The 72,089-nt window shown below is 32.3% G+C and overlaps 1 protein-coding gene and 1 long non-coding RNA gene across 2 annotated transcripts; both read right to left on the bottom strand.

Annotated features, from left to right (window-relative positions):
• Window positions 1-16,790: 16,790 nt before the first annotated feature.
• Window positions 16,791-47,177, bottom strand: LOC114346134 (zinc finger protein 93-like). The gene is made up of 2 exons (XM_028296919.2): window positions 46,575-47,177; window positions 16,791-22,957 (listed from the first exon to the last, which is right to left on the bottom strand). The coding sequence occupies exons 1-2, from the start codon at window positions 46,822-46,824 to the stop codon at window positions 22,005-22,007; spliced, it is 1,203 nt and encodes a 400-aa protein (XP_028152720.1). The 5' UTR covers window positions 46,825-47,177; the 3' UTR covers window positions 16,791-22,004.
• A 16,399-nt stretch (window positions 47,178-63,576) lies between these two features.
• LOC126878868 (uncharacterized) lies at window positions 63,577-64,540 on the bottom strand. The gene is made up of 2 exons (XR_007695845.1): window positions 63,961-64,540; window positions 63,577-63,902 (listed from the first exon to the last, which is right to left on the bottom strand). It is a non-coding gene; the product is annotated as an uncharacterized LOC126878868 (long non-coding RNA).
• Between the last annotated feature and the right edge of the window lie 7,549 nt (window positions 64,541-72,089).

The following is a 72,089-nucleotide window of genomic DNA, read 5'->3' on the forward strand; positions in this document are numbered from 1 at the left end:
TCAATCATAAAAAACATTAACACTTACTTACAACTTTAAGGAATTTTTTTTAATTTTAGACGAAATAAAAAATTCGAATGACAGTAATGACAGATGACTTTTGCATGATGGCCGGTTTTGATGTTTAATCGATAGTTATTAATATTGTATACCTACCTCAGTGGTTCCCAACCTTTTATGTCTGGCGACCCACCTTCTGATGTTTTTTCATATTCGCGACCCATCTCTCATCCATGATGATACGCTATTATGTACTCTGTACGTCACTCGGCTACTGTAAGAGCCACGCCGCGACCCACCTGAAATCTGCCCGCGACCCACCTGAAATCTGCCCGCGACCCACTAGTGGGTCGCGACCCACCGGTTGAGAAACGCTACCTAATTACTAAATCTGTAAAGTTTTGATTTATTTTGTATGAATATAATTGCGAAACACGACAGAATTTTACTTTTTGACATAAATTTTATTAATAATAAGATAAATTTTGTACAATATTTTTAATAATCAAAGTAAATAAATTTTAATTTCACTCAAATAAATAATCGATTGCTGCCATTGACCACTTACATTCAATCTCGGTTAATTTGATTAATTATCGTGGCAGGTAAAGTAACATTCTTCTTTCAATACAACAAAGTGTTACTTTACTGTCGAAAATGAGGGTAAATGAGTACAATAATGAATGATTTTAGTGACGTTTGGCGATAAACAATGATTTTAAACAAATTCGCAAAAACAAATTTTTTCACTTCGTACAATTTTTTTTTAGATCCTTTGGGCTTTTTTCTCTCTAAAATTGACTGTTGTCGAGTTATTAGCGACTTAAAATTTGAAAAACGCCAAAATAACCATTTTCAAGGTTTAATAACTCGGTTAAAGATAATTATTGTGAAAGTCGAGCGAGCGGCCGTGGAGTAACGGCATAATCGCTGGCCTCATACGCCAGTGCACGTGGGTTCGAGCCCTGCTAAAGACAAACCATTTTCATTTCCAATAATGACACGAGCCGTCTCACCGTGCCTCGGAGAGCACGTTAAGCCGTCGGTCCCCCTGGGCTAGTGTACATCGACACTATTAGTTACTTGAAACAGGGTTAAAGATGTAATTGGCGCCGAAACTGTCCGAAAGGCAAAAATGCCATACGATATTATATATTATGAAAGTCAGAAACTAAAAAAAATCAAAGATTAAAGCTACCTCTATAAGATCCTGAAGAAATTTTTGTCATTATTTCATTAATAAGATATTATTTTTAATTATCAACAATGAGCGCTAACGCGAGTGAGATTCACCATTGGACGGCTGGAATGGTGCATCTCTTTAGCACTCACCATTGACGGCCGCCTAATACGTACTTAGCGCTCATTGTTAATAATTAAAGATAAAGCTTAGTAATAAAATAGTGACAAACATTTCTGCTGGATCTTATAGAGGGGGCTATAAACTTTGATTTGGTCACTTTCTGACTTTCATAATAATGGATTTTAACCGAGTTATTAAGTCTTGAAAATGGCTATTTTCGCATTTTTCAAATTTTAAACCGCGTATAACTCAACAACAATCAATTTTAGATAAAAATCACAAAATAACTTTTTTCTACGAGCGTGCAAAAATGTCTACTTTCGCGAACGCGTTTTAGTTTAGAAAGTTTTACTCTTCCGCACGCGTGTTACTTTTCCGCACGCGTTTTAATTTTACGCACGCGTTTTACTTTTCCGCACGCGTTTTACTTTTCCGCACGCGTGTTAATTTAGATATGTTAATATGGCCTTAAAGTAATTATAATACATACAATAAACAAATATTTAGATATTATTTACTAATTTATTTCAAATATATCTTATTGTGTTCATGTTTTAATGAAATTAACGCGAGAATTCGATGAAATAAAATAATTTTGACACAATATTCAAAGTCAAATCAGTAGACAATAACAGTGGTTTTGAATCGTCGTCATGGAAACCAAGATCGTCGTCATGCTAACCAATTATGCTGAAAGTTTGGTTTTAACAACCTTGTCAAAGAATTAATTTGTGTATGTATTTTCATATTAATTAAATTAATTGATTAAGATTTGGTCATTTTTTAAAGACTCGTAGAAAAAATATTGTTCCTAACGCTTGCAGAAAGTCTCTTTTCCGCACTCGACTGCTTGCCGAACTCCCGCTTCGCGTCGTTCGGCAAACTGCAGTCGCGTGCGGAAAAGTATGACTTTCTGCACTTGTTATGAAAATAACTATTTTTGCTCAGAATAACCCAAATGATCTAAAAAAAATTGTTCGAAGTGAAAAAATTATTTTTGTGAATTTGTCTAAAAAAAATGTTTAAACAATTTATCGATCAAGGTACTGCCTGGCACCCAGTAGATTTGTTATAAGGACCTCTTTTTGAGTAAGTTTGTGCAAAAAATTCGAATCGGAGTAATTTACCTAACGGGGGCGACAATACAGTCTAGACTAATTTGAACATATTCAATAACATTTAATTTCTAGAATCGGCTGTTTGTGTGAATCAGAATCAACTTTTACTAAATGGCATTGGGAAGAGTATACTTTTCCTAGTTGGAGTCTACTTTTACTAGTAAATGTTGAATATAAATCTTCATTTTATATTTATAATCAACTTTTACTGAAACCAGCCGTTAGAGTTGACTCCAACTAGTTGGAGTCAACTCCAACTGGATAATCAACTTGAACTGTAACATATATAACAATTAGTTTATTTAAATAACGCATATTCGTAATGTAGGTACGTAAAAAGTACTTACAAATTAAAAAAGAAACAACGAACTAAATAATCGAGAACCAGAGATACAGTTAACAGCTCCTTCCCCCCTCTCATCGCTATCCCAAGTTTCAACGCCGGCCGATTTTAAGGGCCATATTTTTAAGCTTTGTGGACGATTTTCTTGAAAGGAAATCTTTTGTATACTTGGTACGTTAAAACTGTGAAGAATGTTCTTTCAAATGCTGCTAATTTTATTTCTTAATTGTTATAAACAAAGCTGCCGTGAATTATAAAAAGAAGGGGGCTAACTTTGTCCCTAATTGTCGTACGACAATTGTTTTTCTTTCTAAATGTGTATAAAAATTTAGTCTTTCTAAATATGGAAAAATCATTTTTCTACGGGTAACGGTTAAAAAGTTATTCTAATTGTTTATAAGCAAAAAATCGACATGTTTTTGCAAAATAATTTTACACTATTTATAATTATTTTTTGTCATTTTTTTTTAAATTAAGTTAATAGCATAAATCTTCTTCTTTCATAAACTGTCCAAAGTATTACTGTAACCTCATTGTTTTCTGACTTATAGTGTTGCAAAGAAAATTAATTTGGGATAAACAAATTAAATAACTTTTAAACTGTTTGACCAATTGCTTTGTTTAGAATATAATTTAAGCACCAGAAGTCTCAGCATTCCGTTTAATAAGAAAGTTCTGACTTAATTTTTACATAAGTTATGAACATTTTAGTCCTGTCGCCAGGGGGGGTACAACAGCCTCCTGTATTCAGATGGACTTACCCAAGTTTTTATTATGTATTTTGGCCCGTAAAACACGAATTTTTTGGGTAACAGTTGATCCGGATGTCGATAAGATTGTTATAAACAAAGAAGTTGAGGAATTACATAACAGTGATTTGTCGCAAAACAAAACATGTTTTTGTATTTTTTGGGCCATTCTAACCAAAAAATATTCCTACAAGTTTTTTCGTAGGATGCATAGTTTTCGAGATAAACGCGGTTGAACTTTCAAAAAATCGAAAAATTGCAATTTTTGAACCCGAATAACTTTTGAGTAAAAAATAAAATAGCAATTCGGCTTACCGAATTTGAAAGTTCAAGTCAAATTATATCGGTTTCGAATATATAAATTGCTAAAAATTTATGTGTTTATGGCTAAAAAAAGCTATAAACACATAGTGTTTCCCGTGCCTAATACATGCGTTTACATGCATGCTACTTAGAAATAACCTCGCTTGCACTTGTACCTACTCTACCTACTCGTTCGATTTTAAATGAGAAATCATTGAAAACATCACTCCAGCACTAGGTGTTTATACTTTTGTTTGACAATAAAATAATAAATTTTTAGCAATGCAAATAACTAAAACCGATATACTTTGACTTGAACTTTCAAATGCGGTAAGCAGAATTGCTATTTTATTTTTTAATCAAAAGTTATTCGGGTACAAAAATTGCAATTTTTCGATTTTTTGAAAGTTCCACCGCGTTTATCTCGAAAACTATGCATCCTACGAAAAAATTTGTAGGAACACTTTTTGGTTAGAATGGCCCAAAAAATACAAAAACATGTTTTGTTTTGCGAGAAATCGTTGTTATGTAATTCCTCAACTTCTTTGTTTATAACAATCTTATCGACATCCGGATCAACTGTTACCCAAAAAATTCGTATTCTACGGGTCAAAATACATAGAAAAAACTTGAGTAAGTCCATCTGAATACAGGAGGCCGTTGTACCCCCCCTGGCGACAGGACTATTTATAAAATCTCAAAATTTATGATTTATTTTGCAATTTTCTAAGCAACAAATAAGGATAGACATATGCAGTGAACGCCATATTGAAGTTTTTTATATGATTTATCAGTTTCTTACTCTCAAATTTGTTTAAAATGCTCCACTTTTTAGTAATAGACGAAAAAAGCGAAAATTTAGCGTTTTTTGATCTTTATTTGTTTATAGCTATGTATATCATCAAAATCGGCTGCAGGAAACATATAGGTTATTAATATAGATGTCCATACTACTCAAAAAATTTGGTTTTGGCCTGGAGGGGGATGTGTCACGAGAAAAATCTTATTTTTCTGGACTAAATAAGACAAGACGGGGTTAGGGGGATATGTATTGTGGAAGTGGAAATAACAACGGTGCACCGGTGAGTGTTGCCAAACATGTTGCCAAATTTCACTTTTTGCGGGAATTTTTAACATAAAAGGTGAGAAAGGGACAAGTTAACTCAAAAGGGAATTTTTGTTCCAGTCCAAATTATTGAATATTAAAAAAAATCAAAATATTTGAAAATAATTAAACATATCTTCTCAGATTTTGTAAACAGGAGGGAATTTTTTGATAAAAGTGGGAATTTTTAAGGTTGACGGAAAAAGCTTACTCGATGGTTGGCAACACCAAAGCCTTTGGTTGTGGGTCAGTGTTGCCAACCGGAGGGAAATTTCCCTTTTTGAGGGAATTTTCAATAAAAAAAAAAAATGAAAAAAGGGAAAAAGTTTACTTAAAAGAGAATTTTTGCTAGTCCAAATTGTAAAATATTTAAAAAAAATCAAAATATTTGAATATTATTCAACATATCTTCTCCGATTTTGTAAACAAGGAGGGAATTTTTTCATAAAAGTGGGAATTTTTAAGGTAAGTTGAGGGGGAAAGCTTACTCAGCGGTTGGCAACACTGTTGTGGGTTTTGGCATGCTTTGGTTCTGGAATGGCCCGTATCACAGCCTCCCGTATTGAATTGAATGTACCTAAATTCAAATTCCAACGATGTAAAAATACTCGTGATAAACTCGAAATGGTAAAGTTATTTCAATTATGAAAACGAATTTTTAATAATAAACGTTAATACAATTAATGTTTAAACTTTTTTACCATACAACAATTTTGAAATGAAATTCGTCCAATACTACCTACATACATAAATTTTATTACTTATTCTAAAATATAACGAAGTTGATAATCTATAAGGCTAATATTATACTTCCTATACATACATATTATTTTTAAGATATTTTAAAAGTATCTACTTATAAGTATCCCAGCAAACAGACCGACGTGTTAATTACGTGAATTTTGGGTACATTTGTCACCAATATACGTAAATTGCTTATGTGAATTTCACGTGAAAATTTGGTTGGAATGTCACATTGAAAATACGTCTTTAAATTATGTGAAAAACTCGTCTTCAATAGACGTGTTATTTACCTTAAATAGCAATAAAATGTTTCGGGAAATTCACGTTGCAAATACGTGTTGATTAACGTATCTTTTAGGGAATGTAGGGGAAGGGGGTATGATGGGGTAGCTAAGGAAAATAAAAAAAATAAAACATAATTACTACGTTTATTACTATTACTAATTGATGGCACGTTACGTCATGAATCTAACTATGATTTGGTACAATCTTTGGAAAATCAACCTATCACATTTTGAAAAACGTTATGAAAAACCATCTTGCCCCATACTATGGGGTATGATGGGGTAATGGAATTGGGGCATGATGGTGATGCTAATCAATTCTCACAAAACAAACAAAAATGTGTATTTGCTCCAGATCTTCATCATTGTCCACCCTAGCACAAGCATTGTGAGCTCAACATCCACAGATCTGGCAGCCTACCCAGGGTTCTGACGATGTCACTTTATCTATGGCTGTTTTCATAGCATCTCTAGACCACTCTCCTCTTTTTGTTTTTTTCTTGTAAGTACGTACCATGGTATTATCTAAAATAATAATCCAATGTTATTTATTAAGAAATTTAAATTAACCCAGACTTACCACCAATGTCCCATCATACCCCGCACCCTATACCCCATCTTGCCTCAAAAGGTAACTTTGAACAAAAAAAAAATCACTAATTAAATGTTTAACGTATTCACACAAACAATATGCCATTATCAAAATAAGAATACTCCAAAGTAGCAATTTTTCGACGCATTGGTTGTCAGTACAAACAAATGCACTGTATACAACGTTGCCTGAGAGCATTTTCAGTTATTGTTTCGGCCAACGTCCCCTACCCCGACTGACATTACGATGTTACAACCTTTAGTTATACGGGCAACTAATTTATTACCATTGTGTCACAATGATTGTGACAACTACATAATATCACAGTTCAGTGTGGTTCAGTTTTTTCAACAATCACAACGAGTTAAAAATATTATAATGCTAAACTAATTTACGCCCTGGCCGACTGCCGACTCTGTAGTTGTAGTTGAGTAGTTATCTGTCACGTCACGAGCCTTGTGTTGTTCTAGAGGTGTGACACGTTTGCGGCAAATAGGAGAAAAAGAATTTACTTTATAACTTTATTTTTTTCTTATTATTATATATTTTATTTTGATGGAAATTTTCGATTTATTTAACAACCTGTTTAATTGTTTTTTTAATAGCTGGTTTCCATTCCATTGTTTTATCAGTAGATTTGAGATTTGATAATCTAATCTTTGTATCAGCTTTCGTAGACAGGGTTGCCAGGTCAGTTTTTACTCTTTCAGTAGTTTTGTTTTCACAAAATCAGTAGATTCTTTTTAGGCCATGTAAATACAGTGATATGCACATCCGTCCTAAATGTCCCAAGAGGAATTCCACAAAATTGGAAACCTAATTATTCCAAACCACCAACTGGTAATTACCATTTTTTAGCTAAAATCTACTAAATCAAAAACTAAAATATACTTAAGGATTTTTGGGATATATTTGGGATTTTTTATAATAAAAACAACAGCTAACTTAAGGGGATAGGCGCAAAATGTCGTCTGTTAAAATGTTCAATGTATTTTAAATGTTTTCATTTTTTGCGAATCCTTAGAAAACTAATAAGTATTTTTGAAAAATTTAAACGCACAAAGAAAGATTACGTTATTACCGAGGACCGAAAGTCCCTGAAAACTTCTATAATGTTTATTTTAATAAGTTACAGGGGTGAAAAAAAGAAAAAATTTAATGTGACTTTTAATTCCAAATATCTCGTTCAAAAGAAACGTTTTGGTTTTTCTAAATAATGCAGTCTTTCATTCTGCGTTTAAATTTTTCCAAAATACTTATTAATAGTTTTCTCATGATTCGAAAAAAATGGATCAAATTCTGTTGAAATATACCAAAAATCTACTAAAAAATATTGCCTACTAATGGTTTGTTTTTAACCAAGAGGAGTGATTCAAATTTACCGCGCTGTAATGCTTGTTTGTAATTGGTCCAACTGCAGGCAAGTTTACTCCACTCTTATAAAATTTTGACACTAATGACATTTATCAAATTTTGACCCTAGTGAAATTTCATAGGTTAGTTAAGATATACCGGCGATTTTTTGTGTTATCTGTGTTATTCCTTTAATTTTTAGATTGTTAGTCTGCTTTTATATAAAAAGCAGTCGTTTTTAGAACTCTAGCGACGTATTAATCATCATCATTCTCTTTGCCTTATCCCTATGCGGGGTCGGCTTCCCTAATTGCATTTCTCCACACAATTCTATCTTGGGTCATATCAATGTTAATCCCCTTTACCAACATATCCTGCCTTATCGCCTCCCCCCAAGTCTTCTTTGGTCTTCCTCTCCTACTCCTTCCAGGAATCTGCACTTCAGCTATTCTTCGTATTGGGTGATTAACGTCTCGACGTTGAACATGACCAAACCATCTTAACCTATGCTCTCTCATTTTGGCATCAATTGGTGCCACACCTAGACTTCCCCTAATATACTCATTTCTAATCCTTCTTTGTCACTCCACTCATCCATCTAAGCATTCTCACTTCCGCCACATGCATTCGTTGTTCCTCTTTCTTTTTCACTGTCCAACATTCAGTTCTGTACATCATAGCCGGTCTTATGGCTGTTTTATAGAATTTTCCCTTCGGCTTCATTGGAATTTTTCTGTCACACAACACACCACTCGCTTCTTTCCACTTCATCCATCCAGCCCTAATTCTACTGCATGCATCTCCATCTATTTCTCCATTACTCTGTAATACCGATCCTAGGTACTTAAAACTATTGCTTTTCACAATAATTTCGTATTAATATAATATAATATTCATGGATTACCGTTGAGGGCCGACATGATCAACCAAAAAAGAAGATGTATTTGGTTATTATTCTAGTGACTTTCTTAGGCGTGAATCTGCCTTTTAAGTTTACTCCTCCTGGTTAAAAAATAAACTATAGAAATTTTTAAAAAAATATCAAAAATCTACCAAATGTGGCAACGCTGTTAATGAGAATGATACACTTTTGACACTGATCACATGACCTCTGTCACCCAATAAGAGGGTGCGTTCTAAAATGGTTTTGATAGTCGGCGCAGCCGGGTTTGGTTGGCGATTGGACTTCTAAAGGCCCCGTCTCACCATCAAATAATTGACAGTTATTTGATCAAACTTGACAGTTAGTGACACAAAGTGACAGTTAGTATGTATAGTTTGTGTCACTAGTCAAGTTTGACTGTCAAGTTTGATCAAATAACTGTCAATTATTTGATGGTGAGACGGGGCCTTAAGTTGTCTTATCCGTCTAAGGTTGGTGATAAGGTATTTTTTTAGTAATATTGGTAATATTGTTTAATGCGCCATTTTGGTTTTACTTGAGATTTTTGGGATGTAAAGAAAATGAAAACACAGAATATAAAAAATGCAGGCATTTTCTGATATCTTCAAAAGCACCATAAATACCGCTGTGTCTAGGTACACGCTAACGTGTACGCAAATAAAAAAGTTAGGTACACGCTTAAACGTCATCAAGTCAGTGACGTTATTATTTAGCGTGTACTATGACTGGGTTTTTTGGTACACGCTAATTTGAGCCGCGTGTATGCTGTGGTATTAAGTATCTGTAAGTATCGCGAGTGTCAGAGTGTGGTTAGAATTTGTCTAATCGCGTTATGTTTACACTTTAATATTGATTTGTAAAGAGTTTCCTTATTTTTTACTTGTTTAGTGTTTTTTTTTTAATTAACTATATGGAGTGTGGACAATTATTTAGTTCTTTTAATGAGTTTAACAACATTCTAAAACAGTATGAAAAAGATAAGAGACAAAAATTCGTGATTAACGGTAGCAGAAGTAATAAGATAAAATATACGGGGCGATTGATTAGTGTGATAAAGCTCAGTAGATCCGCAAGTAATAGATAGCAATAAAAGTTAGTATCAAAAATTTTAGCAAACTTTGAGCTTCATATTACAAAATTACTAAAATTAGTTAGAATGTTACAGGGCGTTCGATAATATACTCTCGGACCAAACTTATGTTTTTTAAATGGAACACCTTATATTTTATTTTATGTTCGAAATCTTCTTAACTTCCATATCACAAAAATATAAAGGTTTATTATGTTATACAGGATATTTACAAAGTTATAACCAATTTTCTATGAAAATCGTAACAAGTTCAACTCCCTGTATAAATAAAAATAAACACCAAATAAACTGGTATAATTAACTTACGTATAAAAATTATTTTAGCAGTATTTTGTATATATCATGTAACTAATATTTATTTTGCTAACCTGAATATATACTTTTATATGCATATTGTTTTATTACAATTAAGTTTCAAACATCTGAATAGTTTTGCTTCCCTTCCCCTTCCCTTAATAAAAATATTTTCTATCAAACAAACAACAAACACTAAAAATATCAAAATAGCGTGTACCAAAATATAAAGTCACCGCGCACGCTAAATAATGACGTCACTGGCTTGATGAAGTTTAATTCGCGTGTACCTAACTTTTTTATTTGCGTACACGTTAGCGTGTACCTAGACACAGCGCATAAATACATTAAATTTATACAGAACATCTTTAACATAAATTTTGACTTTTATATTAAAATTTGATTTTTTTAAATTTGCATATTTTTTGTCAAAAATTTCATAAAAAAAGGAGCGCGTGTGTTTTTTAAAGGTGAAATATCCATATTTGACGGTAATCTGAGATGCGTTTACAAATTTCACATCAGGTAATAAGTCTTTTATGTATTTATATAAATTTAAATACCGAATACGATGTCAAAACAGTTTACTTTTTGGTTTTCGCATTCACCATACAGGTGTTAAAAATATAGGTAAAAAACATAACTAGTCTGACTCCTTGAGCAACCATTGAACGCGCAGGTGCTTTTTATAGTCGCTTCAGTTGTCTTATGCAACGCGTACGAAACGATGTTGCTTAAACAGGAGGTTGCCTAGGCAACGTTAAGACAACTCAAAAATCGTCCACCAAATCAGTGCAGAATAGGGTCGTCTTCTAGGCAATAACAACGTTGTAAGAAAACGTTGCCACGCGGTAGATAACGTTGTCGCGTCGACAAATTGCTACTTGGGCTAGTAAACAACGATAAAAAAACATTAATGAGGTGATCATAATTACCTTAAAATAACGATGGTTGTCCTTGCACAAAATTAGATCAACGGATCGCTAAAACAGTTTTCCGTTTGTAAACAAAAAACGCGTGCACTCTCATTCATGGTTTCTCTTGCAGGGACCGTTAGTCGAATGACTCTTCCTATTGAGTTACTGCATGCTATTCACCAACGTGTAGTTTCTTGTTTGTGTGCGGTACCCCGTCTTACCTCGAGACCCCGTCATGTCCCCCATTCCCCTATATATTAGTATTCACGTGAAAGATACGTCCTCGGTTCACGTAAATAATTCGACTTTAATTAACTTATGAATCACGTAATTATTATCCTCATATGATATAAATAAAACAAGCATATAAAGTATTAACAATGTATTTATTTCGTAGAATTTAGAGACTATAAAAAATTTGTATTGTATAATTATTATACAAGATAATGAACCAAAAATGGTACCGACCTAAAGACACATTAAAAAATTTGCCAACACAAAACACAACACAGGTCACTTTTTATTTCGAGGACAATTCGACACTTTCTTGTTTTTTTTTAATTGCATCATCGCGCATCGGCACTTCAACCCTCGAGCAGTGAGGTAAACGTTAATACGAAAGACATTATTATAACTAAACCCACCTAAAATAAAACGAGGGAAATAAATCTCTTCACGTTTCACTTTTTGTTGTGAGAAATGTGAGAAGCTGATATTAGAGGTTATGATCATCGATTATTTTTAAATTACAGTTACAACTATTCTACTTACTTTAAATTAGTATTACGTATTTTCTTTTTGTTTTTAAATTTCTTCTACTATTAACTAATTGGTCTTACTAAAAATATATTTCAATACCAGAATAATATAAAAAAATAATCCTATCGAAACGTATCTATTATTCGATAAATCGATTAATTTAGTTTTCGAACCAACTATGTTAGTCACGTGATAGTATTTAAAGGAGGAGAAAGACTTGGTGGGATTGGTAGTACGTCATCACCGCGCGCGATTTGAAAATTAGACTCAACATCATTTTAGCTCCTGTGATATTTTTAAAGAAAAAAATAGCTTTAAATTAAGGTTGGATTGAAATAATTATGCTAAATGATTTTAAAAGCGAAATCATAAACTTTTTGTTTAAATATTAATATTATTTACATTACTTTTACGTGAAATTCATCTAATTTTTCGACGTCCATAAAATACAGTGAGTAAAATTCAAGCGATACGTATTTAACCAACACCGTTGTAAAATTTTGTTTTCCAAAATATTTCCCAAAATTTAACCAAAGGAAGTTATTTCTGTTTCGTGATTATTACGTGAAATAAAAATAAACGTACCTTTGCGATGTAACCGACATTCACACCTATTATAAAAAACATGTACTATATTCGTCATTATGATTTTTTATATTATTCTAATGTCAAACATGTATAAAGGAAGCACTAATATATACGTGAATGATTTGGCACTGAAATACGTTTTTTTCCCGTCATAAATCACCGAGTTACGTATTCGTTGAAATTTGCCGTAAATTTAACGTAATAATCACGTAACTGGGCTCAAACCTGTTAGCTGGGTATGTGTTAAGAATGTACTTATAAGTATGTGCTAAGAATATTCGATAAATGTATATTCTAAGAATAAACTTTTACAAATATTCCGAGTTACTACGTACACGAATGTACTAAGTATATTCGGTACGAGAATATATACTTTAAAGTATATGCAAAGAACATGAAATTTATAATGTTTTTTAAGGTACATGCTATGCTTGTACTAAAAAGAATATACTCCGACCAGAGATGGGCATCGACACGTCGACACAGACGTGTCGACAATGTCGAGAACGTGTCAACAATGTCGACAATGTCAGCAACGTGTCCATAATGGAAAAAAGTGAGGTTATGTTATGAAATTATTCAGTTGTAAACTTTGAATGTGATCTGATCTGATCAGAATCAAAATGAGTGGCAGAAAACTGAATAAAAACTATGATATATTATCATTCAAAGTATCTCTCAGACTTCTAAAAATGCCAGCCTCCTCAGCTCAAATCGAGAGACTCTTTTCAAATTGGGGACACATTCACAGTCTGATAAGAAATAGATTAACGTTCACTAATTCCAAGAAATTGGTACATATTTATGTTTCATTAAAGGGAGAGTATCCTGATAAAAATAGTTATGACCTGGACGAGGAAGAAATTGTAGATATGGACGGGGAAAGTACAACTATTTGATGTATTATTGGTTAAATGTTTTCTTTGGTTAAAAATTAGCAAAACCGCAAAATGTTGTAATGTTTTTATTATGCAGTCTCTGCCAAAGCACGAAGAGATTCAACACTGTTTCAGTAATTATTATACTATAATTATTATAATAAAGAGTTAGTAAAATTTAAAAAAAAGTAAACGAAATGTTAGGAAACAAGGTAAGGTTTCAATGTACTGAGATATGTTTGATTGTGGTTTTGAATCTTACCTCGTTTACTGACGTTTAGGTTTACGTTTCTTTTTAATTTTTTTAAACCTTTCTGTAAATGTTACGAGTTTACGAGTAACGATAGAAAATTAAAAATCTATGAAAATTTGTTTTGCTGGTTTTTTCTGGTTTTGCATCTATATGGTAATATTTTAGATTCATTACATTGCATTACTCTATCATGAGGTTTGCACATAATAAATTGTCTCTATATGAATCTATTTAAAATTCATTTACACTTGAAAAACCTGCAATCAAACAATTATGGAATATCCTATGAATTTGACAATCGCAAGTTAATAGTGAGGTTAAAAGTTTCAAAAGTTTGAGATTATTTGGTCTCTTTGCAACTTGTTGAAACATTAATGCATACTTTTTCAATAAGTCAGCGCAGCCAGATTAACCTAAAATTTCAAATTAGTGCGCACGGAACGTCATTCTGATCGTTTGCTAATTGTCGACATACTCGACATTGGCAACAACTTTAAATCACTCGACATCGACATGTCGACAATCGAATTGTCGACATGACATTATCGACACCGCCCATCCCTGACTCCGACGAATGTTGGTAGTATATGCTTAGAACATGATACGAACATCATTGTTATATGGGTAGTTGTCGAGGCATTAGCTAAACAAGAAAAAAAAAGTTCGAAATCGTAACAATAATCTAGTGTTGCTAAACTACAATGTTAGTAACTGTCAACTCCGATAAATAGGGCTTTTCATTCACAGTCATTTGTTTCGAGCTTCTGTCATATGTCACATAATATTAATATATCTACGACATACGTTATTGGTATATACAATAATACAAACCAAAGACGTATGACGTAGATATATTAATATTTTGTGACACATGACAGAAGCTCGAAGCAAATGACAATCGTTGAAAAGCCCTATTGGCTCCGTGCGTCTCCCCTCTACTTACAGTCACGTGACACGCTGTCAGATTTTGTCAGGATGTTTTAACATTGAGCCTTATGGGATTATTTTGTTAAACTTGAATATTTTATATTGTAGTGATAATAACCGAATACAATTGTTAGAATTCATTAGTTATTAATTTATACTGTAATTTATAGTGCAACAAAAATATTTTCTTTTTCGTTAATAAAGATTTATTGACATATAAACTGCGATAGTGAAGTTATGTAGGTATACAAAATTAAACTGATAATCAATATTGGAAAGTGAAAAATTTATATCAGATTAAGTGCGTTTTTATTTTCTGTTTATATTAATACATAATATCATTAGCGGGACACGGAATTTTTTTTAAATGTCCCAGTTAAACATACACAAAGCGTCCTGATAAAATTTCAAAAAACCGCCACCATGAGCAGGTCGGTCGATTTTGCTTTGACACTTTGTTAACGCTCAGAGCGAATATAATTTGAGTATTTTCATTTTTTTTTTCGACAACACAATGTTAGCACCCTTTGCAAGAATTTATTTTATTAAGTGTTATGGAATTCGAGCTATTTCGTACCGACATGCGAATGAAATGTTCAATGAAAAATGTCCAGATGTCAGTCGCGTTACGCGGAATGGATTGAAGAAACTGATAAAGAAATTCAGTAAGATATAGGATATACATACAATTGGCTACGAAATTAAGAAGGTTTTGAAAAACTTTAATTTTTTTTTCGTTTTATGGGGTTTTAGAACAAGCAAAACTTTTATCAAGAATTACATTTTTCGCTAAAATTGAAAATAAAAAAGTTTTTTCTTCTTGGGCACCCCATCCGTGGATACACTGTATTAACTCAACAAAATATGAAAATGCTAACCAAAATAAACTAAAAAATAGGTTCTCTCGATCTGCAGTCGAACGCTCTACCACTGAACTAAATTCGCTATGTTTATATTGGATTACAAGATTTCCCGGACATAGTGACAAACACACATTGAAATACATTTGCAGAGTAACTTTGAGATTGAAAGGAGGCTTTGGTACTATACATAATGAAAGACTTACCAGAACAAGAGACACAATTAAAATACAATGAAAGAAACGTCTTATTCGCAGGCCCGCGGTACCAACAAGATAGTTCTACTTTTCCTGAAAGATACGTCTACAGACGTATTATTAGTACAGGAATACAGTAACATATTGATGGATGGTATGCACAGAATAAATATTAACGGGTTACGCATTCAAAACACAAAGTTAAGATGGATAGTGCCAGGAATTGCACAAATACATGTGCTAAGGATGAAGAATTCCTTTTGCCCGAATAGAAAATTCGAAAATATATCATAGGCACAAAATAGGTATATAAAGGTATAAGAGGAAATGTAATATAGGTACAGACACAAATACAGCTTCGAAAGAAACGAATTCTTCTTTAGGTACCGTCTCCTCTAAGGAGGCTGGTATTAATCATCACAGCTATTTTTACTTTTGAGATTGCAGCTCTGAACAAAGTCGACGGAACTCCAATTATACCACTTTCAACAGATTCAATTATACCACTTTCAACAGATTGTTGAGCCAGGAGATTCGTCTTCTTCCAAAACTTCGTTCTCCCTGCATTATAGTTTGTAGCAACACAAACGAATATAAGAACAAAAATTACCGAAATACAAATGAATATGAAAGACATGATCCGAGGATGTATCGTGATAGAACTATATTTCAAAGAAATAGAGCAGCATGGCAAGCTCAACAAGGAAGAAATAATAATCAATGAATACATTTAAGATATGTACCACAGAGGCAGAGCGAGAGCATATTTCGCAACGCATGAGCTACAAACGAATTTAGTACCTGTGAAAGTGGAAGGAAAAGGAGGACCGGTGAGATGATGCGCGTCCTGGTTGAAAATTTAAAAAAAGAGGTGTAGAAAAACAGCAATACAGCTGTTGTTCTGAAGCTATTTCCTTGTGGCATTTTTATAATAATTAACTATTTAGATGGGAAATAAGCCACAATTAAATTGAAAAAAATAATTTTATTAACGTTTCGACGCCCAAATCGGGTGTCGTCAAAATACAAAATTCAGATTAGATTTTGTATTTTGACAACGACAACCGATTTGGGCGTCGAAACGTTAATAAAATTATTTTTTTCAATTGAATTGTGGCTTATTTCCCTTCTAAATAGTTAGCAATACGCTTCAGAACCGCTGCAGACAGAGTAAAATTGGCCATGATGATTGGCTTAAAGGATATGACGAAGACAAAAAAACTACAACAAAATTTAAAAACTGTTTAATTTTATTATAAAGATTTCTTTATAAAATTTCAATAAAATATTAAGAAACGACATCACCCATTAACACTCCATGGGAGTCTAAGCATGATTTTCAAAATTAAAAAAAGCTTCAGAGCTTGTGTAAAAGTTATTTTCTATTTGGTATAATAAAGTAGGTATTAATCTATTAAGACCCGGTCTGAACCCTAACAACACAAAACATTCCAGGAATGTACTACCAAAGTTCTATCAATATTTGAATGTCCTGGCCATTCAGGGAACATTCGGTGAACATCTGATTAAATTATTCCTGGAATGTTACCATAAGACATTCTGTGAACATACTACAAATGTTCCTATATTTTAAGCTGCCAAATAAATACTTGTAACGATATAACATTACTTACAACAGAAACTTGTGCAAAAACGAAGACATTCGTGGAATGTTCCAACAAGACATTCAGTCTAAAAAAATATACTGTGAATGTCCAAAGAACATTCGTAGACATTCATGGAATGTTCCAACAAGACATTCAAGGAATGTTTAAAATGCTGACACAGAACTTTCCTGGGACTTTCCAGGGACATTCGTGTGCTTTTGGGGACATTCCAGGAATGTTTTCAATGTCCTGTGTGTACCTTCAGGAACATTCCTGGAATGTTTTGTGTTATTAGGGAAGTTTATCTCACATATTTACATGTAATCTGCCAGATAAACTTCCCGATAACTATTTGTTCGGAGGTGAAAAGACCGGGCCTTAATTAATAACTAATAGTGTATTTTTTTAAATTAGATCCTTGAAACACCTTTTACACTAAAGGTACGTATACATATGTGCGCCACTCGCGCGCAGCATGTTTGTTAAATTGTGTGCGCGATCAACTTTTGTCGGTTTTTCAACGAATCCTATGATGGTCCGCAATACGTATTTGGACGGGTTTGCGAAATGTTTGTTGGTTCTGGCGAGCCTGAGTTGATTATTTGTTAATAATGGAGTATGGAAATCGTTATCAAAATAAACAACATTCATATATATTCACAAATATAATATTACCTACCATATTAAACAAATTTTGTTTTTGTTGCTTGGTAAAAAATTCTTCTAATAATTTAATTTTATCTGAATCATTCATACTGAAAATTCAAACAAATATTTTACATTTTAAAGATGGCTTTAAAATTATATTACCAATGTTCCTGCGGATGAATTTATTGAAATATTTATTCGATTATATTATGAAATCAACTTTAATTTAAAGCGAAGAAAAATTATAGCATGTGATTTGTCTTTAAAAAGACACCACATGCAATGATTACAGTGAAATTCTCCTGTTAGTGATTCCATAGTAAATAACGAGGAAAAAACCTCGTGATGCTATCTCGACGTGGTAAACACTTGGTCTTTAGTTTACTCTTTACTGTCAAAATCAACACCAAACGTTTGAAATATTTTAGAGATATTTTTAGATTCAAACTCAAATTGTGGCTTATTCCTACATAAAATAGTATCTAAATTCGATAAGATGAAACAAGAAAATAGCTTCAGAACAATACAAAATAAGATTAGTAGAGATACAGGACAGACATGATTATCTACAATTACTAAATGTTTTAAATTTAAATTGTACCTTAAGGTTTTTGGAAGCTAGGACAAATAATCCCGGACAAAAAAGCCACACAAATTATCCCTGGACAAAAAATTCCAGGACAAAAAATCCTCGCAAAAAATTCCGGAGAAAAAATCCCCAAGAAAATATTTCTTGCTGCCGAATAGTTCTCTAAAAGTTTTCCCGTGAATGCAATCGACTCAAATATTTTTCAGAATCAGTGCTACAGAGTTATAGCAATCGCCATGAAACTGCACGAAAATAATGATTAGCAGTTAATATTTAGTCCAATAAATAACCGTTTTGGAGTGTAATTTTCAGGGGCAACTCCGAATTGCATGAACATTTGGATTTAGGTTCTATTTACCCTCCACTTCTAAGTTGAATTTGTGCCGTTGGTTGCTTTTACTTGGGGGGTGACAGTCGCCCCTTCTCGGGGATGAAAAAACATGCGTTCAAGATAAGCCCGGAAATGGATAAATTGACTTGATTATAAGCAACGTTCGTTCTATGAAGTTTTTTACGTAAGTCAATACTTTTCGAGATACTTGCAATTAAAAATGTTTATTTATCGACAAAAAACTACATTTTCAGACGGTTTTCCGCAAATAACTCAAAAAGTAAATATTTTATCGAAAAAAACAATCTTAGAAAAAGTGTAGCTTATAAAAAGACTAAAAAAATGGTGTATCCGTTAAGTCTATAAACCGAGTAAAAGCAAAGTTGTAGCTCATGGAAAATACGTTCTTATTCGTCTAATTCCAAATCGAATATTTCAACATGAATTCGCCGAACAATTAAGCAATTCTCTAGAAAAACTGATTAACATTTTTTAAAGTGTTTAAAAAGGCTTTATGGCTTTATTTTTATGTTTACAAAAGTTTCTAGCATCAAATACAAATGACTTACGCTGAAAAAAAAAAGTTGGCCCCTTTTCTGGTAAAAAAATCGTGAAAATCTCCCTCATTTAGCACCGTAAATAAAATTAATCGTTACCGCTTTACCATTTACTTTAAATGTATGTATATTTTTTATATGATCTGTAAGTTTGACCGGTTTGAACTGCTTATTTTGGAAAGAATTAGGTTGTATAGTAAAAAGATAGTTTCTAAAAATTTTGGCAAAATTTCCTTTTTTTCGAAAACATTTAGTAAGGTGAAAACACATGTAGGGTTTGCTGTTATAAATATGAGTTTCATTTTGCTTTTCTGTAAGACAAAAATTGGTTAGAATAAGGCTATTCAAAGTTTGCGTACACTCGTGTATACGAGTGTGACTCGTTCAAGCCCTTTAAAGTATAACACTTTCAAAAATAAGCACTTTAAACCAGTGAAACTGACAGATCATATAATAGAAAAGTAAAGTAAATTATTTGTAAAGCGGTAACGATTAATTTTATTTTGGAGCTAAACAAGGGGAGATTTTCATTATTTTTTTACCAAGAAAAGGGGCCAACTTTATTTTGAGCGTAACTCGCTCATTTTAACGCCAGAAACTTTTATAAACAATTAAAATGAAGCTTTTTTGAAAAAGTTTAAACGGATTTTTTCCGAAAAGTGCTTAATTTTTCGATGATTTCACGTTGAAATATTCGATTTGGAACTATAGTTTGCTTTTAAACCAAGAGGAGTGATTCAAATTTAACGCGCTGTAATGCTTGTTTGTAATTGGTCCAACCGCAAACAAGTTTACTGCACTGTTATAAAAATTTGACACTAATGACATTTATCAAATCTTGACATTACTGGCATTTCATAGGTTAATTAAGTTATATCGGCACTTTTTTGTGTTTTCTGTGTTATTCCTTTAATTTTTAGATTTTTACATTGCTTTATATAAATAGCAGTCGTTTTTATTACTCTTTAGCGACATATTATTATTTAATATTTATGGATTACCGTTGAAAGCCGACATGATCAACCAAAAAAGAAGATGTATTTGGTGACTTTTCTAGGGTGTGAATGTCTTTTTAGTTTACTCCTCTTGGTTAAAAAATAAACCATAGACGACTAACAACGTATTTTGCATGAGCTACAACTTTACGTTTACTCGGTATATAGACTGATACACCATGTTTTTAGTTTTTTTATAAGCTACACTTTTGCTAAGAATATTTTTTCGATAAATTATTTACTTTTTGAGTTATTTGTGGAAAACCGTTGAAAAACATAGTTTTTTGTCGAAAAATAAACATTTTCAATCGCAAATATCTCGAAAAGTATTAACTTACATAAAAAACTCAATAGAACAAAAGCTTATAATCAGTCAATTTATCCATTTCCGGGCTTATATTGAACGAATGTTTTTTTACCCCCGAGAAGAGGTCACTACCACCCCCCAAGTAAAAGCAACCAACGGCACAAATTCAACTTTAAAGTGGAGTTTCCCCTGAAACTCAACAATTCGGAGTTGCCCCTGAAAATTACACGGTATCGCCGTATTGCCCGTTCATTTACTGGGCTATAAGCATAAATTGTAATTTCGATTATCAAATTTTGAACTCCAATTCCATTTCGAAATTTACATGACAAAAGAGTGTGAGTTTTTTCAAAAGTCGTGGAAGATATGGGGAATGAGCTAAGGCTGTGGGAATCATGTAATATTCGCTCAAATCTTTTGCTCAGACTGATTTAAATAACTATGTTCAAAACATTGCCTCTTCGTGATGTTAACTGCTGGTCCTGAAAATGATAATCTTAATTGTAATGCAAAAAAACCTGCTTCTTTTTGTAAAGGACACCGCACACATCTTTTGGAAAATAGAATGTCAATGAAATGCAATAAAATTTACATAAATAGATTCCTCTCTAAATTAATATCATTTCATATCATTGAGCCAAGTCTGAATTTTTTATAACGGAATAAATTGATATAAATAAATCTAAAATCAAATGATAGTGTAGGGAGTTAGAGAGAGATATACATAAGTTACTTAAGTTAAGACCTATATAAGTTAGAGAGAGAAAAGGAATTTTGTGAATAAGTCTTTTGTTTATCATCACGAATAGGCAATGTGTTGAACATAGTTATTCAAAGCAGAGTGAGCAACAGATTTAAGCGAATAATTACAACATAATTCCCACAGCTTTAACATATTGCCATATTTTCCATGATTTTTGAAAAACTCGCACTCTTTTGTCATGTAAAATTTGAAGTTTTCGGCATGGAATTGGAATGCGAAATTTGGTAATCGAAATTACAATTCATGCTTAATGTTAATTGCTAATCATTATTTTCGTGCCGAAAAGCGGTTTCATGGCGATTGCTATAGCTCTCATGAACTGAGGCTGAAAAACATTTTAGTCGTTTGCATTCTCGGGAAAACTTTTAGAGAACTGTTCGCAGCAAATATTTTTTGGGGATTTTTGTCCGCAATTTTTTTGTGAGGCTATTTTGTCCAAAAAATTTTGTGGTGATTATTTGTCCGGGATTTTTTGTGGGGATTCTTTGGCCGGAGATTATTTGTCCGGGAATTTTTTGAGGGGGTTTTTTGTCCAGGAATAATTGGTATGGATTTTTTGTCCTCCGACCACGGTTTTTGTCCAGTACATAAGTACTGATAATTCTCTTTTTGAAAAGACTTGTTGAGAAAATGACATTTCACACTTTTAAGATTGTTCTCCAGTATGCATTTTTAAATGACTTTTCAAGCCATATCTTCGAGTAAACTGCTTAAAACAAATTTCACACTTGTATGGTTTTTCTCCACTGTGCATTCTCATATGTCGTTTTAACTGACTTGAATCGGAAAACTGCTTAAAACAAATTTCACACGTGTACGGTTTTTCTCCAGTGTGCACTCTCAGATGTTTTTTCAAATTACTTGTTACAGAAAACTGCTTTAAACAAATTTCACACTTGTAAGGCGTTTCCCCAGTGTGCAATCTCAAATGCGTTTCCAAATGAACTTTTTGAGAAAACTGCTTAAAACAAATTTCACACTTGTAATATTTTTCTTCAGTATGTGATCTCATATGCTCTGCTAAATAATATTTTCGAGCAAACTGTTTAAAACAAATTTCACACTTGTACGGAGTTTCCCCGGTGTGCAATCTCAAATAATGTGTTTTCAAATTACTTGCTGAAGTGAAGTCCTTATAACAAATTTCACACTTGTAAGGAGTTTCTCCAGTGTGTTTCACTCTCAAATGTATTTTCAAAGAACTTGCTTGGATAAACTGTTTCAAACAAATTTCACAAGTGTAAGGCTTTTCTCCAGTGTGCACTTTCAAATGTGTTTTCAACGTAATTGCTTGAATAAATTGCTTAAAACAAATTTCACACTTGTAAGGTTTTTCTGCAGCGTGCACTCTCAAATGTACTTTCAAATGGCCTGCTTGGGTAAACTGCTTAAAACAAATTTCACACTTGTAAGGTTTTTCCCCAGTGTGTGTTTTCATATGTCGTTTCAAAGAACCTGCATGGCTAAGTTGCTTACAACAAATTTCACATTGATAAATAGAACTTTTTAATGTTGTTTCTTTAGTATTTGCACTTATTTGTTGTTCTGTAGGGCATGCAAGTTCACTTTTCATGATTTCCATTCCATTCTGAGAAAACCCTAAAATAAAAATAAAAGCTATAAAATTTTTGTATGCATAAACTACAGGATAAAACAAAGAGTAATAAAATTTAGTAAGAAAAAATATATATTATAATATAAATATATATAAAAAAATATACTTCTTTCACTTCTTTCAAAAATATAATTGAATCGGTCGTTTGAGAAACCCGACATGTCCACAAAAGCAACGTTGTGGAAAAGTACAAAAAACATCTCGGGTTGCCGGGTTTCTCTTGATTCAGTAAAATTTCTCAACTCTCTAGGCTCATTTAGAATGTTAAACAGGGTCATGCTTCTCTTAAAACATCTGACTCTATATCTAATGCTACGTGTCCATGTGAGAGCAAAATTCTCGAGAGTAATATCTCTCACGTAGACAAAGATTTGAAAGTTACTTGCTGCGAGTTAATACGTTACTATCCGACAGTAACTCACAACGACAGCTAGAGCACGTGGTCACGGAACCGACCGCCTCTCGATAGTGGATTTGCAGAAGTCGAATCAATTTCGTATAGTTGAGAGTGCTCTTAGGAAAAACATGGCGAAAAACTGGAGAAAAGATGAATAGTGTGAATAGATACAGAGCTACAAAGAAAACCAAATTTTGTGGAATACTCGGTCTACAAGCTCCAAAAATCAAGAGAAGAAACAGGCACTTCTGAAAAAATTGTCTGTTCAATTTAGTTGTAGTGTGGAAAAACTTAGAGAAAATTGCACAATGTACGAAGTCAAGTAAATTTACAAATAATTCCTCTGTTTGATATAATTTACTTCTGAATTTGTTAATAGAGGTATCCAAAGAGTTAAAGAAAATTAAATAGAAAAAAGTAGCGCAGCGCAGGTACCGGTGAAAATTATATTATGTCATAATAATTTTCTTTACGTAATGAAGTTTCTTTACGTAATGCCTTGAAGTTTTTAATTCCTACACTGATACCAAATCAAACTGAATCAAACATAAATGAGTCTTCATAAATTCATCCCTTGAGTCCAAGATCGGACTGGCTCATAATAGAGAGTTATTGCCAAAGTCTTTAAAGTCGACCTGTAATAAAAGATCCTTTATTTTGACATATAAGCATGCGCAGTATTGCGTCTTTTATTTTTGTCCTTTAATAAAATACAGGCCGCCTGTATTTAAGGAAAATTAGAGGACACCTTCCTTTTAATAAAAGTTCCTTTATTTTGACATAACGTGTCAAAAATGTGAAGAAAGGTCTAACTTCACTTGTATTTTGAATTTATCATGTCGCTTCTTTGGATTGATAAATTTATGTATTGTGGGATTGATATTTGATTAAACTTTCATCATTAAAGTTGTATGTTGGGTTTTATTTATTAAAAACAACTCTAAGTAATATTCTGAGATATAGATATTGATGTTTTGACCCAAACGAATATAGAAAAGAACATTTTATTGAAGCTTGAGTTATTACAAGAAGTTGTAAAAAGGAATATTATGTAAATAATTTTAAAGTGTTACTAATTACAATGATCAGACATAAAATATCAGTAACTCATTTATTAAACTAAATATATTTTACATTTTTCTATAGAAATAAATATTTATTGAAGATAGAGGTAATTTCAATAAATTTTAATGAAGGTTACGATTTGTTAAAATTCTAGATTCAAAATAGAGTTCAATTCAACAGATATATAACAACAGGTTAATAAAATAAAACAAAGGTTCAAGTATTTATTTTTGAAAATTTAATTTTTTATAGATTAGAATCTATAAAGTTTTTAATCAAAAGTATTAATACACTTTCATTTTCATGCCATCTTCTTTTGGTTCCTATCCGTTTCGAATGTTGGAAATCATATAGCAATCATAACCTTGCTAGCTGCGATTCGAAACAGTTCCATTGATATTCTCCCTCTACCAGGTGTTCGCTTACCTTTGACTCTACCTTGCAATATGTACTGCAGCAGGGAGTAACGGTGTTGATTTCTCATATGTGTCCCAGATACTGTATGCAGTGTTATGCGTTTAATGGTAAACACAATCTCCAATTCCTTCTTCATTCCTCCTTGTTCGTGATCCATTTCATGCCATCAGTATTTGTTTATTTAAACACTGCAAAAAAATTAGTAAAAAACCAGCATAAAGCTTAATTCTTCTATTATCTTTTTGACTATCGGGAAGTTTATCCGACATATTAGGGATTAGGTCTTTTCATTTTCAGATAACTAATTATTGGGAAGTTTATATAACAGTATCCTTAGTATCTGTCTTTTCAGCTCCGGATAACTAGTTAACGGGAACTTTTTCTCTGTCAGATATATATTAGTATCTAATCTGTCAGATAAACTTCCTGATAACTAGTTATCCAGAGGTGAAAAGAGAGGGCCATAATGGATAAAAGATCAAACACCAATAGCATGTATATTTTTATAAATGTATTATTTAAAACCTGCTAATGATCATAGTCACCAATATATTTATATTTATTTATAAATTTATTAACAAACTGCAGTCCAATAAAAATAAAATTAGTTTAAGCTAGCTTTAAATGTCGAACAATATATTTAAACAAACACACACACACACACACACACACACACACACACACACACACACACACACACACACACACACACACAATTTAGTCGCATTAGATTAGCTCCTGGTTGAAAATGTACTGCCACAGCTTCTATATCAATATCAACAGCACACTCTAATGCCAGTATTTCAACGTTTTCTCTATTATCTACTGCAATATGTAAAACTGAACAAGCTGATATTATTCTTTGAACAAAAGGTAACTTGCATCTCACTACATATGTTAAAATGGGAAATCTCTTCACAATACCAAATGTTCTTTCAATAACAATTCTTGAAGGGATTTGTGATGGATTATAAAAACACAAATTCTGTCTAAAAATTCTGGAATGGTGTCATTCGGTAGTTGTAGTTGAGGAATGGATATCTACTATTCCCTAATAATATATTCTCCAGAAATTCCCCATTATATATACCCATAATGCAAGAGTATTTAAAAACTCCTAAAATAGTATTTCCAATTTATTGCACTGCCATATTATTGCATGATGAGTATTATGGGATATATTATGTTGTTCTCTAAACATCTTTAAATGACAAAATAATTAAATTTAACGTTTTACTCTTCAATTATCTTATTTTAATTTATATCAACAAATGGAATTTTTTTATAGGCTATTTTTATATTTACAAAAATATTTCATGTTATTTGTCAAAATAAAAGATTCCTTAACTGCGTTTGCAATACCACTCTTTTAGACCCGTCCTGTATTTGTCCTTTATTAAACTATCCTGTAATAAAGGATCCTTTATTTGCCGGTGGCAATAACTCTCTAATATAGGCGCCAACCCAAACTCTAAAAAAAGCACCCACCTAACCTTTAATCAAAGGCGTCAGACGTCTCCCTCCTAAGCTTTTTACAACAAACTTTCTTTAAATCCTAATGCACGTAAAGTAAATAATTTTTATTTGTGAATTTTTTTAAGTTTAATTGTAATTTAAGTCCATAAAATAATTTGCTACTTTTATTGGTAATAAGCCACAATTTTACAATATAACAAGTTTTTTTTCACCTTTCGATTTTCACGTGGAGTTGGGGTTGCTGAACATGAATATAGCATGAGAACCGACCCTCGGAGCACCTAAATACCATGTTGACTGCTATGCACGCCATCCTCTGGAATTTCGAGGCCTTCCGATACTAAATTGATGCAAACAAGGTCCCCGGGGATTTTCGAGGTTGCTGTGTACGATTAGACGTAGTTGAAGGCCTCTGGAGTAGGTATCTGGTGTTTAGGGCGGATACAAATAAAAAAGAATATAATAATTAATATCGTTTGTTCTTAAAACCAGCTCTCTATTTTTTTACAATCAAGAATTTGAACATTTTAGAGGTCATTTTACATTTACAAATAATTGAAACATATATGTTTTATCACATAATTTATCATATTAATTTTCATCTTCCGCTTCGACACCGTAAAACCCTAAAGAGTTGCACACTCGGTTTCAGTAATTCATCAATAGTTATTATTGCTGACCATCTTCAATATGAAGCTCGGGAGTTAATGTAGAACAAGCACCGTATATTGCTTTAGGTTGGATCCAGGGCTTAACCCAGCAATTTTCCCCCTTTCACCATTTCTTTTCTATTTTTATAAATAATAAGAGCATAATAGCAACTAGCAATTACGTAGCATTTATATAGTAGCATATTTTTATTTTATTATTGATCATCATGAGACTACTCGCGAAAACTGATCAAGTGGACAATAGGTATGGTCGAAGCGAAGATCGGTGGGATATGTGCATTTTATCAATGAAATTCGATATTTTTAAGATATTCCAGAAGCCGCTACAGATAAAATGTTTTAACAACCTATTAATCATTCATAATTACTCGACGGATATTAGTACAGTTAAAATAATTAAGACGATAACCGGAAAATAATTATTTAATGAGTGAAATTTATTTTTTTTTACTTTAATGACAAAAAAATCAAGCCCATTAGCAGAATCCAATTAAACATTATTTTGCACATCATATTTGAAAAATTATTTGGTTGAAAAATCTCATTTTTGTTGGCAAAAAAAATATATTAATTTGTTTGGACTAAATTACAGTTGTGTTTATCTTAAAAAGGATATGCTACTATCAACATCCACACAGTGTTGCCAAACTGAATTTTGTTATTTTGGGTGTAAATTTTTTCCACGAATCTCTGAGGGTACAATACTCACAAGTGCTGTCTGATAGCAAAAATTTCTGAGAGTGCATGGACATACACCTGAGAGCAGATACTTAAAGATAATTTTTTTAAAAGAAAATCATTCCAATGACTAGAATCAGCAATAGATTGATATCAAGAAATTGAAAGAGGAAATTGAAATATTAAAAATAAAGGATGTAAAACGAGGGCGCAGAATGCGGCACAGATCACAAACTAGTAATCGCTCGGATGGAATTCCCCTTTATATGGACCTAACAGAAACCGACCTTAGAAGATACTGGCGAATCTACGGTTCCGGCATTACCTGTCAATGTGTGCTCAATAAAAGAGAAGAAATTCAAAATATACCTATTAGTAGAAGACTCCCGAGTAACGGAACCCCCCGAGTAATGGTTATTGACTGATTTTGATTATAACATAAAACTCCAGGCGACGAGTTCCATAGGCACCAGATACCTCCGAGATCATCGCGGACATGAAATTCGTGCTCAGCGACCCCCAAAACCCGCGAGTAATAGTTACTGACTGGTTTTAATTGATTATAATATAAAACTCCAGGCGATGAGTTCCACCCTGGGTAGGGAGCATCCATAAACTACGTCGTTGAAAAGGGGGAGGGGGACTTTGCTTATTACGACGGTATACGACAGGGGGAGGGGGACATGAGTGAACATCCGACGTCGTTTGATGTTCACGAATATAAAAAATATACCCTATTTTAGAATAAAAAAGAATTTGTATATTACTTTTATCGCATACTTTTCATTTCGTTTTTGTCACTCACAGCATTAATAATATTGCTAGCAGTTTTATACAGAATAACAAACAATAAAACATTGTCCTATACTCTGTGTGAAAAAATTCTAAAAGAATGAATAGAAATAAAATATTCTGTTCTATTTAGTTAGTACATTGTATCTATTTATACTAAATAAAAGAAATGGCATTGAAATCAAAACAAAATAAGTATCAAGATTTATATGATGCAGTTAATAAAGCATAGGAACTCCGGTAAAAGTGTTGTCTTTTGTCCCTATAAAGCTAATTATTAGTTGTACAGTGAATTGAGAGAAAAAAGTACGCGGATATTAATGAGCTACATAGTAATACTGATTTGGATACATTCGTAAATAAACTTTGAGAGCTAACTTTTAAAAATCTAGGAATAACATGGAATTAAAAAAAAATCACTAAAAAGGGGGGTCATGAGTTGCAATTGCGACGTAGATATGAGAGAGGGGTCAACTGCAAACGACGCTTTACGACGGAATTTTTACGACGTAGGTTATGGATGATCCCGTACCAGTTACCTAGGAGACCACCGTCGTCATTAAATTCGTGCTCAGCGACCCGCAAAACCCCCGAGTAATGGTTATCGACTGATTTTGAATGATTATAACATAATACTTCAAGCGACGAGTTTCGCCCTATGCACCAGGTACATTGGAGACCATCGTCTAGATGAAATTCGTATTCAACGACCTCCAAAACCCCGAGTATAAAAATTGAACTCATTTCCGTCAGTATTTCCCGAGTTCTAAATTTTTCATTTTCCATCTCTTCGAGATGCACTGTTAATGCATTTTTCTTATGAAATTTTCATCTCCCGGAAATCAATTTAGTTCACAAAATTTCCTGACACTCTCCTGAATCGAATGTAAAACGTTGCATGACGATTCATCTTACTGCACAAAATTCCTAATTAAGTGTAAGTATGATGGTTCCTGTTTATCTGAACCATCTCAGATAATTGAGGGGTGATTACCCCCTACCATAAGGGTTGATGAAGTAACAATACTCACTATAGATTCATTTATTGGTACGTTGAAGTAACTACGGTAAAGAGCTGGTGGTATATTATTTAGTAACTGTGATGTTTACTCGTTGGGATCTCAAATACCAATGACTAATCTTTTCGCCATGAAAGTAGAAGTCAAAGTGGATTCCCCTGTTTACTATTTGGTATAAATAAAAGTGAGAGTGTTTAGTAAAAGTGCTGAATCGACTAGATTATAAATAACGAATACTAATTGTTATTTCAAACTGACCTTGTATCGAAAATCGACACATTGATGTGGTAATATAGGTCAATCGTATTTATTATAAACAAACGTATTTGTTTTACCAAAGACATTTAATTATTAAAAGAATTTGTCTTAATAAGATGATTACTGAGATGCAGTGTATCCCAATACATAAGGCTTCGTCTAAAACTATAATCTTTACTTTTAATCAAAACATACGTTAAAATAAGTTAAATTATTTTTGTCGGACAAAAAAGAGGGAGCGATGTCGAGTCCGACACCCGCAAGATGTCCCTCTAGCGCGGTAAAGTTTTGTTACTACAAAACTCTTAATTTTCAATTGAAAATACTTATAATTAATTACAAAAGATTGTCAATCTCTTGTCCGACAAATTTGCAGCCTGGTTTCTTTAGTCCGAGAACGTAAATATGTTAATTATGGCAGGTTATGTTTAGCGATTACAAGTCATCATTTTAATTTTATTAACTTTCAAATAAAACATGTTAATTAAAAAGGTAAGTGTCCGACAAAAAAAAATGACGCAAATTTATGAAAAACGGAATATTTTAGTTTTTCTATTTTTGGTACCATAGCGCGCGCAACAAAACGAGCCGAAGAAGTGCTTAGACAAGGAAAGAAAGAGGATAGATAACTCCCATTAATACACTTTCGCAAAGTGACTTATTTTTAATTAAATTACTCAATTTTGGTTTCACCCAATTTTGAAAAAATGTGAAAACTTTGAATTATCCACGTCCGTCTGTCTGTCCGTAAACACAACTCCTCCGTCATTATACTAGGCAGAATGACAAATGAGGTGTCGAATGAAAGCTTATAATCCAAGGATGGTACTAAAAGTGAGAAATTTGACATAGGACTTCCGGTTTCGGAAATACAACCGGAAGTACTGTTTTAAACCGTTGTTCCTGTTGTACCGGAATAGTACAAGCGCTATATTATTCGACGCGCCTTAGCAAGCCTAGGACAAATATACACTTCGGGTTTCATGACTGTCTGTCCGTCTGTCCGCGAATATAACTCCTCCGTTATTAATACAAAATATTAGAACATTAGAAGAGAAGATTAGAACTTCATATTAGAACAGAAGAGGACGACCCATTAAAGAATGGAATAGAGACATCTCCCAGATACTACAAAGTAAGGGGAAAACTTGGCAAGAAGCAACACAAATAGCAACCAATAGGAAAGAATGGAAAAAGTTTAGTAAGAGCTAGACGCAACTCCCAACACCTTTTTAAGATACCTAGATTGAATGGTCTAACACAGAAAGGTATCAATGGGTCTACTGATTAAGTAAGTACAGTACACTCCCTCTATAACAAGAACTGAAATGGCACACTAATTACGTTGTTATAAGCCGATCTCGTTATATCAGACAACAATAATATTGTGCATACATATGAATATGTAGTTTTTTAAAACATTAACTTCTTATTATAGTAAAGCCATTCCGAGCAATGTATGATGCTAAATATTGTTTGAATGGCACTTTCGAAAAGAGTCAGTGGATAAACAGGAAGAGTTGACAGGCGGTTGAGTTTATTACATCACTGGTCTCGATAAGCACACATATTTTAGTCTTTTTTGTATACAGGCAGCTGGGATGTTTATTTATAGCCATCACCGCGCCAATACAGGTAAAGAAACATGTTCTTTGATCTCATTTTCCCTCGTTATAACCAAATATGCCTCATTATAGAGGTGTTATAGTTCAATAGGATTATGATGGGACAACAGTTCAATAGGATTTTGATGGGATAACTAATGTACCTCGTTATAAGAGAAACCTTGTAATACCCGTGTTCGTCATACAGAGAGTGTACTGTATTGAAATGTTTTGATGCATTTTACATAGTTTATTAGGTATCCATGGTTGACCTGAACAATGAGACGTAAATCGTAAATTTCCTACAATATTCAATATCGGTCAATATAAAGGAAGAAGTTTATTACAGGCGGTGAAGTTAATTACAGCACTGGCCTCGATAATAACACATATGTTGGGTGTTTCTATATACAGGCAGTTGGGGTAGTTATTTATAGCCATTACTGCGCTAAAAACAGGTAAAGAAACATATTTCTCGATTTCATTTTTCCTCGTTATAACCAAATATAATTCGTTATATAGAGGTGTTATAGTTCAATAGGAATTTCATGGAACACCTAATGTACCTCGTTATAAGCGAAACCTCGTAATATCCGTATTCCTTATAGATAGTCCACTATATTAATAGGGATATAATGACAAATGAGGAGTCGAATGAAAGCCTATAATCCAAGGATGGTATTAAAGATGAGAAATTTGACCTCGGATTTCCGGTTTTAGAGTTGAAACTGGAAGTACCGTTTTAAAGTCACCGAAATAGTATAAGTGATATATTAATCGACGTGCCTTAGCAAGATAAGAAGAAGTGTATAATTTTGGTCTTTATACAATTTCCGGTTAAAAGTTCTAACCGGAAGTGCCATATTATATTCGCAGAAATAGTACATGTGACATATCAATCAAAGTGTATTGAAAAGTCGAGCTTGCATCTTTATTTCCGGTTTTGAAGTCATTTTCGTTTAAACAATTATTACCGAAAGTTGTCATAACTTAATGACAAGTAAAAATGACTCAAAATTAGTGAAATGGTATATCAATTGACGCAGTTACGCGACGAGTTCAAATATCGACTTCTAGTTAAACTTTCGATCACTTTGGGTGAAAACCTAGGACTTACGAAGTCCAATTACTTCTATTAGTAATTATTTAATATTGCACATATCTTTTGAATGGTTATATCTACTTATAATAGTGAAATTTGGAGGAAGGGAATAAACGGACGTATGCTTCTCAAATAGTTATACCATGTGACGCACCAAATAGTCATACCAGTCACAGATTATAGAGCCACTTTGACTGATAATTTTAAATGGGACCTTATGGCAAATGATATCTCGTTTGAAAGATATTAAAAATACCTATTCAAGTAATACTAATTTGTTTGGGTTAAGTTAATTTTGATTTACAAATTAAATAAATATATAATTGTAGTTTGGCATTAAAGTAATAATGATTCAAACGTCCGCCTATGTTTATTTGTCAAAAAAGTCAACGTAAAAACAACTAGAGAATTAAAAAACGCCAACTTTTTTGACAAATAGCCACAAGCAGATGCTTAAATCTTAATCTTGATTAATAATTTTGTAATCGCAAAACATAACCTGTCACAATTAACATATTTACATTGTCAGACTAAAGAAATGACGCTGTAAATTTGTTGGACAAGAGATTGATAACCTTTTGTAACTAACCTATACATGATGGCTTTTAAAAACAGATGACTTTAACCCAGATTTTAAATTTTAAAAACAGATGACTTTAACCCATTTTGTGCAGGTGATGCGTTTACGCATTAACACCTTAAATAATATTTTTTTACTTGGCATAACCCACTCACGAGGATAATGTAAGTGGTTTTCACAAAATTAATGTTTACTATTTACTAAAAAACGAATCAAAATAATTTTTTAAAAATTTGTATAGAATACATTGTCATAAAAATGGGAATAACTTGAACTTTTCAACATGTGAAATTCGAATAAGCGTAATTTATTCTGTAAAATATATAAGTAGTTTTTTTGCTTTTATTTACTCCACAAGATGTTTAAGGTGAATTGTTTCATATAAATAAGTATATACAAGAAGGAACTTTTTTTCTAATCAATTTCAAATTTATGTGTTGAGTAAACGCATCACTGATGATGGTCTGGTATTTAGGTGGTTATGTAGTTATTTAGAAAACAGAACTCAAATGGTAAGAGTAAATCACTGTTATTCCAACATTTTTCCTGTAACTTCACGTGTTCCCCAAGGTTCACATCTGGGACCGCTATCTATTCATTAATGATATTACCACTTGTTTTTTCCATACAAAAGCTCTCCTTTTCGCTGATGACCGTAAGTGCTTTGCGATAATAAGATCTCATGATGATAAGATTCATAACTTGTTGGTTCATAAACTTCATGCATCTGGCTTTGGTGAACCCATTGTTAATTGGATTAAAAGCTTTTTGATGGGACGTACACAAGTTTGTATCAACAATTATGTTTCTAAAGAATTCCATTGTTGTTCTGGTGTCCCACAAGGGACACCACTACTGGTGTCCCACATTGTGGTCCCTTGCTCTTTAACTTGTTCATTAACGATATTGGTAAGGCTATCAAAAACTCATACTTTCTACTATTTGCTGATGCTCTTAAGTTATTTCGTTACATACATGATATATCAGATAGAGATCTCCTGCAAGATGATGTTAATAATATATGTATATGGTCGAAACAAAATAGTTTAAGCCTAAATCCGATTAAATGTTCTTGTATTTCATTTGGTCGTTACAGAGGCGGCTCTAGCCCATGTAGCGCCCGTGTGCAGTCGATGCTCTGGCGCCCTTTGGTAGACGCGCAATCAAAATGGAATAGTCGAATAGGTACCTACCTATTCCTAGTATACCCTATTCCACGAACATACGCCTGTTTTGGATTACTTCGACAACGAATATTTTACTGTACAAAATAAGAAGAACGAAAGTAAATTGTAAATTAAACTGTTGTTTATTGGAATAATTATTAGCGCCATTTACTTTCGTACTTCTTATGTTGCACAGTAAAATATTCGTTGTCGAAGTAATCCAAAACAGGCGTATGTTCGTGGAATGGCCCATACTAGTACATAGGGTATTAGGTACACTTATATTGTAAAATCCAGATGTAAATAGTCCAATATTAAATGATGTCGGGAGCCGATAGCTATTCACGGCGTCAGAACAACCTACCCAAAAAGCCCCCGCAGACTGCAGACTTTTTATCGACAGATAGTTTGCCTTCAAACTAATTTTTCGGCCAAATATCGGCCGACAGTTTAATCAGTGTGAGCTAACTAGGACTTGCGCACACACGACGATTGTTTATCGGTCGATAGTTCAATTCTCTCCTAGTTTTGGTATCCAATACTTGTGCCGTGCGAATATTTTTTTCACATTTTGCGAGAAAATTAGCATGACTAGTTCACTGAAGGTGACTAAGATCATCCGATAAAAGGCGAAAAACTTTTTTGGGTAATCAAGCAATTTAGAATACATTGTGTAGAATCTAACAATAAAACACTGAAAACGTTTGTTTTCTATACTTCCACAAAATTTATTACAACTAAGTGACTACAGCTGTTTCGGCAGAGTGCCTTTCTCAAGTGATTTAGTTTACAATGGTTTGCCTATTGTTAGATAAAATGAACTTCCATCAAGTAACGGTCGAATCCATCAATTATTCATTGTGTAGAAGTTTCCACTTAATAATATGTCACTGAAAATTCATCATCAGCATCATCAACAGCTATTCCATTCATCGCCAGAAGAAAGCCTTCCTTAGGTGTATCCATTCATTTTAGTTTGTTGTTTTTTGCATCCATTCGTGACCAGCCATTCACTTGATGTCATCAGTCCATCTTGTTTGAGGTCTGCCTCTACTTATTTTGCTAGTCGTTGGTCGCCATTTAAGAATTTGCTTCGTCCAACGGTTGTTTTCCATTCTTCATATGTGTCCTGCCAGTTCCATTTTAACATTACAATCTTCTGGATCACGTCTGTTACTTTTAACCGTCGCGTCGTCGTTATTTCTTTCACTGTACATTGGATGCACTCAATACTCTCGGAATCTCTTCTTGGATTTTCTCCTCCATTATATGAGAGCGATAAAAACATTTCTGGATAATTTTTTCATTGTGCGACTACTAACTTCAACAGTCAAATAAGAACTTTAGTACTAAATCGTTCGAGAATAGTCGGTCGGCTGTTGATAGCGTGCGCCCTCTTCACCAACCTGACTGTTTAGTTGGCTCGGTATGCGCACTAACAGCCCATCCCGACTAAACTATCGGCCGATAAAAAGTCTGCAGTATGCGGGGCTCCGCTTACTTACTGCAGTGTTTTATCCTTCCAGTGTTTTAATTTTCGAAGGAACGAAAAAGTGTCATTATTTTACTTTAAAAGTTCGAAGCGTTCGTCAAATTTAGTAGTTGCGGTATCTAATAGGTAATAGTAAAAGTTTACTTTAAAATGTATTTTCGCGTCAGTTACTGATTCATCTTCCGCCTCCTATTTAAAAAAAATTCATATTTTATGTTAAAACAAAGTAATGGACCCGCTCTTTGGTGCTCGGCGCCCCTAACATCCCGGCGCCCGTGTGCACCGCACACCCTGCACAATAGGTAAAGCAGCCTCTGGGTCGTATAAATAATCTAACAGCTAATAGATATGTTCTCAATGATGCACTCTTGGATTCAGTTACTGAGATTTGGGTGTATTATTGGATTGTGCATTGACATTTAGAAACCACTATCTTAAAATTAAGGAAACAGGATTTCGCAATCTTGGTTTTATTTATCGCAACAGTCATGATCTCTTACCTACTATATTCAAATTACTGTACTGCTCTCTAGTGCGCTCAGGACTTGAATACTGCTCTGTTGTTTGGTCTCCATTTCATCAAGTCTACATTGATGGATTGGAGAGCATTCAGCGGAAGTTTCTAAGATCTTTAGCTTATAAAGCACATACTAATGTAAGAAATACTGAAAATTTCGTCATAGATTATTCTGGAATAATGTCTCAATTTAACATTGCTACACTGAAGAACCGCAGGCTGAGAGCGGATATGTTGTTTCTATTTAAAATTCTAAACAATGCTATTAAGGTGAAACAGTAGCGATAAACAGGTAACGAAAACGCGTTCCAAGATTGCGGCTGTAATTTTGAATATTTTTTCGAGATATTTGGCACACGTATTCGTAATATAATAAAGAATGGCGGTACAGAGCCCAATTTAAAAAATATAATAATATGTGAAAATTACTCTGTAATTAAATACAATATTAAAAAAACGAGCCGGTACCGCCATTAAGAAGAACAAAAAAAATACACTTTCTTCAAATAAACTTTTTTATCCGATGCCTAGATTTTGTGTCATTTTGGAACTACTAATGAAATAAAAAATTTTAGTAGTTCCAAAATGACACAAAATCTAGGCATCGGATAAAAAGGTTTATTTGAAGAAAGTGTATTTTTTTGTTCTTCTTAATGGCGGTACAGGCTCGTTTTTTTAACATTGTATTTAATTACAGATTAATTTCAGCATATTAATATATTTTTCAAATTGGGCTCTGTACCGCCATTCTTTATTATACTACGAATACGTGTGCCAAATATTTCGAAAAAATATTCAAAATTACAGCTGCAATCTTGGAACGCGTTTTTGCTACTTGTTGATCGCTACTGTTTCCTCTTAATTGTCCCTCGTTATTGGATAATGTGTACTTAAACACAATACATAGAACTCGACACACTGCACTCTTTTATATTCCTTTTCATGTGTGTTTGAGCATTATTGGCTTCGGAATCAATGTCCATTCGCCATCTTACCTTTTTGGAATTATTTGTATTATTTATGCGGAAGCTCTAAAGGAGTGCTTCCTGCTTTCTACTGATTTGTTTAGGTAGGTATCCAATCACAATCCTGCTCCAATTTTACAAAGAACTATTTTACATACCTATATCTAATTGTCAACGATTTTTGTTTTTATTTGGAATCATTTCCTTTCGTTGTGATTTTTTTAATCATTTTTTTATGTATTTTTTTTATTTATTTACTTATTATTTTTTTTTATTTTTTTGATTTTATTTTTTTTTATTTTTCATTGTCTTTTTTTTTAATATAAATTGGGATATTAGACTAGGACACAATTTGACGCTCAGGGGTCGATCAGAGCATTTAGACGAGACAGGTGGACCTCGGATAGACATAGGGCTTAACACGAAGGGGAAAAACATAGGTTATAAACTTAATCTAATACATAAAATATGTTTGTACAAAATTTGATAAACATTGTAATCTTCTGCTCTTAATAGTTGAGTTAGGTTATACGGTCTGGTGATTTTAGGTATTTTGACCATTTCTTCATTTAATAATTTAACCTCGTTTATTATTCTAGAACAGCCTAGGATCATGTGCTCCGCTGTACCTTCTTCTCCACATGAACAATTAGGAGAATCACTCAATTTTATTTTATATTTGTACTGGGGAGTTAAAACATGGCTGAACCTTAACCTGCACAAAACAAGAGAAAAACCGCTTGCTTCCCGACAGTCTTGAGAACCAAGACTGGCCAGGAGGCTTGGTAACTATGTTTTTATAAAATTTTCCTTTTGGACTGTTACTATACGTTTCTCTCCATTCTGCTAGTATTATGGGTTTTACGTGGCAGGCAATTTCACTGTGGGGACATTTATAACTTAAAAGCTCTTCTGTTCTACTTCCTTTCTTGGCATCTTCGTCCACTTCTTCATTCTCTTTTATTCCACAATGTCCTTTAATCCAAACTAATGATACATTGATTTTTTTTGTTTGTAAATCATGAATTTTTATAATTATATTGGTCAAAATATAATTACTACTGACTTGGTGGATATTTTTTATTTTCATAATTTTCATATTACTTATATACAGGAGAGCTTCTAATATGGCGATTAATTCTGCAGTATATATTGTAAGCTTTTCATTTAATTTAAAAGATCTTTTATGATTATTATGTGGATCAAATATAGCGCAACCTACTTTCTTGTTGTTCTTTGATGCATCCGTGAATATATGTTGACATCTGGGAAGATACTTTTCTAAATCCTCCTCAAATATGTATTGTCTAATCCTTGGGTGAAATTTTGAATAGTCTTGGAGAAATACACAGTTAATTGGATGGATGTTATAAATATTTATGCTATATAATGGATCTACATCTGAAGAGTATATTTCTTTTATTACGGTATTTATTACATAATATGACTCAGTAATAGTTAAACTTTTTTTCGACTTCCAATAACTATGGGTAAGATCCGATGTAAACAGTATATTGATTTTTTGGACTAAGTTGCTATTTTTAGAACTTAATTTAGCTATAAAATTGGAAGCTAAAATCTTTCGGCGATATTTTAGTGGAGTTCGGCAAATACTACTTAGTGGAGTTCTACTTCGGCAAATAAACAATCAATTGGTGTACTTTTTAAAGCCCCTAGGCATAGCCTTAGACATTTATTTACTACGTGATCTATTTTTTCTAGTTGACTTTTGGAAGCTTGGTCATAGAAGAAACAACCATAATCCAGTATTGACCTAATGTAGAATTTGTACAAAAGGATTGCTACGTTTGGATCTGATCCCCATTTTGTTCCACACACTTACCTTAAGATGTTAATTCCTTTTTCAGTTTTCTTGATTAAATAATCTATGTGGTTTTTCCATGTCATTTTTTTATCCAGATACATTCCTAGGTATTTTACAGATGTCCGTACACTATATTTTGTTGTATCTAATGTTATTTCTGTTGGAATGTGTTTTCGTTTCCTCGTAAAAATGCAGACTTCTGTTTTTTTCCTGGAAATTTTTAGGCCATTTTCATTGCACCATTTATTAAGGTTCTTATAGGCTATATTTAATTTTTTGCACCCTTCCTTAATATACTGACATGGGGAATATATACAAATGTCATCGGCAAATTGTAGTATAGAAACGGTCTCACTACATTTAATTTTACTTTCCAGATCTGCTGTATATATTAAGTATAGTACAGGGCTTAGTATACTTCCTTGTGGTAACCCAATATTGGTCGTTTTAGGTCCCAATGTTTCATCATTTATATTTATTGACACTGACCTATCGGAATATAGTAATCTTATACGTGAGGTCAACGCTTGGGAGATTCCCATTTTTTCATAGAGAATGTCTAATATGACATTATCATATGCTGATTCTATGTCTACGAAAATTGCTGGAACGGATTTGTTATTAGTAAAACCAATATTTATATCACTTACTAGGTTGCCGATATTTTCAATAGTTGAACATCCTCTTCTGAAGCCAAACTTAGGTAATTTTTTTATTGTTTTCGAGCCAATGAACTAGTCTGACTTTGATCATTCTTTCTAAAGTTTTTAATACACAAGAAGCTAGAGAAATTGCTCTATATGACTCTGGATCTTCCGCATCTCGATTTGGCTTCAGAATTGGGATTGCTGAATATTCCTTCCAGCTTGTTGGAAATTCTGCCCGATTCCATGTTGAGTTAATTATGATGCGAAAAATTTCGATACTTGATTATGACAAACTAGCGAGCATTTTATAATAAATGTTATCAACTCCAGGTGCTGTGTTATTGTTTGTTTTGAGGCTTTGTTTTATTTCCATACTTGAAAATTCACTATCTATATCATCCGTGCTCAGTGAAATAATTGGCCGAATATTTGTTTCCACCCAACTTGGAGCAATTTTATTAAAGAATGTTTCTACCCATTCACCTATTTGGATCCTATTTCTTTGAGGATTAAATGTATTTTTTATTTTCTTTATATACTTCCATGTATCTTTTATTGGTGTGTTTCTGTTAAGTTGTTTGCAAAAATCTTGCCAAGAATCTTTTTGTAATATTATTTTTTTGGCGACTGCTACTGAATTTTTATATTTTAAATAGTTAGTTAAATTTGACTGCCTTTTATAAAGCAGAAAAGCTTCTTGATGACATTTAATAGCATTTGCACATCTCTGATTCCACCAAACTTTGCTAAATTCTGATTTGATCTCTGTTCTCTTCTGTGGGATTGCTAGTTTTGTGGCATGATTTAGTGACTCTATAAAACTTTTATATGCCCTTTCGTTATTACTTCCATCTAATTAGTCATCTACTATCTGAGAGAAAAAAGACCAGTCAGCTTTATTTAAATTAACTTGGTTTTTATACTTAAAGGATAATTTAGTAGTATTAAAATGTGTTTCAATTAGAACAGGAAAATGATTGGAAGTACCTAATGGTGTAATATCAGTTTTCCAATCACAATTTAAAGTTATATCTCTAGAGCATATTGTTATATCTATAGCAGATTTGTTATTACTTCCAAATCTAGGTATTAATGTTTCGCTTCCTGTATTTAAATAATTTAAGTTACACTCCTCTATAGCACCGAGAAGACTTGAACCCGCTATGTCTGAATAACTATTTCCCCATGCAGTATGATGACAATTGAAATCTCCTCCTACCAAAAATGGCTTTTCTAAGCTATCAAAAAAGGTAACCCAATCTGTTTCTCTAATGTTTAGTTTTGGTTTGGCATATATAGAGTATAGATGGATTTTTATATTTTTATTTATTGACACTGATACCGACACATATTCCACATCCTTTATCGGAGTAAATTTTGGCTTAGGAAAAAAGGTAAAGTATTTTCTTAATAAGATTGCAACTCCTCCAAAATTGTCATTACGGTCCTGTCTAAATATATTAAAATTATTAATAAAAAAATGTGAAGATTTCTTTAACCAAGTTTCCGAAAGCAAAACTACATTAATTTTATTGTCGAAAATGTATTTTTCAAAGTGACCCTTATTACACAAAATTGATCTAGCATTCCATTGCAGTATATTTAAGTTACTCATAGTCAGATAGAATTTGCGTTATACTGTCTTTTATGTTTTCAATAAGTGTACCATTTTTAATTTCTACATTTGAAAAAGTTAAAATATCTTTGATAAGGTTTAATAATGATTCGCAAGTTTTTATGTTTATTTACAGTGTTACTATCACCACAACTATTATTATAATTTGGTATATTTTTAAATTTATTGAGTTACTGTTACTGTTAAAGTTTTTGGATTTGAAATTATTTCTTTACGTTTTTCGAATGTTTCATCGATCTCTGGGGACATAGCTAACCTCCTTCTTTTTAAAGTATAACGATTAGAATTTGTGTTATTTTTTGCTACACTTGAAAAACTTGTTTCATGCTTAGAAGACGCCTCAGCGTATGATAGGTTTTCATATACCACAGTTCTTTTTAGATTCTTCTGTCTAATAAATTCTGAACAATTTTTTTATCAGTAGCGCAATGCTTTTCTTTACAATAAATACACATTGGTTCATTTTTTTGGCAGCTTTCTGCCTTATGATCTTCTCCACAGTTTTTACGTTCTTTTGATCTACATTGCAGACTGACGTGGCCAAATCTTAAACATCTCAGGCACTGAGTTACTCTTGGCACGTATTTTTCGACTTCATATACCATTTTTCTACTATTACCTTAGTGGGTAAAAGTTGACCTCTAAATGTAACTATAATAGTAGTTGTTGGAACAATTTCATTTTGGTCATTTTTACGTGAAATTCTTTTTACGTGATTTACTTCAAAATTGTTGCCCAATTTCGGTTTAATAATTTCTTTTAATTCCTGTTCCGATAATTCTAAATCTATTTGTCTTATGAGCCCCCTTACATGTGTAAAAAACATTGGGATGTATGTATCGTATGGTTTATCTTTAAGGTCTGTGCTGTTTATAATTTATTTGCGCTTGTATAAGAAGTTAATTCGACCTTTATTTTATTAGCTCCTATTATTGATATGTTAGCTATGTCCTGTTTAATTTCTGGAACAGAATTAATAATGAGTCTAGAGGTAGCTACTTTATGAAAATTCCCTATTCTCCCTGTTTTACTCTGAACATAAACAAAAAATGGATCATTATCTTTAGAAGAATATTGATTAATATTTTTAATGACCGTATTTACGTCTACATTTTTCCCGGAAACAGTTTCAGAAACATGATCAGTACTTATCATGATCAGTACTTATTGGGATTTTGAAATCCTCTAAATTCCTCCACTGGAGAAGCTGGAAGATCCGGACGGGACACATCCATTACACATTCTAACTCATCTTTATCGGGGGGTTGTCCACCCCCGCTATTAACGCTCATGATTTTAAAAACACTTAGATTTCACTTTTTTTAAAATCGATATGTGTACTTTAATATGAATAACTAGTTTTTAAATTACGAGGTGAAAACACCGATTTCGTTAATTAGATTTTAAGTCTCGCACATCTTATCAATTTGAGGAACCGAAACAGAATGCTGATTCCTTTTCATAGGACTGAGTATGCTCGTCATTTTGCCTTGTCGAGAATGCTCAGCTTTTGCAATGACATGCTACTTGATCCATTCTGTCCAAGCATTAATATCTTTAAAAGGCAGCTTGGGAGTTTAATGATTTAAATATGTGATATTTTTCATCTTCTGTGATTTGATATACTGTGTTATTTTACAAATTTTATTGTTTAATTGTCTTTTATTTGTTGATTTTTTTATGTTTTTTGTACATGATCTTAGTTTTACTTTTTTTTGTATTCTTTTGTAAATGGTTCTACAGTTGAAATAAATAAAGAAATAAATAAAATAAATACTCTTGGACTACAATCAGATATTAATAAATTATCCCAGTGGTGCTCTCTTAATGGTATGGAATTAAATGTTGGTAAGTGTTATATTATGCGTTTCTGTAGGAATCACCATTTGCTAACACATGACTATACTATTAACGATCAATCATTGCAATTATGCACACAAATCGGAGACCTAGGCATAATATTAGACTCTTCACTCAGCTTTAGACACCACATTAGTACCGTTGCCCAAAAGTCTATGAAAATGCTTGGTTTCATTGAAAGAACATCTCGTCACAGATATAAATTCAATGAAAATTTTATATTGCTCACTTGTTAGATCTCATCTTGATGTTTGTTCCTCTGTGTGGTCTCCATATTATCTAGTTCATAAAAATAAACTTGATAGAGTTCAGCATACCTTTCTCAGATACGTAGCTTTTAAAAAACATATATATCGTAGCTACACGGATATTGAATTATTATTGAATATTACTTCATTAGGAACCCGTAGAAAAAGGAAAGATCTGACAATCTTATTCAACATTATTAATGGTAATAGTAGCTGTCCCAATCTTTTGTCAAAAATTAGTCTTTTTGTTCCTACTCGGTCAACAAGACAAACTCAAACTTTTCACATAAGCTTCCATTAGATATAACTATACTTACAACAATTTTTTACCACGAACACTTAGACTTGCGAATTCTCTAAATGATTTAAATATATTCTGCAATTCCTTGGATAGATTTAAAAACCATTTGTTGAGCATACAAATATAACTAGGGGTCATCCATAAACTACGTCGTTGAGAAGAGGGGGGGCTTGCTTATTACGACAGAGTATGACAGGGGGGAGGGGGGTATGAGTGACCATTCGACGTCATTTAATATATTGGTATATTTACAAACATACATATTTAATATATTGGTATATAAACAAAACGTTTACGAATAAATATACCTTTGTTAAAATTAAAAAGAATAATTCTATTATAGATACTTTTATCGCATACTTTTCATTTCGTTTTTATCAGTCACGGCGTTAAAATAATATTAGGTAGAACTTTTGTACAGGAGAACAAACAATAAGACATTGTTCTTTGGGTTTAAACAATCGCTTCTAATATACAGAACAACGTCTGGAAGCAAAAAATATTAAATTGTTAGTTCATTTATGTGCTGCACACTGTGTGTGAAACAACAGTTCTGAAAGAACGAATAGAAATAAAATATTGTTTTCTATTTAGTTAGTAAGTCGTAATTATACTTTAGAAGAAATGGCATCAAAATCAAAACAAAATAAATATAAAGATTTATATGATGCAGTTAAGAAAGCATACCCCGCAAAATCTTGGTCCAATGCATTCAATGCAATGTTAAATGCATTCAATTTTTTCGAATACCAAGAAAACTAATAAAGATTTTTGAAAAATTTAAACGCAGATTGAAAGATTGCATTATTGCCGAGGGCCAAAAGTTCCTGAAAACATCTATGTTTATTTTAATAACTTACAGGGGTGAAAAAAAAAATTTGTCCGATTTTTAATTTCAAATATTTCATTTAAAAGAAACCTTTTGTTTATTCTAAGGGACTTTCAACCCTCAGTAATAATGTAATCTTTTATTCTGTGTTTAAATTTTTCAAATATAGTTATTAGTTTTCTTAGGATTCCAAAAAAAAATAATGCATTTAAATAGCATTGGACCAAGATTTTACGCCTAGTCCCTCATATTTGATTAAAAAAAAAACAGAAATAATATTGATTTTTTTTAAATCAATGAAAGGGGGTCGTGAGTTGCAACGATGACGTCGACATGGGGGGGGGGTCGTCTCTAAACGACGAATTACGCCGGGGCGGGGGGGAGGGGGAGGGTATTAAAAAGTTCAAATTTTTTACGACGTAGTTTATGGATGCTCCTCTAGATGTTAATGATATAATTTCTATCAGCGATTTTTAAGCTTAAACTTTTTTTTGTTTTTTTATATCCTAATGTTCTATTTTTTTTTTAACTTAATAGATTTTATCCATACATAATGTAATATTTGTTTTTTGTGTTGGCACTGTTTATGTTTTTGCTTTTGTCTTTGTAATAATCTTTTCTGAATTGGGCTTGCCCGTAAATAAATAAATACCTAAATAAATTTATATCACCAGTCAAACAGTAATATAAGCGGCAACGAAATTTTTAAGGCTAGACCTGCAAATCTGTTATGTTCTGGTTGGTATTTAGCGCCATAATTGAAATATTTACTCTGGAAATAAAAATGGAAATTTCACAAAGAAAAAAATAGCGGATCCTTCATCAAATCTACCACGTGAAATCCAAGTATGCCAGAATAGTACCTACTCACATGCCACAGAAGACAGAAGTCCGAAGAAGATATCAAATTTGTCACAGTGAGACAATTTATACATGCAAAAAATGTAACGTCTACCCTCATATTATCTGATTTCAGAAATACTACACATAGAACACGGCATTGACCAGTGATGCGTCTATGCAACACCCAGTTTTTTGCAAAAAAAAACATGTTTTAATTTTTCTTCTTGTTTGCTTATTTTAATTACATTATGATAATAACAGTTATTTAAAAAAATCCTCATTTTTCTTGTTTCTTCACACCTTGGCAATTAATGGGTTAAAATGATATTGCCAATATTTATGAGCTGCATTCCTGAGACAACTTTATTGGAAGATAGTTCATTCAATTACATGAAATCAACTTTAACTTAAGAATATCTGCCAGAAAAATCATAGCATGAGATTTGTTTTTAAAAAAGACAACCACAAGCAGTGATGACAGTAAAATTTTCATATTAGTGATCTTATAGTAAATCACGAGAAAAAACCAGGAAAAAAACCTCATGATACTATCCTGACAAGTATTTGGTACTTATTGCATTTAGTTTACTAGAAATGAAAGGCAGAATTTACAAAACAGTCATCAGACCAATAATGACATCCTGGCAGAAACACGACCTGACACAGGGAGGACAAAAAGATTGCTCGAATCAGTGGAGATGAAAACCCTTTGAAAAATCAATGGTAAAACTTTTTGGGACAGAGCTAGAACTACAGATATACAACGGACATGCAAGGTGGATATCATTAATAGCTGGGTAAGAAACAAAAGGATAGAACGGAATGACCACATACCTACGCCGAATGACAACAAATAGAGTTAGTAATGACAGCGAGAGACGGTTCCCCAACAGGAAGACGATCAGTGGGAAGACCATGAAAATGATAGAACAACTTACTAGAGGCACATTGAAAAACAGTCAGAATCATGTCTATACAAAAAGAATATTTAGTTTACTCTCAAAATGAACACCAAACTGATTTTATATGTATCTTATTTTATGCACAAAATGCTTTCACATTTCAATTTTTATTTTCAATTTTGTAGATTGAAAAACTAATAGATTACCCTAAGAACCAAATAAAAATATGTGGCTACAAACTTTTGTTGGGTTCAGCACCTGTTACCATACCAGCATATCATTAAAATTCCAATGTAGGTATATTTAATTACCTTCTTTGGTTCTCTGTTTCTCCTCTTTAAAACAGATAAGTGTACTTCCATCTTGTTCTATTTCAGTTTTTGTGGGAAATTCCTTTAAATCTACACAATCCAAAGAATAATCTGTACTTTCTAAATTGGATTCTTCTTTGATTTCATAGCTATTCAAAAGAGCTATATAGGTATTTCCATCATCCAATCCATTATTTTCTATTTCTACTTTACACGTCTCCTCACTAATTTCTGGTTTTATTACTTCCATTTCGTTTTTGGTTAAAATGGGTTAAACTTAAACTTGGGCCCTGATTCTAAATCAAATTTCGACCAAAAACAAGTCGCTTTCAATATGGCGACTGTCGAAATTATTTGACACGGAGAAGGGTTGCCAGACCGATTTATACAATTCCCCCAACCTGAACTACAAATTCCCCCAAAAATGACATTTTTTTAAAAAAATCCCCCAAAAATTAATTTGCCATTTCTTCTTCTTTTTTTCTGAGCTGTCATCTGTCATTTCTTCTTCTTTTTGGGCTGTCATCTGTCATTTTTTCTTCTTTTTTGGCTGTCAAGTGACATTTTACCAGCGTAGAATTTTAGTAAATTTTACGCTGTGTCTAGGTACACGCTAACGTGTACGCAAATAAAAAAGTTAGGTACACGCGAAACGTCATCAAGTCAGTGACGTCACTATTTAGCGTGTACTGTTACTGGTTTTTTGCGTACACGCTAACTTGAGTGTCAGTCAGAGTGAGGTTCAATTTGTCTAATCGCGTTGTGTTTGTGTTTACATTTTAATATTGATTAGTAAAGAGATTTCTTATTTTAATTTGTTTGTTTTTTTTATTTCTTATTTTAGTGTTTGTTTTTAAATTAATTATGGAGTGTGGCCATTATTTAGTTCTTTTAATGAGTTTAACAGTATTTTAAAACAGCATGAAAAAGATAAGAGACAAAAATTCGTGATTAAGGGTAGCGGAAGTATTAAGATAAAATATACACGGCGATTGATTAGTATGATAAAGCTAAGTAGATCCGCTATAGTTATAGATAGCAATAAAAGTTAGTAACAAAAATTGTAGCAAACTTTGAGCTTCATATTACAAAATTAATTAGAATGTTACAGGGCGTTTGATAACATAATGGCAGACCAAACTTATGTTTTTTTTTAAATGGAACACCCTATATTTTATTTTATGTTCGAAATCTTCTTAATTTCCCCATCACGAAAATATAAAGGTTTATTATGTTATACAGGGTATTTACAAAGTTTTAACCAATTTTCTATGAAAATCGTAACAAGTTCAACTCCCTGTATAAATAGAAATAAACACAACAGCATTGGTTTATAAACTGTTATAATTAACTTACGTATAAAAATTATTTTAACAGTATTTTGTACATACATGCCATGTCAACTGAATATTTATTTTGATAACCTAAATATAAATATTAATATATAATATATGATTATAATAATATATAATAGTACTTATATTATACTTTTATACAATATAGGTACACATTGATTTATTACAATTAAGTTTGAAATATCTGAATAGTTCTGCTTCCCTTCCCTTAATAACCAATATTTTTCTATCAGACAAACACTAAACTTATCAAAATAGCGTGTACCAAAGTATACAGTCACTGCGCACGCTAAATAATGACGTCACTAGCTTGATGAAGTTTAATTCGCGTGTACCTAACTTTTTTATTTGCGTACACGTTAGCGTGTACCTAGACACAGCGTAAATTTTATACAATATATTATAAATCTGCCATTTACATATCTTACAAAATGATTTTGTGTCATCTTCTGATACAGGACCAATCCATCATACATAGAATAATTAATTATTAATGACCCACACCATTAAAATTCTATTAAACAGATTACCTTCCTTTAAGTTCAGCATCCGATTCCCAAGCAAGTCGGTATTTTCGGGTATACTCCTTTTCTTTAGGCATATTTTTAGATTAACACGTCTACAAACACTAATTTAAATAAATTATGCGTATTATTGAACACACCAGAAATACAACCTTCTTCAAAGTTAATTCTAGAAAAGTAAATAAAGTTAAACAATAGGAGATATGATTTTCTGTGTTTCACATTATGAATATTTAAATACACCATCAAGCGCACAAAAACCAAATTTTGTTGTGTCGCTGTTGAAGAAAACTGTAATGCTTTACAAAATAAGTTAAGTAGTTTGTACTAGATGGCAGAATCGATTTTAAATGAATTCAGATGAATATTCAAAGATTTTTGTGAATCACAGTTTAACTTGAAATTCAAAATCGGCCAAGAAATGGAATGTGTTCTTAAAATTATACCCCAAAAAACCCCAATGCGAAAAAATTTTTCTCCAAAAAATCCCCCATTCAGTGTATACCCCCAAAAAATCCCCCAAACAAGAAAAAATACCCCAAATTTGGGGGAAATTCCCCCAATCTGGCAACCCTGACGGAGATGAATGAATGGCCAAAAGCGAGGTTAGGTTTAGTTTAGATGTGTTTTGTTTATTTCTTGCAAGGAAAACTAAATCAAAAGGTATTATAATATAGCTGGGTTTAATTGAAATTTGCTTGTTTTGAGGAATTAGATAGAATAGTATTAAATTAGAAATATAATAATTGAGAATGTCCACAACATGAATCATCAACTCAATGAAAGATGTGAGGTAATAATCTGGGAAAATTAGTAAAAAACAAGGAAAATTAATTACCAGCTATTTTATTGCTGGACATGCTGAAATCAAATCTTAAGATTTCCTATATTAGTAATATAGCTGTGCAAAGTCCACAGAAAGTGTGCTATTTTGTTTATAAACAAATTAGCACTCCGAAATCTTTTTTTTTTATTATTGCTCTATAACTCCGAAAATTTTAACTTTAAACCAAAACACTCACATAAAAATTGACAGTAATTTAATTCTGCACATTGATAATTTATTCCAATTTCCTTCGACGGAAATTTTCTTCGGAAAATTCGGGTTTTCCAAACAAAATCTTTAATTTTCAACTAAAATTTGAGGGAAGTAATTATTTATCAATAATTAAATAATTTGGTGACAGTGACATAAATCTTTTTTGTTATGAGTGTCTTGAAGATATGAAAATTTGTATGTACAAAGAGGACCGGAATTAAAAGGTATCTAATGGTTCAAAGATTAAAATCCTGTTGTTTATAACTCTGTCGCAAATGCCGGTCAAATTTGACCGGTTATACCTGGAATCACTCCTCGCAATTCAATTTGTTTTTCTTCGAAAAGGACACAGAAGCCGTGCTCTTTTCAACAGCGTTAACTTAATTTAATTTAATCTAATATTTTCTGAGGGGTTCTATTTGTTTATAAGCCAAAAAATTGTTTCTTTATAACATTCCTGAGACCGCTCAAATGGTCCAATTTCAATCCTGTAAGGTACGTTGAATAGGTATAGTGCTTTTTTATATGAAAATCATAGTTATTCTGGTGTATCATAATCTTTCTGGTTATTATTTCGACCGAAATTTTTTAATTAACATTTTAATTATTGCTAAACTATTGGTTAGATTGTCGCCGGTCTCCTGATATGCAGACAGGGGCTAAATTATGGAATAAATTCATTTTCTCTAAAATGGACGATTTTAGAGAAAAATCCCGAAACAGGTCGATTTTTATTTTTAAATTAAATTTCTTGGCATATATTTCAAACTAGTGACGTCATCCATCCGAGCGTGATGACGTAATTATTTTTTTAAATAGGAATATGGGTTCGTGTTGTAGCTCATTTACAAAGGCGTTCAATGCTCTATTCAGTATTATAAACATTAATATCATTATTTATGCAGGGAGGCCAAAAAAAATTTTGAATTAAATTAATTGACGCAAGAAGAAGAATGCATGTAATTTATTTAACTCAAAATACATTCTATTGCTGTCAGAAAATAGAAAAAAATGTTTATTTTGCAAATAAACATTGCTTTTAGCTTAAATTAAAAGTTCAAACTGCCAATAGGTAGAAGGGAGGCTGTTTGTGATTTAATTTAAGCGAAAAGAAATGTTTATTTGTGAAATAAACCTTTTTTTCTATTTTCTGACAGCAGTACAATGTATTTTGAGTTAAATAAATTACATACATTCTTCTTTTTGCGCCAATTAATTTAATTCAAAATTTTTTTTGGCAACCCTGTATAAATACCTAATGATATTAATGTTTATATTACTGAATAGAGAATTAAACGCCCTTTCAAATGACCTACCACACGACCCCTATTCCCATTAACAAAATTATCGATTACGTCATCACGCTCAGATGGATGACGTCACTAGTATGAAATATATGCCAAAAAATTGTAATTTAAAAATAAAAATCGACCTCTTTCGGGATTTTGCTCCAAAATCGTCCGTTTTAAAGAAATGAATTTATTCCATAATTTAGCCCCTCTGTATAATCTACTATAATAAATCTTTCATGTCTTCAATTATTTAATTATTGATAAATAATTAGGTACTTCCCTAAAATTTTAATTGAAAATGGCAGATTTTTTGGGAAAACTCGGATTTTCTGAGTAAAATTTTTGTTGAAGGAAATCGGAAAAAAAATAACTTTGTGCAGAACTAAATTACGGTGAATTTTTATTTGAGTGTTTTTGGCTCAAAGGAAAAATTATAGGAGTTACAGACCACTAATTGAAAAAAAAAAAGAAGATTTAAGAGTGCTAATTTGTTTATAAATAAAATAACACACTTTCTGCGGACTTGTCATACCCCATATTACTAATATATGCAATCTTAAGATTCGATTTTAGCAATAAAATAGCTGGTAAATAATTTTTCCCAAAAATGGTATTTTTTCGATAATTTTCCCAGACTATCAACAAAATCCAAGAAACCGAAGCGCCAACCCAAATTCTGAGCAGTCTCAACATAATAAGGTTAATATCCCCAAGAATCGCTATACTCTCCGGCTGTCATGGCGGTGTCGAAATGAAATTGCGACCACTCTTCTATGATTGCGACTGTCGAAATGAATTAGAATCAGGCCCTTTTGATTTCAATCACCCTCACCCACTATGGCCAGTGTTCCCAAACGAAAAAAAAATAAAATCGGTAAAATGCTGTCAAAAATTTGTGGAGCCCTTAGACAAGGAAAGAGAGAGGACGAGTAGTGGTCGCGTTCACCAGAATAATCCGAGTGCAATCCGATTAATTTGCGCTGAAACGCTGACAGTTTTTTTACTAGTGAACGACTGACGTTTGACATTCGATTGAGAGTGTTCTGTGTTCCATTTGTTTATGTTTTTATTCTTTGTTTATATAATTTATAACCTAAACCTAGACAGTTTTGTTTTTATTTTAAATAAAACTGAAACTGTCTAAACTAAAATGGATAATATTCTTGAAGAACTTTTGTTTGGGGACGAAATTAGCAAATGCCGTTATACATTTAGCAGATGTACCTACCTCAAATTATTCCAGAAGGATGAGATGAAATTAAATATATATATAAACCATAATTCAATATCCAATTTAGAGAACATTTTCCTATGTCCAGAACTACTTTCCAGGTAAAATTGTATAACAAATTAATAACATCATGTATATTATATTGTTATATTTCCAGGAACTATTTAATTGTATTGGTCATATCCACCAATTTGAAAACAGAATAATTCTATTGGAAAAAATTAATGTTTATGATGTGGATGCTAAGTAAACCAGATAATTTGTTGCTGGGGATACGTTTGGTTTGCCAAAGAGCTCTGGACATAAGATTTTCACCCAAATAATATAGAATTACAAAAAATTGGAAATAACTAATCTTGAATATCAATGTGTATATTGAGTTTAATTTTATTGTAAATATTCTATAATATAATTTTATTGTAAATATTGTATTAACACATTTGTGGACACATTTTCATATGCAGACAGTAATTTCCCTTTGTAAGTACATGCATATATAGTCGTATCTGCGAATGGGTTAATTGTAAATCGTAATCAATAAAAAAATTTTGTGAATCAATAAAAAACTGGTTTGTTTGAAAATAAATGTAGTACAAATGTGGTTATAATATTTATTTTCATGCTTAGATAAAAACTAAATGTATTGTAACACAACCTTTCATATATCTTCCTCCTCCATTGTTAAGCAGAATTTGTTAACAAGAATTGTCCCTCCATTGTTAAGCAGAATTTGTTAACAAGAATTGTCCCTCCATTCTTTTTTTAATAAGAGGAATTTCTTCCTTAGCGTTCCTAGTATTTGGTTGTGGCTCTAAAATTGCATTTGTTTCACTGAGAGCATCTAAAAGGTCTCTCAATCCTTATTTCGTTTGACATAGCCATACTCGTAGAAATAATTCTATCTGTATTGATGGTATTATCAGAGAACAACGAACACATGGTGGTCTTCAGAGTGCTCCCAACTAACAGTACCTTATGCTGCTGCGTTTTCTTTTACTGTTTTAACCCTTATCCGGGCAAGTGGGGCTCAATAGGCCCGAAACGCCATGTCTTTTATATGGAAGTAAAATGTCTTGCCCAGATAAGTATTAAAGTGAGCTTTCTCGTTTCAGAATTTTTTATCGAATACAGCTTCAAGATAACGTAACCATGCAAAATAATTATTTTTTCCCTTTATAGGATGCCAGCAACAACTTTGTAATGTAAGATTGCTTGGAAATGTGCTTCTGTATGAGCATCATAAAGGGATGTCTACTGCATTCCCAGTTTATCTCAAGAGTTAGTTGGTTGTGATCAAAGAATCTTATTAAAAAATAGATTATATCTCCCTCTAGTTCTTTTTTCATAGTACTTATATTAAATTTGGAGTATGCCTAATTCCATGAAATGACAACAAATAATATGATTGTAAATAGTTTTGAAAAAGCTGTTTAAACTGTATAATTAAATTTTTTTAAAACGTCTACTTTTAAAAATTTCGTACCTAGGCCTGGATCCCGCATACCAAAAAAAAGTTGATTAATAGCAAGCTCAGATTTGTTAATAGCTTAACAGTGTCTAGTTGGACACACTTTGATGTATAGAAACACTGGAACAGGGGAAGCCTTAATTGTGGAACGTGCCATCCTGACAAGTTTATGATTGTGAAAACTAGCAGGTTGTTTTTAAGTTTATTCAATAGCAAACTTTGTATATTATAATATATGAAAAAATTTTTGTCCGAAAAATATGTTGGGCAGTTGGCTGAAAGACTTTGGTCGATGGCCTTTTAGTACATTGTATCAATAAAGTATGTCTCTCTCTCTATGTTGGGCATTTTAATAATTCCGACACGTAGAACATGTCAGAGGATAGGAATTATATTGGTGATAAATAGCAGTCTGATTTTGCATGCTAATGAAAGAGTAGCAAATCAATTGGAAGTTATGTCCGACACAATACATGAGACGTTTTTGTAGTCTGACGTTCGAAACCTGTAACCTGTTCAACAATTAAAACTTCCCGTTCCAGTGTTTGTTTTAAATTAAAACATCAAAGTTTGTCCGACTAGACACCGTTAAGCTAATAATAAATTTTCAGCTTGCTATTAATAAACTTTCTTTTGGTATGCAGGATCCAGGCCTATTAACTATTTAACTCGAGCAGATTCCATTTTACCAGCGAATATATATCTCATTCAAAATTCAGCATATCTAGATACTTAACTTAATGAAATCTTACCAGAATAATAAACGTTTATTACAAGAACAAGAAAATTTTGATAATAAATTTGATGTTTTGCAGAATTGCGTGGATGTTAATTAAACACCGAAGTACTTCTAGTCAGTTTTATTTTAAAAGAAAACTCAATAATTCTACAAATAACTTAAACATCAAAATCAACATTTATTTTTCCTTGACACTTATTTTTGCTTACAGTTGACATCTGACACTTATATAACATTGTTTCCAACTACATCATACAATAACAAAAATCCCCTAGATTTGCCGTTGCTTATTTTTACTGGGTATTCAACACCCCCCCTCAACGGTAAATCTCCTAGATCTAAATTAATTTTTTATTCTAAACCTAGCAACTCTCTAAATTTTTTAAACAGAGTTAAACCTAATGGTTTTGTACATATGTCAGCCTGTTGGTCACTTGTATTAAGATATTTTAATACAACAATATTTTCCTTAATTTTATCTTGTACAAAATGAAATCTAATATCAACATGTTTTAGTCTCTTATGAAATTCCGGATTTCTACTAACCCTTATAGCGCTTTGATTGTCTGCATGAATTAGAACCGCTACATAATCAGGTTTTATTTTTAAATCATACATTAAGTATCTTAGCCAACATGCTTCACTCACACATACACTTAGTGCAACATATTCAGCTTCAGTAGAGGACAAACTGACTGTAGACTGTTTCCGTGATGCCCATGACACCGTGCAATTAAAAACTTTGAATACATATCCTGATGTAGATTTTCTATCAGTACGGTCACCTGCCCAATCTGAATCTGAGTACCCTACTATCAAATTTTCCTGTTTATATTTATGTTTATAGTATATCAAACTCATAGTAACTGTGCTTTGAATATATCTCAATACTCTTTTTATTGCTACCCACAAATCGTTACTTGCACATGTTTGATACCTGCTTAATATACCTATAGCTATACACAAATCTGGTCTTGAGCATAACATTGCATACATCAAACATCCTATAGCAACTCTACATTTCTTTTCTATCTCCATGCTCTCAGATTTTTTTCGTTTGAGAAAATCGTGGTGAAAATTATTATCCATTGGTGTTGTTGATGGTTTGCAGCTTGACATGTCAAATTTCTTCAAAACATTTTTTAAGTAAACAGTTTGATTAATTTTTATTTTGCCTTCAGACAAATTTTGAGTTATGCACATACCCAAAAAATGTTTTATTTGACCTAAGTCGTTCATTTTGAAGTTTTTGTTTAAAATGTATTTTATTTTCTCAACTTCTTGATCATTTGTACCTGCCAACAGCAAATCATCAACATACAGCAAAATGTATATCCTACCTTTTTCATTTACTTTAATATAAAGACAATATTCATATTCAGATCTTGAAAAACTCAAATTTTGCATCAAATTATGAAATTTGTCATTCCAATTTTTAGGTGAACTTTTCAAACCATATAAGGATTTTCTTAATTTGCAAATAGTGCCCTCTTTTTCTTTAAATCCCTTTGGGAGTGAAATAAAAACATTTTCTTTAATATCCCCATTTAGAAATGCACTACAAACATCTACTTGATGAATTTTCATATCAAAAGTATTACACATGGCTAAGAAAATCCTTATTGATGGTAATTTTGCTACTGGACTATAAATATCATTAAAAAACATACCAATTTGTTGAAAACCTCTAGCTACCACACGAGCTTTATATTTCACTACTTTACCATTTTCATTTTTCTTTTTCTTGAACACCCACTTGCACTCAATGACTTTTTGACCATCACTACTTTGCACAAACTCCCATGTTTCATTTTCTAGCAACGCATTTATTTCTGATTGCATAGCTTTCTTCCAATTTTTACACTCACTACTGGCCACTGCATCATCATACGTCTGGGGTTCTTCATCATCACTAAAAGTCAACAAACTCATTTCGTCATCATCCAGAACATAATCATCATATCTTGAGGGTCTTTTTATATGTCTTCTCAGGTCATATCCATGCTCCTGCTCTATTTCATTCACATCTTCAACACTGCTATCAGTTTCGAGGTCACTCTCACTGCTTTCTTCTCTATTATTTTGAGGTTCTTCTGCTTCACTGTCATCTTCTTCTGACTTTATCTCCTCACATATCATCTGTATGTTTTTATTCATGTCTGTCTCCCCATTTTTTATTTCTATGGTTTTCTCGGGCAAAAATATGACATCTCGATGAATTTCAACTTTATTTTTGTCTGGGACAAATATTTTGTAACCTTTTACATCCTCACTGTAGCCAATAAAGAAACCAAACATATTTTTTGCATCCCATTTTAATCTCTTCTCTTTTGGGACATGCACTGATACTCTAGAACCAAAACTCTTGAGTGTAGAAATATTATTGACTTTCTTTTTGTACCATAATTCATAAGGTGTCACATTTTTTATGCTACTAGGGCCTGTTCGGTTTAAAACATACACTGCTGTATGTATGGCCTCTGCCCACAAGTTTTTATTCAACTTTTGCCCTTGTATCATAGTTCGGGCTGATTCAACTAGGGTTCTATTTTCCCTCTCAGCCCTACCGTTCTGCTGAGGCGTATACACTACTGATCTCTGATGTTTTATGCCTTGATAGTCAAGCATCTCCTTTATTTCTTGGTTCATAAACTCTAAACCGTTATCTGATCGTAAATTTTTCATCTTGCAGCCTGTCTCTCTCTCGGCTAATGATATAAAATTTTTAAGGTGTTTCTTAACTTCTGATTTATTTTTCATGAAATACGCGTACCTATAATTTGTATAGTCATCCTTTAACAACAGGAAATACCTATTTCCCCCTAAAGACTCTTCTTCCATAGGGCCACATACGTCTGTATGCACTAATTGTAATGGCTCACTTGCTCTTGATTCACTTAACTTGAATGGTATTCTGTGTTGTTTACCTGTTAAACACTGTTCACACACGAATTTTTCGTCTATAAAATCAATGTTATTTTGCCTTAAAAAGTTTCTCACATATGTAGTATTTTGATGTGCTAGTCTGCAGTGCCAAACTCTCAAACTTTCTGTTGTTTTTGCAGAATTACACTCTGATAAAAATACATCTACTAAACAGCTGTTTTCTTGAACTTGACCGTCAGACAAGTTTTCGTTAGGGGTGCGTTCCGAAATTAAAATATTTGCAAAGGTTTCAGTGTTTTGTTCTTGTGAGAATAACATTTTGTATAATTTGTTATCCCGTGTTGCCAATGCTCTTATTTCTCCTTTGTCATTATAAAATTCACATTTTTCATTGTTTGAAAACATCTTATAACCTTTATCTAAGGCACATCCAGCTGAGAATAAATTAAATTGTAAATCTGGCACAAATAATACATCTGACAGGGTTGACTTTATAAATTTCTTACCATTAAATGCCCATAGAGTTATTTTTCCAATACCTTTAACTGGTAATTTTTCTCCATTTCCGACTTTTACTTGTTTTTTATAGCTTATCTCTATCAATTCTTCAAACAGATCTTGATTCCAGCACATATGTTCGCTAGCTCCTGTGTCCAAGCACCATTCATTTTTATTTTTCTTACTCCCAGTATATACCATGAATGCATTACTGTCAATTTTATTTTCTTCTCTGCTTGTCTGTTGTTTTTCATTTTTATTTTTATTAAACCAACACTCTTGTAAGTTGTGTCCTCGTCTTTTACATTGACTGCATACTTTTATGTCTTTCTGGCTATTATTATCTCTCTCTTTCTTCTTGAAAAAGCAATTTTTCGCAATATGGCCACCTCTGCCACAAAAATGGCACTTTAATCTGGTTTTCTTTTGCCCTTTAAATTCTCTGCTTGTATCACTTTTCATCGCCAATGCTGTGCTGCCCTGTGCTGACTTACTTCTTTCTTCTTCGATAAGTAGTCTTGATGTAAGTTCATCTAGGGTTTGTTTATCAGATGGTACGGATTCCCATGCGGATCGAAAATGCTTATATTCCTCTGGCAATGCCATAAGTATTTTTGTCATGATCATTTTATCGGACAGCTCTTCACCAGCTTGCTTTAGCTTATTTTTTATCTCTTCAAGCTGTGATATGAATGAGGCAACATTTTTACCTGATGAAAACTCCAAGAGAAAAAACTTTTGTTGCATTAAATGAATGCTCACCTCTGACTCTTTGTCGTAGACAGACTTCAACTTTGTCCACATATCTTTCGAGGTCTCACAGGATAAAATGTGTGTCATAGGGCCTTGCTCTATTCTGGTTACTATAAATTCTTGTGCTTTTGAATCACTAGCATCCCATTTCTTTTGGTCATCTCCAGTAGTGCTCGGTCTCACAGACTTTCCTATTACTATGTCATAATAACCACGGCTTTTTAGCACTACCCTTGTTTGAAATTTCCAGGCTACCCAGTTGTCACCACCACTAAGTTTCAACGCAGCCGATGAATTTTCCATTTTTCGGATTTATGTTTTTCTTTTTTTATGTATATATACTCGAGCTTCTTTTTCACCTTTTTTTCAGCTTTTCTTTTTTTTTATTTTCGTTGGCCGCGGCAAACTACCGACACAGGCTCTTCAACACTGACTTTTTTACTGGCGAAATACTCACGAAACAAGTGATCTGGGCCATAACCTGATGTTTTGCAGAATTGCGTGGATGTTAATTAAACACCGAAGTACTTCTAGTCAGTTTTATTTTAAAAGAAAACTCAATAATTCTACAAATAACTTAAACATCAAAATCAACATTTATTTTTCCTTGACACTTATTTTTGCTTACAGTTGACATCTGACACTTATATAACATTGTTTCCAACTACATCATACAATAACAAAAATCCCCTAGATTTGCCGTTGCTTATTTTTACTGGGTATTCAACAAAATTAAAGATTCGGTCAGCTGTAGAAAGGTTTGAACTAATAAAATGCAAAATTAGAGGATTAAAATTTGATACAGAAAATATTCGATTAACGAACATTGTGTTTTACACAATTTTATAATATAGAAGGCAATAATGTTCTGGATAAATGCAATATTGAGTAGGTATGCTAAATAAAGAAATTAATAATATAACGGTGGGTGAAGAAGAATAAAAAATTGGAAATATTATTGAAAATAACTAATATGGAGTATTATTGTATAGGTATCTACCTACCTATATTAAATTTAATTTTATTGTAGGTAAATATTAATTACAAATAGTTGGTATGCAATCAATACCAATTTTTATAAGATTTGTGAATCAATCAAAAACTGGATTGTTGGAAAATAAATGAGTTAGGTATCTACTATACACATATTGTGTTAATATTTCTAGTAACTATATAAATAAAAAAACACAAATAGTTCTAACTTAATTTAGATATTAACTATATATAGGATACATATAAATAAGAACTACAAATATTTACAATAAATTACATACAATAATTATTGTATTTATATTCAATTTTAATTAAATTGTCCATTTTACTTTGAACTTAATTTTAAAGTTGGCGGGATTCAGCTATCACAGCACAATAACAAATTTAAGGCTGAATAAAATGGCGAGCGCTTCCAATCCGATTAATTCAGCGCTATGGAGACCTACACAGAGGAGAGGAATCGAGATAGGACGACCTTGAAATTTTTGTACACAATTTTGCCTGTTTGCTTGGTTTCTCGCTAGGGCGGCGGTGGCGTAGAAATAGATGCTACTTTTGCATTGGAGTGAATGTGAAAATTTCGAAAATAATTAATTATTCGTAGTTAATATAAGATTATTGGTTTTGGTGGTTAATATTATTTAAATATGAGTGCCAAGAAAGCTTACACTAAAAGAACTTGCTTCGTACCGGGATTTATATCGAGTTATCGTTCCGATAAAAAATTCAAAAGGGAACTTAACGAAGTTAATAAAGACTTTTTATAAAGATTTGTCTTTATGTTATTTATAACGTTCGTGGATTAAACCTATTCGGTGTAAATAAAATTTGTGCCTCTTATTGGTTTTTATTTTAACCTGAAAATTATAGTGATAATAGTAGGACGATCTTGAAAGTTTTTCTGTCGAAACAATGCATTTTTTGAGACAAAATATTTCACAAAAATTAACATTAATTTTATAAAAGTCAGACTATCGTCTGCGTAGTTTATAGACATATATTTTTATTAACTAAATTTAAACATCTGATAGGTAAGCTTTCAGAATATAGATAAATGAAGTATTAAAAAAAAGCAGTTTAAATTTTGATAAAAAGAATACCTAATTAAAAAAAATTGATCAATAAACTTCAAATTATTTAAATAACTTTTTAAACTTTTTAAAAACAATTACGTACAGTTAAGTCAATTTTTTCAACTAACAAACTTTTTAATATCAGTTACAAAGATATTAAAAAATTAATTTGCCGTTGAAATACCATTGGTATATAAATGTGGCAGTTAGATAATGTGACAAAATATTTCCGCTTCAAAATAAGCTGTCCTACATATTAAAGTAATGACAAATTTAAATTCGATGTCACATCTCCATCTACAATGGTATATAAAGAATACACTTTTTACCACACGTCGATATGTTATAAGGTTAAAATAATTTATTTTTGGCATAAAACATATTCAGCTACAATCCATCAATAAATTAATGTCTAATTACGCTAAAAACAAAAATAAAATGAGTAAAATATTAAATAAGTCCATAAGAGCTAATGTATTTGTAGCACCTATTCGAACACTTGCGCCTCTAGCGGCGATTGCTGAAAGTTGAATTAGAGGTTGAAAAGTTAGCCCACAAACGATGCATTGCGTTTCCACTCCTTCTTAAGGCCCCGTCTCACCATCAAATAATTGACAGTTATTTGATCAAACTTGACAGTTAGTGACACAAAGTGAAAGTTAGTGACGTCACATCCTGAACATCTGATTCAAGGCATAATTCAAGGTCAGTTTGCTCAAACTCGACAAATGACAATCAGCTGTTAGACATAACATGATGGAATTTTAATTTTTAGTAAATAAATTAATATTCAAACAAATGAGAAGCGTTGAAAAGTCCTATTTTATGAACAATAATATTATTATATTACTGATTCTGATTACTACAACACCTAGAGTGACTCACAGCTTAAATTCTGAAATGATGCAGTCACTAGCTCAATATTGATTAGAAAATAATTACATACTGATACCGAAAGTAAGTTACTATACGTCTTCTAACATAGCACAAGCTATATGTTTTGGGTTTTTAATGTACCATACTTAAATACCTTGAATTATTTTATGTATGATTTTGATGTCAGCTAAAATGATAAAGCAAACTTTTAAATAAGAATGAGAAAATAAACACAAGGCAGTGAACTATGATTGCTAATATTTTATACATCCTTCTTTATTATCAGTTACAGTTGGGGTACTATTTATGTTATTTTTTAATGTCACAAATTTTCAATAACATTCAAATCTGGTGACTGGGCTGGTGTTTTAATGACATTTCAGCACTTATAAAGCAACCAAATATGAACCCGATATAACATTATATGTTTTGAAAATCCACAAGGAAGAACTTCTTGTAGTTGGCTGTATACCATTAATTACAAGTGAAATTTAATAAAAAATTTTCTTCTTGGTAAATGGTATATTAGTTTAAAAAGCCCTAAAGGGCTACAAACATGTGTACAAAACATTTTCGCTCTGTAACAAGAGCATCATCAGTGTTACAAGAACATGGTGAGCCAACCAAAAAAAAAATACAAAGGTCAAAGCCCTTTAAAAAGGAGACAAAAGTCTTATATAAATAACTACATTTGAAAAATCCAAAGGATGGATAGAAATTCCTAAGGATACGGCCCTAAAGCAACATATGACTCCCACACGTTGTAAGTGGGTCAAAAGGTAATTAGGTCATTATGTTATATTGTTGCCTGCCACCTCTTAACTATGCTGATGATGCTCTTGTTACAGAGCGAAAACGTTTTGTTCACATGTTTGTAGACCTTTAGGGCTTTTTAAACTAATATACCTTTTACCAAGAAGAAAATTTTTTATTAAATTTCACATATATGTTTTGGATCAATGTCCTGATAAAATGGGTAATTATCATCGATACGTAATTTTTGAGCACTAGCAGTGAGACGATGTGTTAGTATATCCAAATATATGTATTGGTTCATATTACTGTTAATAAAATGCACGTTACGTACTCCTGCAGACAACATACACCCCCACATCATCACTCCACCTCCTACGTGCTTTCATTTTTTTTTAGTCTTAGTTCTTTAGTCTATCGGACCCAAACAAGTTTATTTTCATCAGCAAATATTACTGAATTCCAAAAGTTACAATCTTTGTTAATATGCTCCCTAGTGAACACAAATAATGTAATATGCCCATTTCTTTGGCTGATAGATTTATTTCTTGCAGTTCATGTAGATTATTCTTTTGTAATATCCTAAATAATTAAATTTATTTCAAAGGTTTATTAATATTTAAGTATGGTATACTTGAAACCCAAAACAGCTTATGCTATTTTAAAAGACTTATACTAACTTACTTTCAGTATGTAATTTTTTTCTAATACATATTGAGCAACTGACACAAGCTAGTTTTATAGAGCTTTTCATTCAGTCATTTGTTTCGAGCGTCTGTCATATGTTGAATAATCCCTGTATATTAATATTATACAACATATGACAGAAGCTCGAAACAAATGACAATTGATGAAAAGCCCTATTGAGTAGTGACTGCATCATTTAAGCTGTGAGACAATGTATATCAGTGGTGGCTTCGCTACATATTAAAATTGTTTTGTTGATCTTTCCTTCCTTGATTTCCTTCTTTGCTTTCTTTAGCGTGCATACTAAACAAGTTATTTATGTACAGCAGCTTTTGTAGCCAATGGTTACTCTTGTTTGTTTTCTAGATTTTTTCTCATCAGGACTTCTGATTGCTTTTTGGTTTGTTACTTTCTACCTTCTACAATTCATAGACAGAGTTTGGGGCTTATTATTCGTCCAAGTGTTGGAATGCTTGTGGGTTTTGATATATATGTACCAACTACCTACTAGGTTTAGGTTGAAAGGCTAAGGATTTGGTTGTGATAAATATTGTGGGATAATTGATTGCATTTGTGTGGATAAACCTGGCATCTGTTGATTTTGATCTTGGTACCTAGTCCATCTTGAGCTGTGCCATTAGCACTAGGAAATAACTTTGTTGATATGACATATATCATTTACTTGATATCCAGTTTAAAAATACAGCACACCATTTTTAAATCCCTTTTTAACATCACTGCACTAGTAGTAGGATTGTTTCTGGTTTGTTAGTCGAAATAAAACACTTGTTTTATTTTTATTTATTTTGGCCACTCATAATATTAATAAAACTAATTATATTAATTATCAGTGTAATAATAATTGTAAATCTTCAAATATACAATAAGGTTTAACTAAAAACGCACTAAAATAATTTACATTTTAAACTTATTCACAGCCGAATGTTGCTAACTGCACCAATAGCTATTAAAAAAATCTGAAATTCAAATCTGATATATTTGGATCATTTCTTCTTATATCTGCAATAAGAAATTGACCATCTGCATAATATAATACAGCAAAAAGTAATGGCTGTCAGTTCTATAGTATCCCTTCTGAGAGGTTGGAAGTTCACCATGTTTCCATCCATAGCTTCTAGACAATGTGAAAACTGCCATTTGCTATTAAATTTATTGCTAATTTAGAAAAATTATATGCAATTGTCGTGGAAAAGCTTACCCTTTTTAATGTGAGCCCTGTGCCTACATAGCGTAAAGCAACAATTAATCTGTAAAGAACAATATTGTTTAAATATAAATACATAGGTTAATTTAATTGATTAACTACTGTTAATTCAATCTTTGATTCGTACATGTTCGCACTGTTGATGCTTTCACTCATAGATGTATTTTTCCCAATGTCTTCTTGTACACAATTTAGTTTTTATTAGGGCTTTCATTTCATGGAAAAAGTCCAGCTAGCCTACATTCTTTCTTTTCTATTTTTTCTGCCTGATATGCTCGAACAGTGGTAATAGGTGCCCTACTTAGTACTTGACAACAAAGTAAAGTCACAACTCCCTTCAGCACTCCTCACTCCAGCCATTTCATTTTCAATTTTCATTGTGGATTAGATTAAGTTCAAACAAGTTAGACAACTCTTAATACAGAAAATTTGATCAAACTAGACTGATCGTGAGAACACCGATTTTTAGAATTTCAACAAACTGCAATTGTGACGTCACTTTGACGTACTTCCTCTCGTACGTCAAGTTTGCTCAAACTGTTTGATCAAATTATTTGATGGTGAGACGCGGCCTTTACAGGTCTCCATATTCAGCGCACCGTTCACTAGTAAAAGAGCTTCCAATCCGATTGCAATCCGATTCCAAGCTCTCTGTTTGATGAACGCAACCACATGACCAAAAGTGAAGCCAAACCGACACCAGAGATTTTGATCATCGACGTATCTTTGGGGTATTGTTATGCATTGAATATTTAAAATAAAAACATGAAATGTATTTAAAATGAAGAATTTGTGTACGGTAAATGTTTTATTAAGTTGCTCATATTACGTACAAATGTTTCAATACATACATATGTTTTTATTACGAATTTTAGATGATGATTTACTTTATTTTTTATGAAATTTTAACCTTCAACGAACACCCACCACTGGCAACCCATTGTTATTTTTGACGTGACCCGCGTGACCGCCATGTTTCTGGTGACAAATAAACCAAAAACTGGCTTCACTTTTGGAACGTGTGTTTTAAATGAGTGTTACCCGTCCTCTCTTTTTTCCTTGTCTAAGGTGGAGCCAAATCGGTAGTAGCTTTGTTCGCACAGTCCATGAATAGTTTTTGACTTGTGCGCATGCACAGTCCGTTTTCAAGTGCTTGAAAACGGAACTGCGCATGCGCTTCAGTCAGAAACCAATCATGGATTGTCTCCACGAACAAAGCTATAATATTAAGGCGGCTGCACAATTGACCGGGAACGGGAACGAGAACGGAAACGGGAACGAGAACGGAAACTGAAAGCATAAGCAGATTCACAATTAAATGGTAAACAGCTGTTTTGTGTTACTGTCACTTGTGCTATTAATTATTTTTCTTCTCAAAATAAATTTTGTGGAACGATCTTTTTCTAATTTTATTAAAAGAACATGTCTGTTAACTCTAAAAATATGGATTTATTTGATGACGAGCTTTTATAATATTTTCGTTTTTTATAATCTTGGAACTAATTTACACAATATGTGTGCAATCGCAAAGGTTTGTCAGTATAAAGATAAAAATCATATCATTCAAATATTTATATTATTATTGTATCTAATTACCATCTAATTAATCATTATCTAATTAAGTACGTACTATGATCTACATCAATCATACGGATGAGGACATTTTTCCAATAAAGAAATCAATCGTTCGTCATTTATTTTAATGCAAAATGTATAAAAATTGTCACTAAAACTTGATCACACACTTCTAATAACAAATTTTTATTGGACATTTGACAGTATTTTTAATACTGCCTTCTGATTGGTTCCGGGAATATAACGGGAATGAGAAAGTTAAAACATGGTCAACTTTCCCGTTCCTCTTACCGGACAGCTTCTCGTTCTCGGTTATTGTGCATCTACAACATTAATTTACATAGAGGTTAACTTTTTTCCCGTTCCCGTTTCCGTTCTCGTTCCCGTTCCCGGTGATGCTGAAAATGAGAAGTTGGCATTGCTGGCTTGTTGACAACTTGACAAGTAACAGTAATGAAGACGTGCGTCCAGAGATATGTAAAGAAAATAGATCAGGCTAGTCATATGCCACTCAATGCATCGGGGTGTAACGCCGATATCAAGTACGGTGGTCTAGCTATCTTTGTCTGTCGTACGAGTGTGAGCGTATCTACCAAGAGGTGGGAATAAAGTTGGATTTATAGTTTGACGTAGCGTAGACGTAGACGCAACGTAGACGTAAGAAACGGACTGGAGACGGAAGAAAATATTATGTCAATTTATAGATCGACGTAGCGGAATTTTTGCGCATGAGTAGAAAGAGTAAACAATTCAACTTAGACCCGTTTGCCATTATACTAATTTCAGTACTGATTTCAGTACTACAAATATTGGTTAGTTGCGCGAGTCGATTTAGTATGAAAAAGTCAGTTTGTGCCAAGTTTGTGTTTGCAACTATCCGAATTGTAATCAGCATATAGGCATGCGCTCTACCTACTAAATTTACATGAGCTTTACTCAAGGTTCATAGATAGGAGCTTTACTAATTGAGATTGCAAGTTGCAAGCCATTAACTTATTAACAATAAAAGATGGGAAGAAGTATTTTTGCAAAACTGGCAAACTTGGCTTTTATTTCTGCTATTATTATTAGAGATATTATATCCACACCTAGTTTGGCTAATTCTGCCTTTATTTCTTCCAAAACTTTAATTCGTGCGTTCCTATTCTATAGAGAGGGTGCTTTGGCACATACAAACATTGATCATTGATTCGATTTGTAAAACTCTATTAATGTTTCAATCTGCCTTTTTCTCCACATGTTGAAAGTTGAAATCACTATTTTTATTATGTACCTATAAAAAAAAACAAAAGTACCTAATATACAATACAACCTCACTTTTTAATATTGTGTCAATTTCAGCACAAGAAATTAGAACATGTTTTAATTTTTAGTACTAAATCGGCGCGCGCATCTAATTTGTAGATACATTATTTTTAGTACTAATTTCAGTACTAAATTTAGCATAGTGGCAAGTGGACCTAAATTCTAATTCAACAACATAGCCTATAAATTATAGGAACAGTAAACAAACTTTGTGTTTATTTATTTATACTTATACTATTATTTATTATAATATTTATCTGTTTTGTGTGTTACATGGATTAGGAAATAAACGAAAGTATGCTCTTTGGTGCCGCATGCCGTGGGATTTCCAACTATTTTGTTCCATTTCCTGGTCTTTAAATGTTTATTGGATTTACCTATCGTATAATATGTGTGGATAACCACGAATTAGGCTAATAACAACTCATATTTATCTGAAATATTGAAATGACTGATATATTTTTATTAAATTAATAACTTAACATCCATTGTATTAACAAATAATTAACAAAATTCGAATATGTTGACAATCAACTTTTTACACAACACAAGGAATGAGGGGGCGGGGCGGGTCCACTTTGAGTGACAGAACAAAATTCTGCCTTATGATTGGCCAGACGGAAGAAACGCACTGTAAAAGATGAAAGTTGGTCATCTCTTATGTTACGTTAAGGCTGTATGACACTATATGCATTTTCTTGTATCATTTCTAATATCGTTTCTGATATGTCAAAAAAATGTATAGTGTCATACACAGATACAAGAAACGATATCAGAAACGATACAAGAATTTGTGTCAGGCACAGATTCTTGTACAATAACTGCGCCAATTTCTGCGCAGAGAGCAAAAACGTAAAACCTGCTGGTAAAACTTCTAAATGTCATAATGGCGGCTGAAAATGAGATCATATGATTTATGTCTTGATGAATTTATTTGTGTTTTGTAGGTATTATTTATAAATATTTTATTGATACTTAATATACCGTTTGGTATGGACTACTGTTCTACTAATAACCATTTATTTAGAATAACTTTGGGTTTCATATTGCATAATTTTTTAATAGAGGAAAATACAATAGTTCCAATTTGGATCAAACTGAAGATAATTATAATGCAAATATTTTAGCACAAATATCAAAACAAAATAAAAAACACAAATAATCAAGTCAACATAAAAATTCTAGTTATTATAACATTAAAATATTTGTTTTTAAAAGTTTATAAATTTTATAAAATCCTTAAAATCAGCTGTAGACGCAGTACTACCATACCATACCAATGTAACGTGACAGGGTGACAAACAAAATTTCGATCAATCACGTGCCGAATTTCATACAGTTTTCGATATACTACATTCGCTCTCGCGAGATTTTTTTTGAGACATTCGGAATAGGAAACGTACAACACAAAAATTCCTACCTCACACTATTAACTGCTAAAATCAACTTAATCTTTCATTAAAAAAAGAAGAATTATTAGAAATAGTGGGAGTGTCTACTAATCTCATAAAATTTTGTGAAGTTTATTTCTACAAAATATTTTTATTTTGTACAATAAATAATTTTCTCATTTGCTATCAATACATTATAATGGTTTAAATAAATAATTATTGATTGGCGTAAGGTTTATGTTATTTTTATGTCTGTTTACTATTAATAATATTGGATATGAGCAGGTGCGTTGGTTTTGTAGTAATTTCCAGTCACTTCTGACAACTGAACTTTTCAAAAAAGAAATTACTAACGTCAGTGTCAAAAAAAATCTCGCGAGAGCGAATGAGGTATACAAGAACTTGCATAGTGTCATACAGGGCACAAATGTACGTACAAGAAATGATACAAGAAAATGTATACAAGAAACGATATTAGAAATGATACAAGAAAATGCATAGTGTCATACAGCCTTTACGCTTCTCTTACGTTCCGTCAGGCGCTTGCGTTCATCTATAAACACGAGTACACAAAATTCGGTGTTGATCTTTTCCAGTGCGTCTCCGTTGCGTCTACGTCTACGCTACGTCAAACTATAAATCCAACTTAACGACAGTGACACACAGGCGGCGGCCATCATATGCTAGAGAGAGAAAGCTAAGCGTCGGTAGAGAGAGATAGATAGACCACCGACCCGAACTGTTACGCGTTACGCTATTTTTCTATGCGTGCGTCTCGTGCAGTGATGTGGGAGGGAGCGTCTCCCTCCCACATCACTGGGGCCTGGGCCCTGATTCTAAATCAAATTTCGACACTAAACAAGTCGCTTTCAATATGGCGATGGCGACTGTCGAAATTATTTGACACGGAGATGAATGAATGGCCAAAAGCGAGGTTAGGTTTAGTTTAGATGTGTTTTGTTTATTTCTTGCAAGGAAAACTAAATCAAAAGGTATTATAATATAGCTGGGTTTAATTGAAATTTGCTTGTTTTGAGGAATTAGATAGAATAGTATTAAATTAGAAATATAATAATTGAGAATGTCCACAACATGAATCATCAACTCAATGAAAGATGTGAGGTAATAATCTGGGAAAATTAGTAAAAAACAAGGAAAATTAATTACCAGCTATTTTATTGCTGGACATGCTGAAATAAAATCTTCAAGATTTCCTATATTAGTAATATAGCTGTGCAAAGTCCACAGAAAGTGTGCTATTTTGTTTATAAACAAATTAGCGCTCCGAAATCTTTTTTTTTATTATTGCTCTAAAACTCCGAAAATTTTAACTTTAAACCAAAACACTCACATAAAAATTGACAGTAATTTAATTCTGCACATTAATAATTTATTCCAATTTCCTTCGACGGAAATTTTCTTCGGAAAATTCGGGTTTTCCAAACAAAATCTTTAATTTTCAACTAAAATTTGAGGGAAGTAATTATTTATCAATAATTAAATAATTTGGTGACAGTGACATAAATCTTTTTTGTTATGAGTGTCTTGAAGATATGAAAATTTGTATGTACAAAGAAGACCGGAATTAAAAGGTATCTAATGGTTTAAAGATTAAAATCCTGTTGTTTATAACTCTGTCGCAAATGCCGGTCAAATTTGACCGGTTATACCTGGAATCACTCCTCGCAATTCAATTTGTTTTTCTTCGAAAAGGACACAGAAGCCGTGCTCTTTTCAACAGCGTTAACTTAATTTAATTTAATCTAATATTTTCTGAGGGGTTCTATTTGTTTATAAGCCAAAAAATTGTTTCTTTATAACATTCCCGAGACCGCTCAAATGGTCCAATTTCAATCCTGTAAGGTACGTTGAATAGGTATAGTGCTTTTTTATATGAAAATCATAGTTATTCTGGTGTATCATAATCTTTCTGGTTATTATTTCGACCGAAATTTTTTAATTAACATTTTAATTATTGCTAAACTATTGGTTAGATTGTCGCCGGTCTCCTGATATACAGAGAGGGGCTAAATTATGGAATAAATTCATTTTCTCTAAAATGGACGATTTTAGAGAAAAATCCCGAAACAGGTCGATTTTTATTTTTAAATTAAATTTCTTGGCATATATTTCAAACTAGTGACGTCATCCATCCGAGCGTGATGACGTAATTATTTTTTTAAATAGGAATATGGGTTCGTGTTGTAGCTCATTTACAAAGGCGTTCAATTCTCTATTCAGTATTATAAACATAAGTTTCATTATTTATACAGGGAGGCCAAGAAAAATTTTGAATTAAATTAATTGACGCAAGAAGAAGAATGCATGTAATTTATTTAACTCAAAATACATTGTATTGCTGTCAGAAAATAGAAAAAAATGTTTATTTTGCAAATAAACATTGCTTTTAGCTTAAATTAAAAGTTCAAACTGCCAATAGGTAGGAGGGAGTCTGTTTGTGATTTAATTTAAGCGAAAAGAAATGTTTATTTGTGAAATAAACCTTTTTTTCTATTTTCTGACAGCAGTACAATGTATTTTGAGTTAAATAAATTACATACATTCTTCTTTTTGCGCCAATTAATTTAATTCAAAATTTTTTTTTGGCAACCATGTATAAATACCTAATGATATTAATGTTTATATTACTGAATAGAGAATTAAACGCCCTTTCAAATGACCTACCACACGACCCCTATTCCCATTAACAAAATTATCGATTACGTCATCACGCTCAGATGGATGACGTCACTAGTATGAAATATATGCCAAAAAATTGTAATTTAAAAATAAAAATCGACCTCTTTCGGGATTTTGCTCCAAAATCGTCCGTTTTAAAGAAATGAATTTATTCCATAATTTAGCCCCTCTGTATAATCTACTATAATAAATCTTTCATGTCTTCAATTATTTAATTATTGATAAATAATTAGGTACTTCCCTAAAATTTTAATTGAAAATGGCAGATTTTTTGGGAAAACTCGGATTTTCTGAGTAAAATTTTTGTTGAAGGAAATCGGAAAAAAATAACTTTGTGCAGAACTAAATTACGGTGAATTTTTATTTGAGTGTTTTTGGCTCAAAGGAAAAAATATAGGAGTTACAGACCACTAATTGAAAAAAAAAAAAAGAAGATTTAGGAGTGCTAATTTGTTTATAAATAAAATAACACACTTTCTGCGGACTTGTCATACCCCATATTACTAATATATGCAATCTTAAGATTCGATTTTAGCAATAAAATAGCTGGTAAATAATTTTTCCCAAAAATGGTATTTTTTCGATAATTTTCCCAGACTATCAACAAAATCCAAGAAACCGAAGCGCCAACCCAAATTCTGAGCAGTCTCAACATAATAAGGTTAATATCCCCAAGAATCGCGCGGTGTCGAAATGAAATTGCGACTGTCGAAATGAATTAGAATCAGGCCCCTGATTCTAAATCAAATTTCGACACTAAACAAGTCGCTTTCAATATGGCGACGGTTGAAATGCGATTGTGCGAGCCTTGTGGATTTTAGTTGAACTAACGAAGTGACGTCATGAAATAGCGACTATCGAAATTAATAGCGACTTTAAAAAGGGTGTTGATATTATAATTTCGACTGTCGAAATTATTTGACACGGAGATGAATGAATGGCCAAAAGCGAGGTTAGGTTTAGTTTAGATGTGTTTTGTTTATTTCTTGCAAGGAAAACTAAAGCAAAAGGTATTATAATATAGCTGGGTTTAATTGAAATTTGCTTGTTTTGAGGAATTAGATAGAATAGTATTAAATTAGAAATATAATAATTGAGAATGTCCACAACATGAATCATCAACTCAATGAAAGATGTAAGGTAATAATCTGG

Source organism: Diabrotica virgifera, chromosome 1 (assembly GCF_917563875.1).
Source record: "Diabrotica virgifera virgifera chromosome 1, PGI_DIABVI_V3a".
NCBI lineage: Eukaryota > Metazoa > Arthropoda > Insecta > Coleoptera > Chrysomelidae > Diabrotica > Diabrotica virgifera.

Bases quoted from the DNA above. Each gene is read 5' to 3' on its own strand.
- LOC114346134 (XM_028296919.2), bottom strand. From the start codon at position 46,824: ATGGAAGTAATAAAACCAGAAATTAGTGAGGAGACGTGTAAAGTAGAA. The intron at 22,958-46,574 runs GTAATTAAATAT...TTTTTATTTTAG, and splicing joins GAAACAGAGAACCAAAGAAG to GGTTTTCTCAGAATGGAATG.